This window comes from Melopsittacus undulatus, chromosome 3 (genome assembly GCF_012275295.1).
Source record: "Melopsittacus undulatus isolate bMelUnd1 chromosome 3, bMelUnd1.mat.Z, whole genome shotgun sequence".
Taxonomy (NCBI): Eukaryota; Metazoa; Chordata; class Aves; order Psittaciformes; family Psittaculidae; genus Melopsittacus; species Melopsittacus undulatus.
In genome coordinates, this window is record NC_047529.1 from 96512179 (window position 1) to 96584267 (window position 72089).

Here is a 72089-nt window from a genome sequence, read left to right on the forward strand (position 1 = left end):
CCTGAACCACTGACTGTTTCATTTCATGATCAGTTCAGACCTTTAAACACAATATAAAAATACTTTACTTTAAAATTAAAACGTCATTTTGAAATGAAAAGGATTTAAATTATTCCTTTGGAAAATGTCCAAATAGAAGAAGTGCTCTTATACTTTTCTTCTTCCCTCATAGCTCCCATTCCAGAAGGGCTAAAACTCTTCCCAAATTTACAAAACTAATTATAATCTCCTGAAACACTGCCTAAATCCACTGGTCCCTGATCTAGGCAGGGAGTCAAGCTACCAGGTTACTTTTTGCAGTTTTATTTCTCTCAGTAGTGTTTCTTATTCCCTGTGGTGTTACTAGAAATTCACAGTACAGCCAAAAATCTATATACTATTTTCTTTTTTTCTTTCTTTCTTTTTTTTTTTTTTGCCTTAGCATTCCAAAACATTTAAGGTTCTCATTAGTTCTAACAATATAAAAAAAAATTAAAAAAAAAGGTATTTAAATATAAACATCTGGATTTTTAGAGGGCAAAATTCACCTAGAGAATATTTCTGTACAGATGCTGAAGTCACTGGGTATAATAGAACTTTCTAGGCGAAAGAATTTAAATAGGTTTTGTGAACATGAAGTCTGTCCCGCTCACTGAGAAGAAGTAACAAGATTTTAAAAGCAATTTTACCATTCAGTGGCAGTATTATCATCAGATAACTCAGTCTAGAAAGAAACAGGAGAGGGGTAGGGAGTGAAGTTGCAAGAGGCTCTATATTTTCACTTATTACCCAGTAAAAAAAACACTTCCATAATTACATCATTAGTACTGGTCAATTGTGCAAAGTTATTGTTTAACTGTTATTGCTAAGAAAAAAAAAATATCAGAAATTATAAAAATTGATGTTCTCAGTCTTGCTGCTTTGTTAAAAAATGAGTTTGTTTAGGTCATAATTTTTATAGATTATTTTCCTCAGCTGTTATGTCAGGAAAGCTGAGTTGGACATCTCTTTCTTTCAAGAAGAGGAGAAAATCATCTTGCTGAGTCCTTACTTTATACGTGGGCTTTAAAATAAACTGTTCTGACTGAACAAGCCTGCTGAATCACAGGAGATGCCAGCAGAAGAGTCTCTTCTCCAAGTGGTATTAGACCACGGCTGAGGGTTTCTGGGTAAATCTGAATCACAGGGTTAGTGTGGGACTTTGTTGGTCCCTGAATTGGCTAAATTGCAGGAAAATCATCTTAAACTGTCAATCTCCTCTTGTGTCCCTCCACCAGAGGTAAGAAACATAAGGCTCATTTCCCCTCACATTTTTAAGTGTCACTACCCATTCCATCTCACTATGCTCTTCACCTCCATCACCACTGGGTGAGAGGTGCCCTGGAAACAACTCTTCTTACCCATAAATGTATAATGAGAGGGCAGAGGCAGGATCTACAGGGCACTTTCCCCCCTTTCCCAGGCTTGAGAAGAGGAAGTCGCTTTTCACTGTCCCCTCTACCATGTTCTTAGCCCTACAGTGGGGAAACCAACAATAAAAATAAACCATCCTCATTAAGGAATTTCACTGTTGCCAATTCTCATGGATTTACTGATTTCACAACTACAGGGTAGTTCTCACAGTCCCAGTTCCTGGAATAAGGATCTTATTCCTAAATTTTAAAGAAAGATTTTGACTTTTGTGGTTATGGAGAAAAAAGGTTTCTTATGTGAAGTGCGTCCAAGGTAAGGAACCAGAAGGCAAATAAAAAAGAAATCCCTAAAGCATGACTATTATTATTTAAACATCATATTGCTAGGGAAGAGAAGGAGTGTGACTCACGGTTTTTACATGTTTTTAGGGATGGCAAGAGGTGAATGGGAGAAGTGGGATATCTTCAGAGCTTTTCCTGAATATGGCATTTACTGTTATGGTGACAGAATTAATTAACCACACTTAAGGGTAGGAACATCCATTCTGGATGTGAAACAATTGTGGCTTCTGAGAAAAAGAGAAAAATTTTGAGGAAGGGAATTGAGCAATGACAAAAAAGAAAGAAAGGCCATGCAGCTTCTTTTTTCAATATTTCTGTTCAAAAAAAATGTAACTTCAAATCTGCATCTTCGTTAGGTGTGCACATAGTACACTTGTTCATTAGTGACTATGGGAATGCCGTCTGTCTTGATTATGGAACGGCTCCCTGTCACAAACAACATTTTTTTACAGATGTTTGGGTTTTTTCATTTACTATTTAGGTATTTTGTACTCCTAAGATAATTTCCTGTATAGGAAATGCCATTGTTCTCATACAAGTTGGATTTTTTTAGCAACTGTTATTGTTTCTTATCAGCAATTCTGTATTTTGGGACAGAACCAAATTGTCTATTTTAGATTCCATCTCTGTTACACTTTCACCAGCATAGCTTACGAGATTGCAATTTCACAGCCCATAATCTGGAAAGACTATAATAGAATCCTCATAAGCATTTGTGCTGCATTTATAACAAATTACAGGTGATAGCACTGCTTCTTGGATGCTATCAGTAAGCTGCAAGATGTCAGGGAAGCTGAGAGGAAGCAGGACTGCTTGCTCCAGGCTCAAACAGCGCAGGGGCCTCAAGCTTCCCCTCTAACTCATGGAGGAAAGAAGGAGGCTGTTGATCAGGGAAGCTGGGAAATAGTAACAAAAAAAAAAAAACAAACAACAAAAGGAGGAAGAGAGCAATTAAAAGCAAGGGGCTTCCTCCTAAATCTGCTGTACCCACCCAGAACCACTTTGCTGTCCTGCAAGGGGCTGATGAGGAAATGCACTTGCATCAGAAACAGTCGGCTGGTGCACTGGTACAGAACATCCCTACTGGTGCCACCAGGAAAAAGCAGAGGGTTGTAGTAGTAGGGGACTCTGCCTTGAAAGGGACAGAAGCGCTCATCTGTCGGCCTGACCCAGTTGCAAGGGAGGTGTGTTGCCTACCTGAGGCACGGATCAGAGATGTTGCGGAGAGGCTGCCTGCTCTAGTAAGTCCCACGGACTATTACCCACTTCAAGTGATACATGTGGGTGCTAGGGATATAGACAGCAGTAGCCTGAGGAGTATAAAGAAGCACTACAGAGCTCTGGGAGAGGTGGTGGGGGGCTCTGGAGCTCAGATAGTCTTTTCGATAATTCTCCAAGACACAGGGGAGGACCTTCCAAAGGCAAGGAGGATTGGACAGGTTAATAAATGGTTAAAAGGGTGCTGTCATAGTCCAGGGTTTGGGTATCTTGAACATGGGGCCCAAATTTGCAGACCAGGCCTACTGGGGGCTGGTGGAACTGCTCTGATAAAGAAAGGGAAGAATGGCTTTGCTGGGAGGCTTGTCAGACTTGTCAAGGATGCTTTAAACTAGTTGTGTTGGGGGAGGGGAGCATCATTCCATCCCAACACACCCAGTCAGTTGCCAGCACCTATAATAAATGCTCGGAGAAATGTAGTGATATTCCAGCCACTCCAGTCAATGAGCTGGCTTCATTTGGAGCTCGGCTCAGATGCCTCAGTACAAATGCCCGTAGCATGGGGAACAAACAAGAGGAATTAGTGATGTGGGCACATCTACAGGGCTATGATATAATAGGCATCACAGAAACATGGTGGGATGGCTCCTATGACTGGAGTGTTGGAATGGAAGGAGCATGGAACTCTCTCTGGGGACAGGTGATCAGTTAACAGAAAGTTTGTGGGTCAGGGTTAAAGGAAAATCAGTGATGGGAGACATTACTATGGGCCTATGTTACAGACCGCGTGATCAAGAGGAACTTGCGGATGAAGAACTCTACAGACAAATAGGAAAAGCCTCACACTCGCAGGCCCTTGTTTTCATGGGGGACTTCAACCACCCTGACATCTGTTGGGGTGATGGTACAGCCCGGCACAAGCAATCCAGGAGGTTTCTCAATTGTGTGGAAGACAACTTTCTTCTGCAAGCGATAGAGGATCCAACGAGGAGAGATGTCATGCTTGACCTCGTGCTCACCAACAGGAAAGGGCTCATTGGAAATGTGATGCTCCAGGGAAGTCTTGGATGCAGTGATCACGAGATGGTTGAATTTGAGGTCCTCAGGACAGTGAGAAGAGTGTGCAGCAAGCTCACTGCCCTGGCCTGCAAGAGAGCAGATTTTGGCCTCTTCAGGAACCTGCTTAGTAAGGTTCCAAGGGATATAGCCCTAGAGGGCAGGGGAGCCCAAGACTGTTGGTTAATATTCAAGGATCACCTGCTACAAGCTCTGGAGTGTTGCATCCCAACTAGAAGGAAGTGCAGCAGGAGGGCCAGGAGATGCCCTTGGATGGATAAGGAGCTGATGAGAAAAAATCACAGGAAAAAAGGTGGAAAGCAAGGACAAGCATCCTGGGAAGAATACAGGGATGTTGTCTGGGAAGTTAGGGACCAGGTTAGAAAAGCTAAGGCCCAGTTAGAACTAAACTGGGCAAGGGATGTTAAAGATAGCAGGAAGGGATTTTATAGGTATGTAGCTGCTAAAAAAACAGCCTAAGGACAACATAGGCCCTCTCCGGAATCTTTCGGGAGAACTGGCTACACAGGACTTGAAGAAGGTTGAGGTTCTGAATTGTTTCTTTGCCTCAGTTTTCACTGGCAAAGGCTCTGACTGCACCACCCAAGTCTTGGAAGATGGATGCAGGGCCTCTGAAAAATCTAGACCTTGGGCCCACTGTACGAGAGGATCTGGTTCGAGACCATCTTAAGAACCTGAAAGTACACATGTCCATGGGGCCTGATGAAATCCATCCAGGGGTTCTGAAGGAGCTGGCGAATGAAGTTGCAAAGCCACTGGCCATCATATTTGAAAAATCATGGCAGACAGGTGAAGTTCCTGTTGACTGGATAAAGGGAAATATAACCCCCATTTTCAAGAAGGTGAAAATGGATGACCCAGGGAATTACAGACCAGTCAGTCTCACCTCTGTGCCTGGCAAAATCATAAAGCAGATTCTCTTGGAATGGCTGCTAAGGCACATGAAAAACAACAAATTGCTTGGTGACAGCCAGCATGGCTTTACTAGGAGGAAATCCTGCCTGGACAATTTGGTGGCCTTCTATGACGGGGCTACAAAAATGATGGACGGGGTAGAGCAGTTGATGTCATCTACCTGGACTTGTGCAAAGCATTCAACACTGTCCCACACGACATCCTTGTCTCTAAATTGGAGTGTCATCAATTTGATAGGTGGAACACTTAGTGGATAAAGAACTGGCTGGATGGTTGCACACAAAGAGTTGTGGTCAACGGCTCAGTGTCCAGCTGGAGACCAGTAATGAGTGGTGTCCCTCAGGGATCAGTGTTGGGACTGGTCTTGTTCAACATCTTTGTCAGTGACATGGGCAGTGGGATTGAGTGCGCCCTCAGCAAGTTTGCTGATGACACCAAGCTGTGTGGTTCAGTTGATATGCTGGAGGGAAGGAATGCCATTGTGAAGAAAGTGACTTTTGATTCGTGTCAGTTATTTAGGGGTAAAAAGATTAATATGTGCTTATGCAAGATTGTAATAAGTCTTATGCAAACTGCAGATAGACAATGCCTGTGAAAGCTTAGCACTGCTGCAAAGATATGGTTCGCTGCTTAAAGATCACGGAATGAGGAAGAAGACTGAGAAACCTTCAAGAAGGCAGAATAAGACCCCTAGCAACAAAATGGCACAGACTCAAACGATACCATGAAAGGACACGTATAGAGGATGTGGAGCGGATACAAGAGTGTATAAAAGGATGGAAACCAGGAGAACATTCATGCGTCGTTGGTGGAGCGGAGACTCCCCTGCATACCAAGCGCTGCTTTGCTTATTGTCTCTCAAATTATTAATCACTTGTAAATAAAGTTAATTTGGACAAAGCCCTGTTTATGAGAAATTTTTATAACACCATCCAGATGGACCTTGACACACTTGTGAGGTGGGCTGATGCCAACCTCATGAAGTTTAACCATGACAAGTGCAAGGTCCTACACATGGGTCAGACCAATCCAAGGCACAGCTACAGGTTGGGCAGAGAAGAGATTCAGAGCAGCCCTACAGAGAAGGACATGGGGGTGTTGGTTGATGAGAAAATGAACATGAGCCAGCTTCAGTGTGCGCTTGCAGCCCAGAAAGCCAACCGTATCCTGGGCTGCATCAAAAGAAGTGTGACCAGCAGGTCAAAGGAGGTGATCCTGTCCCTCTACTCTGCTCTTGTGAGACCTCACTTGGAGTATTGTGTGCAGTTCTGGTGCCCTCAACATAAAAGCGACATGGAACTGTTGGAACAAGTCCAGAGGAGGGCCACGAGGATGATCACGGGACTGGAGCACCTCCTGTATGAAGACAGGCTGAGAGAGTTGGGGCTGTTCAGGCTGGAGAAGAGAAGGCTGTGTGGAGACCTCCTAGCAGCCTTCCAGTATCTGAAGGTTGCCTACAGGGATGCTGGTGAGGGACTCTTCATTAGGGACTGCAGTGATAGGACAAGGGGTAACGGGTTGAAACTTAAACAGCAGAGGTTTAGAGTGGATATAAGGAAGAAATTCTTTTGAGGTTGGTGAGGTACTGGAATGGGTTGCGCAGGGAGGTAGTGAATGCTCCATTCGTGGCAGTGTTCAATGCCAGGTTGGATGAAGCCTTGGGTGACATGGTTTAGTGTGAGGTGTCCCTGCCCATGGCAGGGGGTTGGAACTGGATGATATTAAGGTCCTTTCTAACCCTAACTATTCTATGATTCTATGATTCTTGTGTTCATTGTGATCATCTGGTACCATAAGATCTCATTGCTTTCACAGGCTTGTATAATTTTAGTGGTAAATCTGATTCTACAGTGCTGAAATGTCGATACTCATAGTTGTAAACAACATCCTTCTACCAGATTTTGGCTAGACTGCATGTCTTTGCCTGTAAATGTCCTATGTAACATGCTGGGGAGGACTGCCATGATGATGGCACTCCCAGAAGCTGATATTACCCTCTCAAACCTAACCTCTTTGTTTAAAATTAAATATGCATGAAATATAATCTTAACAGTTCCAGATAGCCATGTATGGCCTTTTAAGTGCATTCCAGTTTTGCTCTCTTTGGCCAGTGTTGTGTGTCCCTAGTACAAATAAAACCAATCATGCTATTTAAAAAGTGTTCTGTTATCTTCGTTTGTTTATGTGAGCTTGCAAGCAATTCTGTCTGAATGTCTGGGGAAAAAAAAAATTATTTTTTTATCTTTTTTCAATACAGAGAGGTATACAGTGGTGAGAACACAGTGCTTTAAAGACATAATTCTACTGATCCATACTCAATTCTGAGTTCACAGTCATTGACTGTACTATGTACCATCAGCTGGGGTCTGCCACCAACATCACACATGGTTTTCCATGGGGCTTATATTGATTTCCTTTCAACAAAAGGTGCTGACTATTATTATCAGGTGGAAACAAATTCTCGTGTAGGGCAAATCAGTGGAAGTCCAGTGAAGTCAATCTGGCTTTGTACAAGTGAAGGTTTAGTGAGCAGGACCACTGCATGAGGTTCTTGGAGGCCAGTTCTTTACTGAACACCTTAGTTCAACTTTATATAACTTTCTTTTAAAGATGTAGCTAATCTAATATGACAAGCTTCCAAATTAAAATATGCAATCTCAGTTGCATAGGTAAAGATGACAATCAACAATTAAAGATCATTACTGATTGTCATATGAGTTTTCAAAAAGGTTTCCACAAAGATGTAACAGATCACTTCAGATACTTCACACTTTAGTTAGATATTTTAGTTGGGCTGATGAATTTCTTTTTACCTAGTCAGACAGTTTAGCCAGCTGACTCACTATTATAAATGGCAGCAAAATAGAAGTCATGTCCTTGGCAGCTAGCCCTAATAGATATTGTGGTAAATGGTACTTTTACTCGTGTTTAACCACCTACTCAATTATTTGATACCTAATTTAGTTCATCATTAAGAAACAGAATACTGAGGTTTATGCACTTTATGATGAAGCTCTTTTCTTCAGACAGATATTCTGCAAGCTGCACATCTTTAAAAAGTGATACCCCTGTGTTGTCCACACTGAAGTCCTGGCTGTGGACAAAAGCTCAGGAAATTAAATCACATGCCTACAGAAGCTAGATGGATCTGGATCCTACCCAGAGCTTTTAGTCAAGCTGGCAGCTCTTTGCTTTGGCCGTAGCTGCTGAGGCTTCCAGACCAAGCTTATAATTAACTGCCAAAAACTAACCATAATTAAAATATAACTCAAAGCAAACAATTGCTTAAACATATGTTGGAGTTTTCTTATAGTTTGGAAATTGTGACTCAGATAAGGTTTTTTGAGCCTGCTGCTGTGAAGAAGAAACTTCCAACTACCTCCATTCATACACATAAAATTAAGTAACCCAAGCCACAAATCCTGAAGCATCACTTGAAGCAGGTGCCTGAGGCCCTTCCTGTACATCCCTACCCATAAAGAGCACCTAACACCTGCTTCTGAGCCCTGTAGGACCCTTGTTAATATTATAGACATTATCAAATGCCTGTGTGTCTCTGGTTTTGGTACTTGTCCACTGAACCCTCTTTAGTTTTAGAAGAAGAGGAAAGTTAATGTTTTCCAGCTTTCCTAGATAGGTCTTAGAGAGTGAAAATGTCCATTATATTGTGTTCTCCAGGGAGACTAATTAGTTATTGGATGCCAGTGCATTTTTTTCCAGAGGTATTGTAGTTCAAGAAGACATTAAAACATAATGTTTATCCTTTATGTAAGATGCTACATAGGATTTATAAATTTTAAAATTTACATTCTAAAAATACACTGCAAGAAAGTGTACATTGTTCTTGTGGTTAAAGAGTCAGTGCGCAATATAAGTGGATAAACTAAGGCCAAGATATCACCGCAATATAATTTAAGGTTTGCATGGAGTGCACATTGAACACAGCTAAGATCCTAAGAGGTAAAATATGGACTCTTACTTCATATTATTGAAGTTCCAAAAAAGAGATGTTTTATTTTGTTTTTTTCTTTAGCTTTGAAAAGAATTCTGAATAAGCAAAAAAAATATGTACTTTTCCCAATTTGCCATCATTTTATCCCTTTCTTATAGCTTTTTTTTTTTCTTTGTGACTATCTATGCATTTTGTTTGGGTGTTTAATGGTTCCCTCAGGGCAGGACCAATTATTTATGACATACTTCTCCATGTAAGATTTATTTGGGAAAACTGTTCCTATGGAAACTGCTGTTTTCAAACAGGCTTGTATTAACTTCAAACAATAGGATTGCATACCCAATAGAGAACACGTCTTTTATTAGCAGGGATATCCTAATGACTTTGACAACCAAATAAATTGCTCAGAGGAACAAAATTATATATATTCTGTGATACAGACAAGTAGGTATTCAGCTGTCAGCTGGTATGTACAAGGAATTAGAGTAACTCAGTCCATCTGAACAAAGTCCAGTTTGAAGGTCTCTTAGAATTTCAAAACAAAGCTTTCAAAAATATCAGTCTGGAATCTGCACTGGAATGCCATGAAAGGGCATTATGTGTTTACATTACAAACATTATTTGTTTTATTACAAATAAAACACTGGTGGTTTTTACTTTGGAAATGTCAAATTTCATGTGTATGATATATCTGCAGTTTAAGACTTTGGCGCTAGAATCAGATTGACAGGTCAAGATGCTATAGATACTTGATCATTGTGGCTTCAGCTTCAAGCTCCTATTATTAAGTTTTTCTTTGTGGTATTTTGCTATTTGTTCTCTCCTCAGTTTAGCTCCTGCTTATTTTCTGGTCTTTTTAGTCCTCCAGACTAAATGAAACATAATGCAGCTGCAGCACTGCCCACCTGAGCAGGTTTTTAATGAAAAAAAAATCATTTTTATCTGCCTGAACAAAAAATTTGCCTTTAAAATATGTAATTAAAGAGCCTACTACATAAATTGTCTTAGTGGTATTATTAGATTACTAGAGCTGTAATACCTTGTCATAATCTAGTCAGAAACAGGTCAGGTCAGGTGGAAGGGTGTCTCATAGTAACACCCCAGTCTCTCCAGTTTGGACTCTTCCTTTAGTCCCATGCAGAAGTTAATAATGTTATTGCAAAGGCCCCTGCTACCCACCTTCCCACAGGCAGGTTCATAGCTTTGTTTATCTTCTGATTCATCTTCTTAAGAGAGATTCAGAAAGAATAACTTCCATCAGCTTTCCTGCTGGAAATACATTCTGTACAATCAAGTGGCCTTTTGCTTATGTAAATGATTAGCCAAGATCACTTCATTTATAAAAAGGAACTGATTCAGCCTGGCACTGAATAAACTCCAAGGCCACAATGTATAAATGAAAGAAACTGTGAATTCCAGGTTGGAGAGTTTTAATGGCCAAAATAAGCTAGAAGAAGGACTATCAGGAGGAAAAACCCCACTTCACTATACTGCAGGTCCTGAGTATATTGTCAAGTGTACATGAAAGTGGAAAAATATGTAAATTCATATGTATGTTGAACTGCTAAATTTCAACATTGCCAACACAAGAATTAAAAAAAAATATTGTGAACTATATCACCCTAAAAGACTGACTGCCCATTTTTTATTAGCCTATCTCATGAGATTGACTGGAATTGCTTAGGATCTGGGGTGTTTAAAAGGAATAACTTTAAACCTTCTTTTCTAAATGAAAGCTACTTACCACTACAAACTGGTTAAAGGACTTTTGATGGCAACGACTTTCACACAACTAGTGACTGAGGTCATCTGATGGGACATCAGATAAGTTTGGTGGGTAACCTTGGTTTCTAAATAGCCCTAGAAAACGAAGATCTTGCTTCTTATTCTGAAAGTCCCTACAAACTTTGCCAGAATTGCCTAAGCTCAGGCAAATAATTGGCCTCCCTTTCAGAGACGACATTTTCCAGTAGCTGGCAAAACCAAAATAATTTTAAAACATGTAATTGTAGGATATACTATATATAATGCAACATGTAAACAATAAAAATAATTTTGTAAGTAGCTAAAGTTACTTCCATCCCCAGGGGACAGTGGAATAGGTCCTTCCCTACCAGGAATAATTGAAAACTGTCCATTCTGTAGGCATATGGGAAGTCTCAGCCCAGTTGTCAGTCTATTTGATGATAGAATAGCAGGTTGGCAGGGACCTCATAAATCATCTGGTCCAACTGTTCTAGGCAAGCATAACCTAGATCACATGACCCAGCACACTCTCCACTTAAATGCACATATAACTTACTTTTCATCAGCAGTTTATCTCCAACAACTGCACTTTTGCCTTTGAACATTTACATAGACACTTAAATGCTGTATAAACTGTCACCAGCAAGATTTATCACATACCCATGATTCACAAAGCAGCATTTATTCGCTTTTGTCAGAAAATGTGGAATGGCTAAATTTCATCTCTCTTGTTTCTCCTCTTTGTTAATATATTTCTATATTCACTGGAGAGGGGATATGTGTCTTAGTATCCCACATTAATATGAAGGCCATCACGTTTTTCAGATGTTTTCAAGCTCTATCTACGCTATGAATTTTTAAACTTATGCTTGTGGGAAGGACAACAGACGCTATTCTTTCCTCCGTTTCTGGAAAAAAAAAATAAGTTGAATCAGCTTGGACACTTGAATCCAAGAAGAGGGTCATGGCTGTGACAAAGGTGTATTTCTATCCAGTCTATTTTGCATTTTGGAGGAAAAATTCCTGAATCTCTGTTCTTCTCAACTTTCCAATGGGCTAGTGTTACCTGATTCTGCAGCCAACTTGTTAGCTTCTATGTACCTGCTTCTACAAGCCCACACCACTCTTCAAGCAACAGAAAGGGTGGCAATTCCAGGGTTAAAAAAAAACCCATGCAGCCAAAGGCCAAAGTTTTTAACATCTCTGTGTTAAATAGTTCAGCATCTAATCCTCCCTTGTGAGCCTTGTATTTCTGTAGTTATCATACTGAACTGGCATTGCTACTGTTTCTTGTACAATAAAACAAAGTTTTGCTAAAACAGGAGCTGATCCAATACATGGTTAAAAATAGGAAATCTGAAAAGAGAACAGTCAACTTGCTTTTTTTATCCTTGTAGAGAATTAGCAAAAAGGTCATTATTGGTGCTTCTTAGCATCATACTTCAAGGCCTAAGTATCTGATGAGACAAAGAGAAAAAGAGGGGGGTTAACAACAACTAAACCCCCCCCAGATAACAACACCCACAAAAATCAAACTAAAACAGAAAAACCAAACGAAAAAACAAAACATCTATTTTTAGAAAACTGCTTGTTTTCTTGAGTTGACACACTAGCTTCTTTCCAAGTACACAACAGGTTAATAAAAGTTAAACAAAATTTCATACATTTGAACATTAAAGTATTTTAACTTCCAGGAATTGCAGGATAGTACAAATTTAACACATGGCCCAGCATTTTTCATTTATTTGTTCCTTACTTAGAGAACGAAATTAGTCAGTTCTTTACAGAATTATAGTGGTTCCTTTCTCCTAATTCTGTATTGAGTTTATATCTTTGATGATATTTTTACTTACAATAGTATTGTTTTTAAAACACACATATGCTATTGATTTGTTAGTTTCAGCATAATCAGCTATAAAAAGCAACCAAAGTGATGATCACTGGGTTTCACTAAATTACTGGATTGATCTTGAAGACCAAACTGAAAAGTTTTCTTTTCAACTGGGATATGTCCTTTAGGGGCTTGTCTCCTATAACAATATATATATTTGTGTTGCCATAAACATCTAACCATTCCACATGAAAACCTTGTGTTCACATAGCAAAAGCATTTACAAGGAAAAACAGACTCCCATGGCTGCTTGCAATCTATGCTTAAAAAACCAGTAAGGTTATATTCCACTTCAGTATGAAACTTCAGGACAAGAGGAAGCTGAGTGTTCATTTCTGTGCAATTCAATTTCTTGTGCCTTTATGCCGTAATTTCCAGTTATCTGTCTCGAGTTCTCAATATTTATGTTTTTGCATGAGGAATGGTAAAGAAGCATTTGACTTACAGCCATTCCAGGGATGGGCACTGGCTGTATCTGATGCACAATATGAAGCATTCTGCCAGCAAATGTATGCTGACCTTACCTGACATGAATTTGTGATATATATGCTTGGCACCTGCCTCGGCTGCCAATCAGATTTTCAAGCAAGTCAAGCTATTTATTACGATCTCCATGGAGAATTATTTCTCTTTTTGCTTTCCCATCCATATTTCTTATTCATCACTAAAACCAGGGTCTGATGGAGTCCAGCTTTTGTCCTGCTGAGAGAAGGGGAAAATTATTGGTGAGGGAAAAAAACCCAAACAAAACAGGTTTTCTATGGAACAGTGTTCCACAACAGATCTAATTGAGCCCAAATCTTCCCAGTTTTAGTGTGTGCAACAAAGGTCTTCTACAAAAATAAGTATGTGACAACTAATAGCCCAATGGAACATAAAGGTATCTGCCAGCAGCTCATTTTATTTTAACAAATTGGATTAAAAGAACAAGAAAAGGAAGATCTTCCTCCTAGGAAAGCATTTGATATGGCTTTAATATTATGAAATTCTTTGATGCTATCATGATAGGTGCTCTGAAAACCACTCATGTTTCTTTGTAGTGTTATAAACTGGACTAATTTGGAGGCCAAAATGGAGAGCTTATTTTCACCTTTGTTATGAAGACATGAATACATCTAGTTCCTTGTCAACCCCAGATGCTGGTAGCTAGAAAGGAGTCCACAGCCTGTAGGGGTTGGATGACTGGGAGAAGAAAGAGAATATGAGCTCAACTGCATGAAATTTAGAAGGCATTGCATAAAGAAGGGTGAGGTGAGTACCATGAAGAAAATTTTCTTGGAAAAGAAGGGAGAAGGGTGTCAAGCAGCTGTTTTTTTGTTGGTGGTATTCTGGGTGAGGTTTTTTTTTTTTTTAAATTTGGAGAAAATTAACTTCTCTTAAAAACTGTAATGGAATCTGGACTGTGTGAAAGCAACTTACTTTTGAAAGGGATCAGATGGAAATACAGCAACCCTTGAATGTTCTACATAAAAACAATTGATGTCCATGTTAAAACCTGACTAGAAGACTCACAAATCCTCCTGACTTTCTTCTAAGGATTTTTCTGATGTGACTTTAAAAGTGCCAGTCAAAGTCCTTATTAATCACCACCTAAAGCTATTGCAACACTATTCATATTATAGTTTGGTTGCAGTTTGGTTTTGTTTGGTATTTTGTTTTGGTTTGCTTTGGGTTTTTTGTTTGTTTGTTTTGTTTTCCCCAGGAAATCATTAGTTAATAAAACTGTGCTAAGCTTTACATTCATTTTGATATTGAGGCAAGTATTACAACCTGGAGAACTCTAAGATGTACAATTAAGAGAGAGTGTGAATAATAAATATAAACAATCCTAAGTGCTAGGTTAAACCTTTAGTAAGAGCACAAAGTCAGTTTTGGTTAACCATTCGGATAAATTTAGCTTTTAATGGAATCTAGAACCAAGAGAAGTATTTCCTTTTTTAAGACATTCTAATGGAAAAAGAACTAAAAGAAATATTGTCTTGCAATGTAAGCACGAAGTTGTTGGACTAAATCAGCAAACGAGAATATGAAACTCAGAAATCTAGGCTTGTTATTCAAACTAAGAGAAATTCAAAACATATGTATGGCAGAGAAATAAATGAAAGACCAAATTCTGACTATAGTTGCACCCATTAAATTTCAGTGATCATGCTTGGGCTATCTTGTGATAGATTTTTTAAAATATTGCCTTAGTCAATTAAGGGGGTGGTTTTCTAGTAGGTTACAAATACATTTTTTGATTTGTAGGCATCTCTTTAAAATAACAATTTCATGCTTTAGAAAATGAATATTTGTTGGAGATATTTTTTGACAAAATATCTTAATAGAATAGGAGCTTGATTCAATCTTTATACGGATTTTAAGCGCATGAGTGAAAGCTATTACAGAAACACATTTCTAAACTGCAAAGCATATACAGAAGTCCATTTTACATTTAATTGTCAGAACAGGCAGGCCACTTCCAACAAAGCACAAAAAATAATGACTTTAGATAGAAATCATTCCCCTTACAAAAATCTGCATGGGAGTCTATTTTCATCCTCTAATTCAATTTACAAGAAAATTGTATTCAGAGATATGCAGAGCAGATTAACCTCCCCCTTAATGAACCTCAGTAGATTACAGGAAGCAGGCAGCTTCAGCAAGAGTGATTACCAGTGCATGGCTCCATGTTGCAGTCAGACCCACATTATATCCAAAAGTGGGTCTTTCTTGCCTATGCTGCATGTGTGGTATTTGAACTGGAGATGGAGAAAAAGTAGTTTGGGGTAAGAAGAGCAGGTTAGGTATAGGAGTGAGCCACAGACAATGCCTCCTCTCCAGCAGTGAGTAAACACAGGGAAAATATGTACATTTGAAATGGCCAAAGTGTAATCCCATTTGTATTTTCATATTAGCAGTGTTATTTGAATTCGGGAAAAAATGTTAATGGCAAATTAGAGCTCTGTTATGTATTCCACAGGAATAGTGGCATGTGAAGTAATTACACTCCACTACAGAGTTGCCAGTGAATAAATAATAATTAATGGTTTGTTTTAATGTGTTACAATTTTGATGTCAGTGTTTGGCCTGAAATAATGGAGAACTATTTTAAGTCATTACTGAGCATGTGCCATTTTTATTTCTGGTGGAAAACTACCAAATGTGAAACTGGTCATAGAAAAGCTCCAAGGGAATATTAAAGTAAGCATACTAAGTGTGTTTATGATTTTAGGCAGGGTTAACAGGAAAATGGATTTTAAGATGCACATATCTTATGTGAACCAGAGAAAATACTGTTTAAAAAAAGAGGCAAAGAGGGAAGTACTAAGTGCACAATACCTAATACTTTCCCTCCCTGGTAGAGAACTTTGCTTGTGCTAGTAAGAAATTATTAATAATAGTATTGACTAGTGGACAGAAGTTGATTGCCTCCATGTGTCATCTTCTCCTTTTGTAAGAGATCTCCAAATACAACCTTCAGAGTTTCTTTAGCCATTTTTATCATCTTTCTATCTTTTTGTACCAATAGGGTAGGCAAGAAAAATAGAGAAATAATACTTAAGAGAAAGTTTCAGAAGAACCAAATAATTTGTAAAGGGAAATGCTGTGTCCTCCCAGTTTCTCAGGAGGAATTAAATCTCCTAGTGAAAGATTTCTGAAATTTTTTACTTCTAATATTTCTTATTTTTTCTGTTTAACAATTATTTAATTAGAATAAATATTTCATGTTGTATTTATTTTACTGCACTAAATAACTAACAATCGATCAATACTGTCAGAAGTCAAATAAGACTTGAGGCTCACAATCTCTTATAGAGGCAAAGAATCTAGAAAAACGTGGGTTTGGCCTGGCAAATGGAAAAAACTGAGGATCTTGTTTGTGAAAATAAGCAATTATCAGGATTAATTAACTGTCTTTCCTAGGACTTTACACTGGGAAAATTCCTATGGGTTCTTACAGTATCTACCAGCTGCTGGTGCTTGCCATTGCCTGTCCTTTTGCAGACATGACAGTCTTTGTATAAGCATCTGAAAAAGCTCCCTCTGCCCTCTCTCACCTGTCAGCCCAAGCTGCCTTTCATTATAGTTTGACAGTGTACACAGGTTAGATTCTCCTTTCAGCCTGTAACAGGTTTAGAGGTTGAGCGTGGGAGAATGAAAATGTCTATGATGCTTAAATCATTATTTGTACAAATAGTTCTCTGATATTTTTCCTGTGGTTACTCACATCTCTCACATCTATACATCATGTGAGTGGACCAAAACCCAGATAAAGAATCCAATTATTTTTGCTGCTAAAATATGACCATCTGGTCAAATTATGCTTGTCTTATTCCCTTATTGTAAACAGGCACAGCTGTCTTTCACCCTGATTAATATAAAATGCTGACCTGAATTTTTTATATAGAATTGTTAATTTCCTTTTTTTTTTCCAGCTTGTTTTTATATCAGGCAATACTTTTTAATTTGCTTGCATATTTTTAATTAAAAAATACTTCTAGGTGCACAAAATTCTATTCTGACCACAGGATAATTGATAAGAAATGGACGTGTTACTCTTATGAGGTTTGTATGTCACTACATGATACATTACAGATTAATTTTCTTCAGTGTCACATCCTGAAAGGAATGGTTTAGGATGGTCTCAATCCCCTTGGGATCAACAGCCAAGTTTTATGGTACCCTTGTACTAAGTTAAGGTGAAATGACAGCAACTAATCAGTCTTATGATTTATTAAAAAAAAAAAAAAACAAGGCACGTGGTTAGATATAATAACTCAACAATGATTGCGTTAACTCAATCAACAAGTCCCATGACATGAGTTTTTACTTAGATGTAGTCAATATTCAATGAAAAAGAAAGAAGAGGAAGAGGAAAGAAGAAATATCACCATTTATGGATCCAGCAACATCTCTTTGGTCATCTTCATCCAGGGTATTGTCAGTGGTAGGAGCTCTCCGTTTGATTTGAGCCCTGCGCTTTCAGGGTGTTATCCATAATTTGTATACCAAGTGTAGAGAGGTATTAATAAGATAGTGATGGACATAGTTTGGTGAGCATATGCACATTTCCAAAGCTAGGGTACCCCAAGGGTCCTCCAGATGGTGGTGGTTCCTCACATCATGGTGTCTGTTTTTAGACTCCATCCTCTGAGTCAGCTCATCTTTGAGTCATTGTTTCACATTCCTATGGATGCTTGTCAGCTTCAAACAAAGGGGTCAGAACAATCCTGTCTACACAGTATTGTGAGCAAACATCCTTGTTGATTGATTTGTTTCTGCTCAAGGCCTCCCATGGTCAAATGCAAAGGGTGCCTGAAACAAGAAGTTTCCTGTCTCTGACTCTTACACTCTGGAATGCAAGCAGTGTTTGAAACAAGCTCAGTGTCCAGCCTCTCCCATTCAGGAAGCCAGGTACTTTTATATAATATATGAGGAATGTCATCATATAGGGCTAATGATAAGTAACTTTTTTTTTCCCCCCTTTTAAAAGAAAGTCAGAAAGAGAACAATTGCCTTTTTGCTACTTTACTGCTTTATTGAACTGGATCTGATACCCAGCTAGCCCTGGAGATTTACCTTTTCTGGAGTCCCAAATAAATAGGAAGAAACAGAAGAATTAAAAAAAAAAAAAAAAGGATTTACAATCGTGATATGAAAACAGGGAACTTTAATTTGCAGTTGATGTCATCAATATGAGCTTTGTTTTTCTGGGAGTAATACATAATACTAAAAGAAATGTTTAACGGCTGCCTTAATTTCAGTTAGCTTGGTCAGTGTTCCTTTGGGCACACTTTGTAAGCCAGTGGGGTATTATTCTTCCAGGTTTATTGCTATTTTCTCCATAGAACCTCCAACTTGTGCTTTTCATTAAGAACAGTGTTATCTTCTAAGTAGCACATTTAACATGTAAGCTCTTCTCTTAGAGTAGCAGTCTCCTCCTACGGGCTTTACTTGCTTTTGTTTTTATGAAGCTTTTCAAATATAGTATGATCAATTCTTCTAAAATCCCTGTGCCTTCAATCTGTTCTCCTGTGTGGCTGGAAAATCAGGCACAATTTTTATTTACTACTTCTGCATCTTTTGACAGGATATTTTGTGTTATATCATAATCTTAATTCAGAATCCAGAAACCTAGTTAATTTCTCAGGATATTTTGATATTTTTTTTTTTTCCAAAATAAAATGTGTTTTGCTCTAAATCATCTATGCCAGTCACATTCAGGCACAGAGTTTAGATTTCTGTTTCGTGTTTGGGAACATTTTTAAGAGAGAATAAAAAAATACATTTCTTGTGTTTATTTCAATTGTTCCCTTTGTTTTTAACTAATCCCAGCTGAACAGCTTTAGATGGCTCACCTATTAGGTCTTCATTAATCTTAAGTTAATTCTTACGCTTGATGATCATTTTCACTGATCACTTTTATTCTGGAATAGAAAACATGATGGTTTAACTGGTATTGTTTTGCCAACAGGCAAAACAATTTAAGCAAAGGAGAAGCCAGGAAATTTTTCATACAAGTAAGCTTAATTTTAATTCCCCAGAAAAGTTCTGGAATACACAATCAAACTTCCCACTGAAAAGAAACTAAGGAGATGCCAAAAGCCAATATGGATTTGTGAACAAACCATGTTGAACTGATCTAATTCCAACTGAAAGCAGAGCATGACATGTCATGGGCAGGAGAACCATGTTATTGTAAGCAAATAAGGAAATGTGTTCTGCATATGGGTAGGGCAAGTTCAAAAGTGTTGTTTCTATCACCTCCCTTTTTATTTTCTGTATTAACTACTGTAAACATTTAACAGACCCAAGTTTTCTTGTAGCTTCATACTTAGTATCTCTTGATTTAACTCTTGATCCATTGATAACTGCTTCCTAGGTGCATTTTTATGTACATCTCAAATTATCCTACTTAACCTCAAAAATACCTTTTCAAAATACAAAAGTTCCAAATCTAACTAGAATACTAACATTTCCTCTTTGTTTTGATTCTGTCTATGCACGCAGGAGTTCAGCTGGCAAAACCAAATTGCCATGCAGTGCTAAAACAGAAAGGCAAAACCAGTAGTCACTAGCAATATTACAGCACCCTTAGCCCCCTGTCCCAGGGTGGTAGATACAAAAGGGGGGCCACAGGAATTTGTAGTGAACAGAAGAATCAGTACAGGAGGTACAAGGTGTGGACAGTTAGAGCTGGGAGGAAGAAGCACCTGTTTGAGAGCTGCAGCTATAATGAGCATAATGAACATAGAATCATAGAATCATAGAAGAGTTAGGGTTGGAAAGGACCTTAAGATCATCAAGTTCCAGCCCCTCTGCCATGGGCAGGGACAGCTCACACTAAACCATATCACCCAAGGCTTGATCTAACCTGGCCTTGAACTGCCAGGGATGGAGCATTCACAACCTCCCTGGGCAACCCATTCCAGTGCCTCACCACCCTAACAGTAAATAATTTCTTCCTTATATCTAATCTAAACCTCTGCTGTGTCTCACCACCAACCAGCAGCCCTGTTACTGTTAGGTTTTCAGTGATTCAGTCAGATTGTGTTACTGTCCCTGATCAAAGTGAGCAGCTGATGGAATAAACATGCTTACCTTACGGTCTGCTTATAATAAACACCCGCAACACAGCTTACTCCAACTATGGGCAATTCAGGCTGCTTTCTCAAGTTGTGTTTGCTAGAAATCAATTCCTAATGAACAGCGTAGGTGGAAGATAAATGAAAACATCCTATCAATACTGGCAAAATGTCATGAAGCCTTATTTGAGCTTCATCAACTTATCTGGCTGAGTGTGAATCTCTGCTCACTCTCTCTTTTCACCATGAGAGTAGCAAATAATTCTTACAGTATTTCTCTGAGAGCATACCTTCTGGTTGCTATAGGAAAAATAACAAGCATCTAGTAATGCAGCCATTTTCGTTGCTTACTCTTCAATTAGGAGATAAAGAGAAAGTGAATTTTTTTCCAGTAAGATGGAGTTTGCTAACTGAAAGCTCTGATGCTGCAGGTAAATGACTGCATGGCACATGCCAAAAAATGTGTTTTATCAAGCAGCTCTTTCTACCTTGCTTTCAAAAGGGAGCTGGAGTTGAAAAAAAAAACAACAAACAAATGGCTTTTAGTAGTTGATATTTCAAAATTTTAAACATCCAATATCCTTCAATTACATGGGCAAGGTCCACAGACTTTTTAAAAATTTCTTAATAGAGATATTAAGACTCTCGCAGATGGAAACATTTCTCTATTACAGAAGCTCTATTTCCTAGATGACAAGTGGAGAGTCTCATCACCTGTGAAGTCAGCAGCTGGGGCAAGATTAATTAGCGAAGCAGAGAAGGTTGTTGTGCCTGAACTATAAGACAAAGGGAAAAAATTTCCCTCTTCTTAAGACGAGGCTTCAAGAGGAGCATAAATAACTTTTTTTTGTTACTAACACTGAAGCCTATTCAGAGCTGATATATATTTTAGATATAGAGGAACAGCTGAACACAAGTGATAGTCAACCACATAAAAGTTAGAGTTAGCTACAATATTTTTTTCAAGACAGTTCTCGCATTTACTGTCATGAGCTTAGAGTTACTTATGTTGGAAAACTGCTATTCTTGTGTGGGTTATCTATGACTACATCTACCAGTTTGATGTATACATAATCCTGAAGCTGAATTTTAACTCATATTTGTTGTAACATAGGACTGAATGTCACCATTCACTAAAGAGATGGCTAATCTAATGAAGGTGAAGAGCTGAGCCTTTGTTAAAACAGGTACGGTAGACAGCTGGGATGTGTAATCATCAAATTAATGCTCAGGATATCCTAAGAACTTTCTTATTTAAATGGTTATTTAGCATTATTTTTATATATGTGTGTATATATCTATATATATACATTTAAATCTGATATCTCAAAAATATAATGTCCTTAATTATAACAATTATCTTTGTTCTACATTTCTTGTGTATTTGTTTGGGTTTTAGTTTGTTTTGTTCCTGCTTATTGCTCTGGAGAAATGGAAGGCTAGCGAGAGACACCTTTTGGCCATCTTCTCATTGTCTGTGCTGTTTTGCCCTTTCCAGGCACTCACAGATAGCAGGGTATTTGGGTAGGGGTGCTTTTTTCATGTTTCTGTAAAGTTCCTTGTGCTCTTTCTCTGAAAAAACAGATAAGGAAGCAAACAAGAGAAAGCAAACCCTGCCTGGCCATAACAAGGAACATGGCCCCTCATTTAAAACAGAAACTTTTCCTTGGGAGGTCCAGGGGAGATGCTGCTCTGCTACATGGTAAAATTGCTTCCTAAGTGAACAAACAGAAATCCTATCATGTGAAACAATTTAAACTGAACTGAACAGAGCACTAGCATACATACTAGAAGAAGTATTTTGTATGGTCCAAGGGATAAGACAAATTAAAGAACTTTTCCATATATTTTGGTATATTGACCCTTTGGAAGCAAAGGTACCTGAGAAGAAGCTTAGCAATGGAATAAAAATACTGTGTGTATGTCAACCAGTAGCAAATTAGGGAATTAAATGTTCTTTAACATAGGATAATGCAACAAAAATTGAGGAAAAAGATATGGGATTGATATTCAGAAGACTTTATTGCCATGTAAAGTGATACAGTCCTAGGAAACAGACTGGCAAGGGAAATAGTCAAAGTTAAGATCCTAAGAAGATTTAAAGCCAAAATTGAGAAGTATCTAAGCTGGCTGTGGGGGAGCATGGCTGAAACAGGAGCTAGCTCAGTGCAAAGGTACAGTCTGGAGTTACTGTCCTCATTCATGATGCACTGTGTCCTTCTGTCTTCCCAGTCAAATGTAATCTCAGTAAACATTTGATGGTTTGGTTCTTTTGCTTGGTTGGCTGGTTTTGTTTGTGTTTTTTTAAATCTTCAGAAGTATACAAAAATTATGGCATTGCTGTTATTAGAAGTGGGAAAAGCCACACTGTATCATGGTGGGGAGTTCTTAATGCAATTTGCAACCTGTGGGGGAGAATTTAACCTCCAGGATGCTGAAGATAATATACTGATGCAAATACTGGTGAAATGATTGCTGCTTCCTTTGGGACAAATTTGCTGCCTTCTATTTATATTGCCTCTAAGCTTCTTCCACTATTAGATTCCTTTCACTTATTCCCTGATGTGTACATTATGTCACCTTCAGCTCACAATGACAAATCCACAAGGGGTGTCAAAGAGTATAGAAATCAGGTGTCAGCATGTTGCCAGAAGCCTGAAGGAGCAGAACGCAAGGAGGATTTCCCTGAAGGTTCTTGGCCAGAGGACTTTATTTGCAGATGCATTCAGCTGTAAATATAAATTGAATAGAATGTATTCTTTTACAAGGTTTCCTCTCTGTATCAGTCACTAAAATGAACTCAAAGAAACAGAGGATTTTATTTCTTTTAGGTGTTGACCACTGACTTTAGAGAAAAAGAGCAGGAGCTCTCCTCAAGCTTTCTGTAGTCCCTGGAGAGATGAAGCTGTAGGACTGCTCTCTCCTAGTGTCTCTATCTGCAGGAATAATTTTGTAGAGTGGTTCTATAATATGTATTTTTCCTTACCTGGGATCTCCAGAGGTTAATAATCTTTCTGGGTTTAGCAGCTTTTAAATCAAGCCTCAGTCTTCTCTGTGAGAAAATCCACAGCTTCCATATAAACCAGGGCAATGCTGGTGTAAGGGGTGGTGGATGAAGGATTTCTGTGATATTAACACTTCTTTATGAAAGTGTCATAATAAAAAAAGCAAAACAAAAGAACACAGAACCCACACTTGCAAAAATTAATTCACAAAACAATTCGTAGTGCAAATCTTTCTTCTACAGCATGCTTGATGAATTATCCATTACAAAATAGCTCATTTTAAAATTGAAGTCTGCAGAATACTACATTCCCTCTGGACTGGGAGCTCTACATATGCGGTCTCATAGGGGATAAAAAAAGTAATTACTGAAGATCACCCTTTCCCAGACAAGTGCTGTGGACTGTTCAACCACTCATTTACAATTTAATCCCAGGGTGCTCACTGAAATAGATTTTTAGGTGCTAACTGGAGGGGCTAACAAAATGGTTATTTAAATTAATTACACTTGGAAAAAAAACCCAGAAAACATACTTTTAATTATGTGGTAGAATTGAAGTTGTTACTTTTGTGGGGGAAAGGGGAGGACAATGGAATAGGATTTAATTACTATTCCCTTTCTCCCTCTTTCACACATACCAACTGCTTCCTGGTTCAATATATTTTCTACTTTTCTCTTAACATGTAGATTGAGTGAGAAATAACAGTTTACTGTTGCACTAGCTGTAATATTTGAAACTTTCCATAGATAAAAAAATGCATATTGCCAACTTTTTAGCACTGCTCTTTAAATCATCTGAGATTCTACATTTTGTTGTGGCCTTTTCCACCCATTTCCATCCATTTCAAACAGCATTGCTAAAAAGGTACTGATGTTCAGATCTGCAAAGTTATTTCAGTATCTGTCTTTCTTTGAAATCAATGTGATTTACATTCCTAACTGCCTCTGAGCAGTAAAGACAGGAGGATACAGTAGTGTTGAGGCATCTACAGAGTAAAATCATTCCAAATCAAATTTCAAAATTCAGGAAAAGAAAACAAAGCAAACTAACCAACCAAACAAACAAACAAAAAAAAGCAACATCACAACAAATGAACAGAACCAAAACAAAACCAAACTAACCCAAACCCCTAAAAGTTGATAAGTTCATTCTTCCTCTCTGGTAATTTTGATATGAGTAAAACATTGTACAACAAAGAACACCCAGGTGATCCCCTGTCTTGATCTAAATAACATTCTTCAGTCAGCAGTGAGCATACATTGGTCCTACTTCGTTATCCATCTCAGATCTTCCACCTTTTCTCTTCCTGCCAATTTGTGTTTCCTTTTCAGAAGGCCAGTCTTTCCTTACAACTTCAGTGTGGTCTCATACAGTTACCTTGGAGGACTTACCATCTTCAGTTCACCAGTTACACTGCAATCTCTCTCCTGAAAGTCTGTCAGCCATTCTAAATATCATATAGAACAGAAAGGTCAATTGGTTTATTTGTTTTGGCTTTCCTTCTGTGCTACTTCCAGGACTTTAAAAGTCTCTACCCCCTGCCTTCCTTCCCAGTCCTAGCCTGAGGCTTCTCTCCAGCATTTTCTTTCCTCTCACCTGTGCAGGCTCTTCTGTCCAGGTCCCCATGACCTTTCTGCTGTATTACTACTCTGTGTTCATGAGTTTCAAGCTCAGAACTTGATTATTGCAGCTGGTTAACTAATTAATGGAACCTAAAACTTGTATCATAGATTCTTTTCCTGTCCATGCACGTTTATATTCACATTTGTCCAAATTCTATCTTACCAGTCATACTGACAAATCTCACTTTAAATCACTTCTGTGCTTCTCTTCACAGAAATACAGATTTTTCTTCTGACCTTCAAGATATTGCAGACATCCATTTCTTGCTGCTTAGCTGCTGCAGTTATCTTCTTGTGTGAACTTTCATTTTGACCCTTTATGCCAATGTATCAAGATTTCAAAGCTTATTTGGTGCCTGATTTCTGTTACTGACTTCACACCCTTTTGTGCCATTACGTTATGCATAGTTTCATTGCTCTGGATTAATCTGTAAGGCTGCAACAACCTTCCTCTTCAAATTTTGTCTTCTTTCTTTCTAATATAATAGCAGCACTATTAATTAATTTAATAATGAAAGCTGTATCAAGAATACGATTCTCTGTATCTATCTGGTTTTGAGAGATTCAGATAATGTATATACACACATACTAACCCCTCTAAGTATATGAATAATTTCCTGCTATCTTCATTTTGCCTTGTTCTTTAGTGCTTATTGAGCATTCAGGATAAATAAACAAGGTGGGGGCCTACATCCTCAGAAGCTACATCTGGTTCATTCTTCAAACCAACAGATTCTTTCTATTGTCTTTTTATTATATCCATTTTAAAATTTAATTTTTCTGTCCCTTGGGACAGAAGCACAAGCATATATGAATGTATTTCTTCCCCTGCTCACAGCTTAATTGAACATTAAGTTAATAATTGAACAACTATCCTTATCTATGTTATGAAATACCTTAAAATTCATACAATTATTGTGCTTTTGTTGCTTTTTGGGATGTGTTTCTCTTCCCCCCCACCCTCAGGGGAAAGAAATTCAAACATGAAATCTGACAAACAAGCTAGAAGCTGAATTCCTTAATACAGTGTTGGCTATATGCACATTTAAGTGCATCTTATTAAAACTTAAAGGGATGTAAGAAAAGCATATCTGTAACCTGAAAATCTTTATTCTCTTGCTTCTCTAGAACTGGAAAAAATAATATAAGGTAGAAGGCATGTATGTAAAAGGAGGCAAGTAGCCACTGGAATTGTATGAACTTCCTTATTTTGAAAATTTACTTTGTAATTTATTTAGCAATGATACTATCGTGGTTTAGGCCCAGCCAGTAACTTGGAGCCACACAGCTGCTTGTTCACTTCCCCCCCCCCCCCCCCAGAATGTAACTCCCACAAGTTGACGTAAGAGCAGTCCAGAAACTAAGGTATAACACAAACCACTACTGCTACCACCACCAACAATAATGATAAGGGAAATAACAAGGGAAGATAATACAACTGCTCACCACCCACAAACCAAAACTCAGCCTGGCCCGAGCAGTGATCTAGCCCTTCCGGGTAATTGCCCCCAGTTTAAATCCTGGGCATGACGTGGAACATGGAATGGTATGGAATACCCCTTTGGTTAGTTTGTGTCAGGTGTACTGTCTCTGCTTCCTCCTGGATTCCCCTCATCCTTGGCAGACCATGAGACTCAGAAAGTCCTTGGTTAGAATAAACATTACTGAGCATGAATTAAAAACATCGGTGTTATCAGCGTTGTTCCCAGGCCTAAAGTCAAACCACAGCACTGCACCAGCTACCAAGGAGAAAAATGACTGCTACTGCTGAACCCAGGCCACCTGGGCAATAGTGTCCATTGTTAAGTCCACCCCTCAATCACAAGCCCATCTATATGTTGCATCTCTGCCCTGATGGCCTGAAGTATCATGGACCCACCAGTCCAAAAATAATTCACCCTTATTTTGCCAATATAAGTCCATCTGAGCCACTTCAATCTTAGCAGCTTTATCCACTTGTTGGTTGTTCTGGTGTTCCTCAGTGGCCTGACTCTTAGGTACATGAGCATGTACGTTGCGTACCTTCACCACCAGGTTCTGTAGGTGGGCAGCGACATCTTGCCACAGTGCAGCAACACAGATGGGTTTACCTTTGCGTTGCCAGTTGTTCTGCTTCCATTGCTGCAAACACCCCCACAAGGCATTTGCCACCATCCATGAGTCAGTGTAGAGATAAAGTACCGGCCACTTTTCTCATTCAGCAATGTCCAAGGCCAGCTGGATGGCTTTCACCTTGGCAAAATGACTCGATTCACCCTCTTCTTCAACAGGTTCTGCAACTTCTTGTAGGAGATTCCATACAGCTGCCTTCCATTTCCGATACTTTCCCGTAATACAGCAGGACCCATCAGTAAACAAGGCATACTGCTTTTCACTTTCTGACAGTTTATTATATTGTAGGGCCTCTTCAGCACGCATCACCTCCTCCTCTGGTGACATTCCAAAATCTTTGCCCTCTGGCCAGTCCATGATGGCTTCTAGGATGCCTGGATGACTGGGATTTCCTATTTGAGCTCATTGTATAATTAGTGCAGCCCACTTACTCCATGTAGCATCTGTCACATGATGTGTAGAGGAGACCCTGCCTTCGAACATCCAGCCCAGCATGGGCAATTGGGGCGCTAGGAGGAGCTGTGCTTCAGTGCCAGTCATTTTTGAAGCAGCTCAAACCCCTTTATAGGCTGCCAGTATCTCTTTCTCAGTTGGGGTATAGCTGGCCTCAGATCCTTTGTATCCCCGACTCCAAAAGCCGAGGGGTTGACCTCGAGTCTCCCCTGGAGTTTTCTGCCAGAGGCTCCAGGTAGGACCATTCTCCCCAGCTGTGGTGTAGAGCACATTTTTTACATCTGGCCTGGTCTGGACTGGCCCAAGGGCCACTGCATGAACTATCTCCCGTTTAATTTGCTCAAAGGCTTGTCGTTTCTCAGGGCCCCATTTAAAATCATAATTTTGGGGTCACATGATAGAGAGGGCGTACAATAGAATTCTAATTTGGGCTGTGCATTCTCCAGAACCCCACTGCACGCAAGAAAGCTTTTGTTTCTTTCTTATTAGTTGGTAGAGACATTGCTGTTACCTTGTTGATCACATCTTTGGGGATCTGCCTATTGCCATTTTATTCCCAGAAATTGAAACTCCTGTGCAGGTTTTATGGCAAAACTGGCTTTCAGCAGAATTTGGATTATTTCCCTCCCTTTCTCAAAGACTTCTGCTGCTGTATCGCCCCACACAATAATGTCATCAATGTATTGCAGTTGTTCTGGAGCTTGCCCCTGTTCCATTGCAGTCTGGATCATTCCATGGCAGATGGTAGGGCTGTGTTTCCATCCCTGGGGCAGTCGGTTCCAAGTGTACTGGACCTCCCTCCAAGTAAAAGCGAACAGTGGCCTGCACTCTGCTGCCAAAGGAATTGAGAAAAATGCATTGGTGATATCAGTCGTGGCATCCCACTTGGCTGCTTCTGACTCCAGTTCATACTGGAGTTCTAGCATGTCTGGGATGGCAGCACTCAATGGTGGTTTGACTTCCTTCAGGCCTCAATAGTCGACTGTTAGCCTCCACTCTCTGTTAGACTTTCGCACTGGCCATATGGGGCTATTAAAGGGTGAGCATGTCCTACTGATGACTCCTTGGCTCTCCAGTCTACTGATCAGCATCACATTGCATCAGCTATTAGGAGAAAAATGACTGCTACTGCTGGACCAGGACAGATACAGAAAGCTTAGGCACAAAATTTAAATTATGAAAATATTGTATTGTCTCATCCACAACAAAATAATTTATGAAGGGTCTATGGCAAGATTGTGATAGAATCATAGAATCATAGAATAGTTAGGGTTGGAAAGGACCTTAAGATCATCTAGTTCCAACCCCCTGCCATGGGCAGGGACACCTCATACTAAACCATGTCACTCAAGGCTTCATCCAACCTGGCCTTGAACACTGCCACAGATTGAGCATTCACTACCTCCCTGGGCAACCCATTCCAGTACCTCAACACCCTAACAGTAAAGAATTTCTTCCTTAGATGCAATCAAAACCTCCCTTGTTTAAGTTTCAACCCGTTAACCCTTGTCCTATCAATACAGTCTCTAATAAATAGTCCCTCACCAGCATCCCTGTAGGCCCCCTTCAGATGCTGGAAGGCTGCTATGAGGTCTCCATGCAGCCTTCTCATCTCCAGGCTGAACAGCCCCAACTTTCTCAGCCTGTCTTCATACAGGAGGTGCTCCAGTCCCCTGATCATCCTCGTGGCCCTCCTCTGGACTTGTTCCAACAGTTCCATGTCCTTTTTATGTTGAGGGACTTTTCTATTCATAAAAGTACTCAAGACAGCATATAAATGTTAAACAAAGATACCTAAGAGCAAGCATATAAACCAAGCAAAATTAATAAACTAAACCAAATATCTAAGAAGGTAGTCTTGAGGTAAAACCTTTAGGATTGCCTGATAAATGAAGCGACATTATCAACATTTGCAATAGTATCCTTGGGTGTTCACTGTACAAGGTCTCACATCTCACAGAAATTTCCCTTTAAGAATGCACAGTGGCAATTTGTTAATTAAATGTTAATTTGATATTTAAGAAAATTTAATTTCTCTGGTACTAGGTATAGCAGTTGTTTTTTTTCTAAAACAATATTTTGCATTATTTTGTGTATTAATATCAAACCAGTTACACATCTGTATATATTTTTTCAGAAAAAATATCCATGTTTTGATAAAATTAGTATCTTCTTGACAATCAAATATCTAGAGAATCAGACATTTCCAACTTCAGTAAAGAGTGTATTGGTTCAAACATGAAGGTGTTATCAAGTGCTGAGAAAAAAAAATGCATTCAGGTTAAAAAAAAAGTCCTAAAACACGTATTTATTTACTACTAGAATGTCTGTGAAAGAGTAGATTGCTTTTTTCGGGTGTTAGTTTTCGTGTTTTTCCATGGATACTATACATGCACTTATAAGAAATAAAATTGCTTTCAGACACTCATTTGGATTCCAATGAACATTGCATTAGATTCTAAAAGAACATTATTTTGAAAGCAATAAGCAATTCTAAATTGGCACAATACTTGCTGCTTTTAAAACTACCTGTACCATTTATGCTTTCTGCATTAATACAATAATTTCAGAAGCGCATTATTACAGCTTTTGTATCAAAGCTGTGACTAAATTGAATATATGTTGGGTTTGTTTTGTTTTTTTTCTCTAAAATAATGCTTGTCATATGTCCAAACTGACATTTTATTAACAAGCTTGAAAAGAATATTAAAGGTTTCTTAATGCCACGAATGTACAGAGAAGTTTTAATTTTCAGAGTGAGATTCAGAAAATAAAATTTAGTGAATATGGTAAATATGCTTCTGTTTGTTGGAAACATTATGTGAAAAAAACATTATTAAGCAGCATTATGACTTAATATAATAACTGAAATAAGCAGATAAAATTCGCAGAAAAAAGATAAACTTTAACATGATTTATATTAAGAGCATTTCTAAAATTTTTACTCCAGCATGTTCTCAATAAAAATAAAAGTACCTGCATTAGGTAGAAAATCTTGCATTTTATCTGCAAAATTTTTATTCATTTCCCAAATGAATTCAGATACATTTTGGAAAAACTCATCAAACTGGAAAGTTACGGTTTTCTTTTTGTTTTTGTTGTGGGGTCTTTTTTTTTAGGTTTTGAGGTTCGGTTTTGGGGTGGTTTTTTTACTCTATTTTTGTTAATGCATGCTAGCAATGGTCTGAATAAAAAAATCCGCAAATATAATAGTGTTTGGAATACCTAAGCTTGTATGTGTATTTGAAGCTAATAGTTGCTCATGCAAAAATAGTCTTCTCAAATGTTAAATCAAGAGGTGATTCACAGCTGTATTTATGTTTTGAAATCTTCAGCAGTGATTTTCACTGCTTATTTCTGTCCTGGTTTACAAAAGTGCAAAGTTTAGGTCCTTGTGTTTCCTGTAATTTTGAAAGATATTAATTGAAACTTGATTTACATGCAGAGGGTGTTGGCAAAAATAGAAACAACTAATTTTACCGGTATAATGTCTTCCCCAGTAACACCAATTAGATACACATCTTCCTTTTAACTGGGCTATATAACAAGGATGAGAAAAGAAAATAGCTAGTCGCTCTATATACAAGTTTCCAGTTGTTGTGGTTTAAAACCAAACTGCACAGCTCATTCACTCACTCTCCCCTTGCTCCCCCAGCTCCCGGAGAGTTAGGAACGACAATCCAAAGAATGTAGCCCCCATGGGTTGAGATAAGAACGGTTTAATAACTAAGGCATAACACAAATCACTACTGCTACTACTACTACAAACAATAATGATAAAGCCAATAACAAGCGAAGAGAATACAACGCTTCACCAGCCACCGACCCATAACTCACCCCACCCTGCCCGACCGAGCACTCACTGATACCTCCTCCATCCCCCCAGAATTCCAGCCCTTCCGGGTTTCTCCCAGTTACATCCTGGGCATGATGTGCTATGGTATGGAATACCTCTTTGGCTAGCCTGGGTCAGGTGTCCTGTCTCTCCTTCCTCCCGGCCTTCCCTCCTCCCTGGCAGAGCATGAGCTCAGAAAAGGCCTTGGACAAACCAAACATTTGAGCAGTAACTCAAAACATACTTGCTATCAGCAACCATTCCCAGTCCAAGTCAAAACACAGCACTGCACCAGCTACCAAGGAGAAAAAATGACTGCTAGTGCTCAAACCAGGACACCAGTGAATCTGTTTTCCAGACACATTTTTGGAGATAGATAAATGCTTCAGGGATTGGTTACATATTGCTGTGAGGACAGCATGGCCTCTTCCTCATTCTGCCCATCACCCTTGAGCACAGTGTCTTGGGGAAACACAAATACCTTTAGAAGGTCCAGGAGGGAAAAGTCCAAAGTTGCTCCACTTCAGAGGTAACTTCAGCACACCTTTTCTGCTATATGGCTGGAATGATTCAGGTGCATCCTGGTTTTATCTGTTATTTTAATCGCTGCTCACTTTGAGAAAATGCAAAGAAATGAGTTTATACTTGAGCACAGCAATTATGTTTTCACCCAGCCAATATTGAGGTGAAGGATGGTTCTTCACTCCAAGTTACAGAAAAGTTTACCAAAATGTGATGATCATATCAAAGATTTAATTTCCTTTTTTTATTTTCTTTTTTTTTTAACTCTAAATTCAGAATGAGATAGTTAGCTGGCAGAGCTCACTCATTGAAAAAGCACAGAGGCAACAAGCTCCAACAGGCAAGATTAGCCTCATTGTTTATTTCCTTGTGAGTTTATATGATCGGGGGATTATTTATTTTTGAACCAGCAGCATGTGATTTCACGTGTGAAAACCATTGTGTAAGGAATGTGCATAACAGTCCTTGGTCATGGTGTGGCAAAATTACATTGAATTATATTCCATATCTCTATTGTACACAACAGAGGATTGAGAGCATTGAGAGAAGAGAGGTGCCATTTTGCCACTATAAAACTTCTGTGGTAGAGTCACACCTTGAGCCTGTGTGCAGTTCTACATCTCAAGAGAGATGCAGAGGTACTAGAAAATGTGCAAATGATGAAAGGCATGCAGAAGCAACCTTAGAAGAAAAGGCCAGAAATTCTGGACTATTTAGTTTGAGGAAGAGGAGACTGAGGGAAGGCACAAACAAGAAAATCATGCAGGTGATGGTAAGCTGAATGCAGCTCTGTCTGGCCAGAAACCAGATCCTGTGCTAAATAGAGTATTAACCCAGTTCAGCAGGATAATTCTTGGGGTCTTCCTAATATCCTGGAAAGTTCTTCAGTTGCCACAACCTATCTCTTCTCAACAATTCTGATTTTTTCCTCTGAAATATCCCAAATAATGAGATAAATGCATTTACCTTGAAACTTTTGTCATACTGAGACTACTCCCTCTGAAGTCTTCAGTGAACCACAGGGAATTTTATTTTCATTTTATTGTGTATGTGTTTTGATGAAAAATTGAATTTTATATAAAAAATAAGTCTATTTTTTGTCCTGATTTTCTTAATCTCTTCATTTATGTTAATTCTCAATAATTATTCAAATGTTTTAGACAGACTTCAAATATTTCTTTAATAGCATCTTTACAACCTTCTACCAGTAGCGAGACTATTTTTCTCAATGACAATATCTCATGCTGTTGGGCAGGGTAGTGTTGTTCCATTCAGTTACATGAAGCACTTGACCTAATAGGTCTCCAAACATCTTAAAGAATATTTATCTGCTATAAGTTCAAAAGGCTGAGATGAAATGCCCACTGGAGACAATTTCTGAGAAGGCCAACTCATCTTATTTAACTTAAATCTTCTCTGTCTCTAGCTGAAACTACTTTTTGTTTACTAATGCTATTGATTAAAGTACCGTCTGAGACCATCTGAGACTGTAGCGTACATGATGCAACCTTGCAAGGCTTATGCACAACAGGGTACAAAGTCAGCTTTTGGAAAGAAAGAGATTTATCCATGTCTGGTAACTATGAGTACTACCATACTGATAATTTTCAATACTCCCAACATTCATGTAAAGTAATGTAAGCAATGTACAGACCTGAGATTTGAATGTTGAAAGAGGCCTTTTCCAGAGGTCTGAGCAAAATCTTTTTTAGCAATGCCTTAGCTCTTGAGGATCTCTCTGATGTTTTTCTTGAAGAGTCTGAAAAACAAAGTTTAAATGCGTTAAAGAAGATAGTTACCCCATGTAGAAGTCCTGTGTCTTCTGTGAAGTTTAATTCTTCCTTACTGTCAATCTTTCTATTTTTATCTGTAATCCCCTGAACTCATTGTCCCACTTCAAGAAAAACTGACTAGAAAACTGAGCAAAGGTAACAGGACACCTTGCTCAGAGAGATAATTGTGCCAAACAACTGGCTATGGGACATAATTGCAAATTTGGAAGCTGCGAGTCTCCTATTGACTTGAAAGCTTTAAATACATGAGGTGTCATTTGAGGTTTGTTGTGTTTCTAAGGGATTCTTTAATCAAATCTTTTTGAATTCTTCCCCCTCTACACTCTCAGTAAATTGCTGACAACAATAGCAGTAAATTACTGAATAAAAAAAAAAAAAAGAGGGAGTGATAATTTAGTCTATTTTAGTACAACATCCCACAGAGAAATTTCCTGTTCTGAAGTCACACTTAAACTATTCCTGTTCTTAAGAATTTTCTACTTATATGTGACAATAAGCATGTAATTTTCACTTTGTAATAATTTTAAAGGACTCATATTTTTTCCAAACTTTCTTCTTGCATTAACGTAATTGCCATTTCCCAATGAAGTTTCTTAAGGCATAAACCTGGAGATATTACAAAACACAAATGACTCAAATCTCTGTTCCCTTCTCTATTCCTATCTGTGCAAGGCATATGTAAAATGTTTCCAGCTCTAGAAGGCCAGCATTTGCACAGGTTTTGCACTTCCACTATAAACTGATCTAGTATAAATGACTGCATAGGCTCTGAGTTCAGGGATGTGATACCCCTAATTTAGTTTCATAACCTTATATAACAATAATAATAGTAACAATAATAATAATAACAACAACAATGGCAACAAAAACAACCACCACCATCCCCCCAGACTTGGAACTAAAATTCGTTGCAAGGAATGTCTTCTTTTTCTAGATGGGATTTGCAATTAGTCTTAGATCTTCGTAAGGTAAACTGCAATCTCACTCAAAAAACTACTTACACATGTAGTTACTCTTCACAGTCCTACTGGATTTAAGTGATTTTTGGATAGTTTAAGTAGTTTCTATTTCTTGGTATGAACTTGAAGATAGATTTCTCCTATTTTTTCCTGTTGACTGGGAAATTTCCAATCAATATTCAGATATACAATACTGTATTTTGAATGAACTTGTAAAAAATAGTTTGATTTTATTCATACTCCAAAAGATATTCTTTCATTCCTTTTCTTCTTTTTTCCTCCATATAGTAGTTTTCTCCCTGAGAATTACTGTTTACTATCAGTGTAATGCTTGCATTTTTAGCTTTGAGCATGCCTGCTTTTGTCATGTGCTGGCATTTGATTTATTATTTGTTCATCCCGACCTTCAGGCTTCTCAGACAGTGAATTTATTTCCTAGCCTTTCAGACAAGGGTCAAAAATATCTTTTATGCTGCAGAGGCTAAAAAGCAAATTAGTTCAGGTCAAGATAATGCTTGTACTGCCTCTGTGGCAAGCATTCCAAAATATTTCATGGCTTTCAACCATTCTAAAGTATGTGCAAGTGCAGGGAACTGGGCTGCTTATGTAACTTCAGACTCCTTATACCCATTGAATAAAAACCATCTTTCTTCTAGAGAAAAAAACCTAACAAAATATTGCATATGTATATGCAATAAGAAGCTATGATGGACTAACAGCAATGTCCTCTTGTTGAAGGAAATGAATGACAGTAAGTGAGATCAAAACTTTTCAGCTGATGTATAGTTTGGTCTTAATAAAATGATAATTTTAAAGCCAAAGAAATTGGCAAATTTACTTAGGTGGAGGAAGAAGCATTGATCTATTGAATTAAACACAGCATTTCTCATTAGGATTATACAACTTTGCATACAATTTTCAAATCAGTCAAGTTATGGCTTAGAGAGAAAAAATAAAAATACAGAGAATGAAATAAAAGGCAGAATAAATTTATGTTTAGAAAATCACAGTCAGTAGTTCTACAAATACAGCTTGAAAATTATAGTCACAGGTTTCAATGGGTGAGAGAAAATTTACCTGCCAAATGTAGCTACCTAAGTCATCAATTTATTATTAATTAACTGTAGCTCTTCTCCAGGACTGCACATCCAGGTTTTAAAAGGAGAACCTTTACTGCAGGCGCCTCCAGTGTCAGAACAGATAGGTCCCAGCTGGGAATGCCAACTTCATTTCCACAGGTCTGTGCACCATGTTAGCCAGAAGTCTTTGTGGGGAGAATGTTTTGTAAATAGAAACAAATATACACTAATGTATTAAATGGTCCCACAGAAGCTCATATTGCCACACCTGAGGAAACATGGGTCAAGGTTGCATTGCCGCTCAAGTCCTAGAGCTGGATTAATGATACTGTTGAATCCATTTCCACAGTGCTTAGACCCTCAGGTAGTGGGATCATTTTCGAGATGTTTTTCCCATGGATGTAACCATTAGAATACCCCTATCATCCACATTTATTTTATGTGGGTTTGTGCTGTTAAATTTGTATTCTGCATACATACATTGTTCTGCCATCTTCTAGGTCAAACTGCATACGTCAAACTATGCATTAAAAATAATTTTTTTTTAATAATAGTTACCTCTGAAAACTGAACAGATGTACCACATTCAATTAATCACTAAATGCTTTGTGATTTGATTATTTCTATGCTAGAAAACCGTGGGGTTCATTAAAGTCTCTGAGACAGTAGCATACCCATCTCTCTAAAGGATCAGCATGTTTTTCTTTTTGAGTCCAGCTCACAGCCAGGAGAGGGAGCTACAGTAGGGCTAGGATCCGTGCATCTGTTGCAGAAAGGGTGATAACAAGACTTCCGGTTTATGCCAGTATCTGAAAATTGATCAGCCAGACACATGTCCAGCTACAGTATAACTATCTCATTTTTGTTTGAGGCCTATAAAACCAGGATTGATTTTCCTCCTCTTTTCAGTTGTGCAAACTTTTCTTAATTGCCTTGCTTTATATTTTGGTCAAGGATTGTTCCTTGGGAAGCCTCACATGAGTGGTTAGTGGATTTTGTGGGGCAGCGAAGTTCAAAATGCAGGTAGAATTGTTTTATCAGCAATAACCATCAGATTTTCTTTGATACTGCTTGCCAGCTCCTGTCTCCCTTGCTGAAGATTTGAAACCGTATTTCCATGCATCCTTGACAGTCTTTTCGGCTGTTTATGACATGTGTGGAAGATGGGGAGTGAAGCTGTTTGCTTGTAACACAGTAACTGCTTTTTGGCATGCCCTTTCACTGCTTTTGCTATACTGTTCAATGAAACAGCATTTGAAGTTAAGTTACAAGAGCTTTGTTCTCAGTGAGAAGTGAATTATTAATACAGTAGCCCTAGAGAAAAGGAACACAGTGGGTGGTGAAGTGAGTTGTGAAATGTGCACAAAGATGATCACTCAATTCAAGAAGTTATATAAAACATAAAGGACCACCCCTGACTTGAGCAGTGTGGTCTTCCCTGTTGTTCAGCGCTAGTCATGGGTGATGGAAGAGCAAGATAGTCTTACAGTCTTTTTAGTCTTCTAATTGATCTGGACTTTGGTTAATCTAAATTAATTAGGTTATTCTTTGCTCATTACACATTATTACTGAAGAACTGGAAAGTGCAATTAGAAAAAAAAATAAACAGCAGTAAATGGTAGCTGAACAGATCAGTCAATAAGGTGGTCTATATGTTGGAAAAGATGAAAAGACCACTACAGGGAAAAAAAAAGGACTGATACGCTTATTCCTATTTCTAATGAAAAGTGAGCATAAATGATTCAGATTTTCAGTCTCACTCTTAGAGAGGAAGGTATGCTTCTTTGCGTCCCTTCTTAATTCAGAAACTCAAAATGCACAGACTTTGATTAGGTTAAATACCTGAGGGCGTGTGACTGGATCAAGCCTTGAACATAATCTGAAAGAGGTGGGGTGAAAAGATAAGAAAATTTTTAAATTAAATTAACTAAATACATAAATAAACAAAATAGTTCTTTTAAATAGTCTGTAAGTTATATCACATAAGTATGAAGACATTTTAGTTGCAACTGGTAAATATGAGAAGCCAATCCCTTCAAGAACAGATACTAGCAAGTGCTTTAAGTAAAACCTTATGAAATTGATGCATTGTAGAAGAGTTTGTTAATACTCAGGGAAAAATTAGACTTATATTAGAAGATACTAGCGTAAAGAATGTTTGCTGAGTTTTGTGAGCACTCATTCTCTACCAATGCTGATATCAGTTATTGTTTTGTAAACACAGTTGAAAGATTTCAAAGGTTCTGCATCCCCCTTCTGTTAGACTGCAGTTTATGACCAGTCATGGGTTACAGCATTAATACAGTTTTCCTTACTCACAGTGATCACTTTTTAACCATTAATTGTCAGCAAGGAATAGTGACCTAACTGACATGCAGGCATATGACAGAGGAGAATATTGATACTTCTTGTTATATGTAGTAGAACTAGACCCAAAAGTCATATTTTAATATATCAAGGATGTATATTTGACCAATAGTATTGGAATATCTAATAATTTAATGTATATAAACCAGATCTTCAAAATTCCTAAGAAGTGACTTAAAGACTTCAGTAAGAAATAACATTAAAAATTTTTGTTACTGTCTCTTGGATTTTGAACTAAATGCATTTGGTCCAATCTTCCCAGTAATTGTGGGAGTTTTGGTTTGTTTTGCTCTTTTTCAATGAAGACAGATGCTCACATGCATCCACAACTTTATAGCTTAAAAGAAATACAAATAAAAAAAAATCAACCAAAACATTGCCCTACTATACCTAGGTTCATGAAACTGTCATAGAATCAGCAATATTTGAATGCAATAAAAAGGAAGCGTTATGTCTGTTTGTCCTCTGTCACTCAGAAAGAGTCTGGCTTTGTTACAGATGAAGCACAAGTATCTTGCTGCAGAAGGAACTCTGACATCCAAATTAATCATTTATCTTTGTGCTGAGTGGAATTTGAGATACACTGTTCAGACCAAGCACTCTAGTAAAGACAGTTGTGTCACAGAATGCAGTGTTAGGTTTTCTTGCCTAGAGCTAGACATGCTTACATAGAGAAATATGCACTTTGTATGTGAACAGTTTTCCAGGCCACTTAGAAGTGGTAAAGGGGAACAGGAGAGAAGATTGAAGGTAGTTGAGCCAACATGGTAACTTTTCCAGCTCTGTGAAGCCATTTGAGAAACAGAGCAGATGTGACTCTTCCTAGGTCATTCTCCTGCTACAGAAGCTGACCACGTTTCCAGATCCCAGCTATGGTTTTGAACTGGATGTTTACTAGAGTGCTGTAAATAAACAGTTGTCTTGTGTTAGAGAACTGGATATGAGCTAAGTAGATGAGTAGGTTAAATGCCATTTTCCAGAACCTTCAGAAAACACGAGGTTAAAAGCCTCATCACATGCTACGTAAGACATCAGAACTTCCCTCCAAGTTTCTGCAGAAAACAAATTGAACAAGTTTTAACTTACTTCATAAGGCTTAGCCATATGATTTACTCTAATTCATTATTTTATATAAATAGAGAAGGTGCCTTTTGTAATCTTGCAGAGATTATACTGAATCTTTGAGGTGTGGGCACCAATTACTGGTACAGATTTTAGGAGAGAAAAGAGCTAGGTGTTGAAGTCATGGATATGTTGACTAGTAAAATGATTTATCAAGCACAAATGGTCAGATGGTTTATAATCATCCATGTTTGCTATTGATCTCAAATGTATTCTCAATCTGTGAGAAATGCATTGTATTTTTTGCTTGACCCCTTTTCTTTCTCTGATTTCCTTTAAAATAAATGTCATTCATATAAAATTTTGTTCCTGCTAGGCCTGTCACAGTTTCACTTATTTTTTTTTTGTCACCTGATTTCTAGAGAGAGGTACAGCGCCTAACACAAAATGATAAGAGCAATACTTTTTAATTACATTATAAATATCTCCAGCTTGGTACTGTCAAGGTACAACCAGACTCTGCTATCTGTACTGAGACAAATGTAGTCTCTCATGCTCCCTTATTTGCTCTACTGTGGCAGCAGCAAGAGGGAAGATCACTCTTCAGAAACTTCCCTGTAGCAATGAAAACAATCTTCCATTGTCAACTCTTTACCACCCCTTCTCCTTAAGACATCTCTCAGATGTGTGGTTCTATGATGAGTAGCGTGCATGGCTACTTACTCAGCTTTTACCAAGCATCTGAATATCACCCTATTTAACTGACTGCAGATCTGACCCCCAGATGGTGAGAAGCTAATAAAAAATCTTGAAGTCCTCTTCTGGATTCCAGTATTTTTAGTAACAGAAAGTACTTTTTGGCCCATTTTTTTTGATCAAAGTGTTAAATTATACCAGTTTCTTGAATGAAGGTTTAGGGTCAGGTGTGAAAGAAAGAAAACAATACTGCCAGAAGATTAGAAAAATAAGATGCTTTCTGCCTTCACCTCAAGCCTATGCTGTTTTATCTCTCCATCTCAAAACATAGCAGGCATGTGAAGAATCTTCTGTTTCCTCTTTGAAGAGGAAAAAGAACAAAGAAACTGTTCTTCTTTGCTGTTTGTGATATTTTGTGATTATTTGTCATCATTTGTGTGTGGGGGGATGTATATTAGCTGTTTTAATGTACTACTAGGTTTCCAGTGGTATTTCTGACTTACTTGTGTTTTGCTATTATTTACATATATATTACAAAGGTTATATTTTATATATATATTCTATTGTAGGTAAATAAATATTATATAATTTATTTGCATATCTATTATATGTAATATATATTGTTATATACATATTTTTATTGTATAAAGTTTCAAATTTTTCATTAGACACATTTTGTTCTGTAAATCATAGAATCATAGAATCATAGAATCATAGAATAGTTAGGGTTGGAAAGGACCTTAAGATCATCTAATTACAGGCCCACCTGGAGGGACACCTCCCAGTAAGCCATGTCACACAAGGCTCTGTCCAACCCGGCCTTGAACACCACCAGGGATGGAGCATTCACAACCTCCCTGGGCAACCCATTCCAGTACCTCACCAACCTCACAGTAAAGAATTTCTTCCTTATATCCAATCTAGACTTCCCCTGTTGAAGCTTCAACCCATTACCCCTTGTCCTATCACTACAGTCCCTAATGAATAGTCCCTCACCAGAATTCTTATAGTCCCCCTTCAGTTACTGGAAGGCTACTATGAGGTCTGCATGCAGCCTTCTCCTCTCCAGATTGAAGAGCCCCAACTTTCTCTGCTTATCTTCATACAGGAGGTACTCCAGTCCCCTGATCATCCTCGTGGCCCTCCTTTGGACTTCTTCCAACAGTTCCATGTCCCTTTTATGTTGAGGACACCAGAACTGCACACAATACTCCAAGTGAGTTCCTATGAGAGCAAAGTAGAAGGGCAGGATCACCTCCTTCAACCTGCTGGTCACGTTCCTTTTGACGCAGCCCAGGATACAGTTGGCTTTCTGGGCTGTGAGCACACACTGTAGCCACCTCATGTCCATTTTCTCATCAATCAACACCCCCATGTCCTTCTGTGCAGGGCTGCTCTGAATCTCTTCTTTGCCCAGCCTGTAGCTGTGCCTGAGATTGCTCCTACCAAGGTGTATGACCTTGCACTTGGCATGGTTTCTTCATTTATTGCGTTTAATTTTCCTCCACTGCAACTAACAGATTGGCTTAGCTATATTGTTTCTTATGCTTTGGATATCATTTTTACTTGCAGATGGAAATAAGTTCTTTTGGGAATTCTCAGCTAAAAAGGTATTACATCTAATACCATAAGTCTAAGACATCAAAACATTAGGTCTTTATGAAAATGAAATGAGGACTAATTTTGTTCCCATCACAGATATGTAATCAAATATTCACAGCCAGGAGTGAAAGTGAAATGGCACTGTGACTAGATTTGGACTGTCCACTTAGGAGACTGGGCTTTGGAATAGCTGCTGCATCAGCAGGACTATCTTAAGTAACATGGAGGTCCCAGGAGCAGGAGATGTACAGCACAAGATCAAAGGCTGAATATCATATATGCAGAAAGGCTGCATATCATATATGCAGAAAGACTGGACTTGTTGTTAATTGAAGTAAAGCATGGAGACAAAAACAGTGGCATACTAGTAGTGAGAGACATAGCTCTATCACAGAGGTCAGACAAGGACCTGCAAGCAGGCAAGCAAAAGTGGCAGGCAGTGTTCCTTAGCTTGATAAATTGACACTGGTTTTGGAAAAGGATAAATATGTTATCATTCTGCAGTTTGAAATCATCTTTGATCATACAAATGACTGCCTCTTTGCAGCAACTGAGCCAAGAAACAATTCAGCACAGTATAGCACGCTTCTACTTAACACCACTGATAGCTGCAGAATTATACACGTGATCTAACCTCAGCTTTACTGAGGACTGTCTTGTAAAAGAATGCATTGGTGCATTCTAAACCTATAGAAAGGTAGGGGATGGCAAAACAAAGCATGGAGTAGGTTATGTATTCGTCATACCTTCAGTACAGGATACAGAAAAGATCTTCCTTTAGTTCCCTGAGGCTCCTTATTTTGAAGATCTGAAGCTAGTTGTTTTTCTTCATATCGCTCATCTCAGATGAACTTCTCTTGCAGGACCCCAGATGATCCCCAGCCCACGTTTGTCCTCTGGGTAGGCTCTGGGCACAGTGTCTGGAAGAAGGAATGGGAGGGTTTATGACTAATCTTGCTTTCCTGCTGCTGGAAATATTCTCTCTCAGCAGCACAGATAAAAACTGAAAATGAGTCCAATTAAAGTGGACTATACCAATAAACAGAGAACACATAGCAACATTCAAGTGATTATGTAGGGCAAAACAGTGTGGTAGCCAATTGACTGCAATATGCTCTACTGAGTTTAGCTCATATATCATACACACAGGTGGGTGGTATGCACTGCGGTCAGCTACCTTGGACTTGTTTGCTGTCTTATTGATTAGGTGTTCAGGTCTGAGACATTGTAAATTCTTTTACTTCTCAGTGCGTACTATGCTGCCTGGGGAGCTCATAGCTACAGTCCTGTTTAAAGTCGGAGTTTTAAATTGTTTCTTTTCTCAGCATTCATTTATTCAGTTCTTTTTTTTTTTCTCACTGCCTACTGCTTTTGGAGCTTAGTCTGAGCAGAATAATATACATTTAAATTGTTACTGCTGCAGTGTTGCAAACACTGTGTCTATCAGCTGAAGTGAATCACTAAAGCTATTTTATGATTTAAGCTACAGCTATTTTTCATGCAATTAAAAAATGTGCATGCCATAAATATGTGACTGACCAGATTTTGGCTCTCTCTCATTCATGCTGGGGAGTATGTGTGTGTATGTTTGTGTGTGTGTGTGTGAAAAACCTATCATTCATATATGTACTCAACATTTTGCATGACAGCCTTTTCAAAAATTATGAATGTAAAGCAATAATCACTCTAGGGCAAGATTAGTTTTTTTTCTAGCATGCTCATAAAAACAACAACAAAATCAACATTGATAGATAACTGAATGGTGGAGAGACTTTTAAACAGTTGTGAGGACATTTTCCAACAAGATTTTTTTAATTTTATTACTTTTAAACTACTGTTGCTAAATATTGAATATTATCATTATCCCACTATGTGTATGGAATACTGAGGGTTCATGCAACATATATGCAATTATAAGAAAATGCCTTACAAGTTGCAGTGTTAGCACAACATGTTATAAAGTTGTTCCTCCCACTATTTGATATTCTTGATTTTGTCAGTCTCTTGCTCTTGATACAGGGGTTTTTGTACTTTTTGAGAAAAACTTCAGACAAAACTGTTCAGCTGCTTCTGAGAATAACATTACAAGAACAACTTATCATTTGGCCAGTTTTAAGTAAAATCAAGTAGAATTAGATAACTGTTGTATTCCATCCATTATATAGTTCTGAGGGCTTTTCATCAAGGGCTTTATATTTTGCAATAAAATGTTCTTTGGTTTCTATTTCTTTTGGTGTTTGCAGGAAATTATAAGCAAATTAAAAGCACTGAAAAAAAAATCTGTACTGAAAGACGTAGATTTTGATATCTCTATACATTTATAACATATAGTGTAAGATCTAAATTGACTGTAACATCTGCAGCTGATGGGGAAGGAAAAAGGCTATTCTGAGAACCATAATCTGCAGGGAGTCAGAAATACGTATGCAAGCAACATAGTAATAATCCTGTAACGCAGGGATGAGAAATGAAGCTGCCATGAAGGTGGAAACACAGGGAGGAAAACTGGAGCTTCAGAAGAGAAAGAGTCAGTATTGAGAAGAACCAGAGGAAAAACAGAAACAAGAAGTTGGGAAGGATAGAGACTGACACTGGATTTTCTACCCATTAGCACAGGTGTAACCACCTGTGCCACTGCCTTGGAGATACTGTGGGAAAATTATCAGCTATGCATGTAATTACAGAGCATATGAGAATGCATGCGCTGAGGCCAGTCAGCCAAACTCAATTCTGCTCTTTCCTATCTTACACATTCCTGACTACTAGAAGACATTGTTTCACTAATGTAAGTTTAATTCATAATTATAGAGTAAATTTCATATGCATATATAATAACACCTTATTGTCCATTGAAGAATAATAAAAGAAGATAGTCCTACATGGAATATTGATTATTTAAAAAGAGAATTATTGTGTAAATATTTAGAACTACATCTGTAATTAAAAAAAAAGAAAACAAAATAAAATAAAACCTTTATTAGTTTTATAAATAAAGCTGTGTGAGATACCAAGTTAGATTTAGCAGTAGTACAGAGGCAGAAATGTCTTGGCTACACAGTGAGAAAAACATTTTTTGTAAGTAGAACAGCTGGACCTAAGCTAAATAGAGAGCGAAGTATTAAACATGGTTAGTAGCATTACACACACAGAGGGCCTGGTTTTCCAAAGAGACAAATCTCTCTGCCTCTGTTTTAGTAGAAGATCCTAGTACCACAGCAAGTAGCCTTTCAAGGCTTACAGCTGTACACACTTTAATACCACCTTATGTTCTTGTGCAGACTATCCACCTGGCAGAAGCAAGCTAAATATTGATTTGCTGGAGTCCTGAAATTTCTCTACATTGCAAGTGCAGCAAGTCAGCATAAATTTGGCAGAGAACACTCTGCAGTGGTTCTCTATCAAGCTGTACCATATGCCACTGCAGCCATGACAAATGCTGCAGCCAGGAAGACTCTTATCTAACAAGAATTTTCCCACCACTCAAGTTTAAATGAATCCTCATTATCTGACCATGGTACAGACAAGTAGTATAATCTATATTGGTCAGGGCCATTTTCTTGGAGAGAGAAGTGGCTTAAATTAGTGGAAAGTCTAAGAGATGTAAAAAGCTAGATACCTGAGTCATATAGCTAATGCATGATCTCTCATTCAGTGATTTCAGAGAAAATCACCCAGTGTCCAGTTTTGCAGCATTAGACATGATCTATAAGCAAAAAGAATGACTTTCCACTTTACATCATATGCAAATATCACAGCGAAATTGCAGGTGGAATTTATTGGATTAGATATATTCTGATATTTATTATGTTACCATATCTACCATATGTTTTCAGAGACATTTAGCAACTAATGCTAATACCCAATGTTCTACCTCCTATCATTCTGTACAGCCAGTCCTGACATTTCATAGTTCATGCATCCTTCAATTAGTCCTTATTTAAATCTAATGTTCCAAAAGAAATACAAAACTTCAATAAATAATGGACATGTAGTAATATGCTAAGCATAACATTTATCTGTGGCACAAAACACATGCAACTGTCAGTTTCCCACCTCAAATCAGTGAAAAAAGTGGAATAGAATTAAAAGTGCCTTTTCCTCTCTCAAAAAGCCTTAGCTAGCCTACTGATTTATGGGGTCTCATTTCACTTCTATTCATCAGAAAGTATTTGATTGAGTTTCTTTGACAGGTATTGCAGTAATGCAGACAAGACCTACACAGGATGGGAGCTCTTTTTGTCTGGGTTTTTGCACAAATGTTACTGTAAATATTAAATGTTATTTCAAATATTACAATCTTAGTGGGCAAGGTGAGTAGTTAAGAGGAATGAGAATTTTGTAAATCTGAAGCTCAGTGGTATACCCAAGAAAATAATGCACTATGAGAAAAGAGAGGGAGGTTATTGGCATTAAATGCTGATGCATCCAAACAAAATGTAATTTGAAGTTATCAAATTCCATGAGAGATCAGTGGAAAATATTCCTCCAAAAGGCACATCAGAAAGCTTCACGGGAGACCTTGTGAAGACCTCATTATGTCTTCTTGGCCTTTGAACTATGCTAGTAAATCTATTCTTGGTCTTCTGCACTGCAACCTCTTTCTTATCTCCGTGTGTTTTCATCAGATAATAAAATATCCCTTATAACTCCTAGAGGTGTAGATATTACATATACAGCATTGTGCTACAGTAGAGTTTGTTTTCCTGGAACAGTTTCAGACAAGATCAAGTATTTGTTTTCTCTGGTACCTTGTCTGGCAACTGAGCTTTTTCTTGAAGGCAACATTTGTCTTCTCATTTAAATGTGAAAACTGGGTCTAAAATCACGTCTGCAGTTACTGAGTAGTGAATGTCATTAATATGGCTTTTGCAAACCCTGAAGTATGCTGTGGTTTTTTTTACTCCTGGAAAGATAGGGGGTATGTGACTGGAAAGAGAGATTAAAAGTATGTACTGTCTAGCCCAGTTATGAGTTATCTTTTTCTTTTCTCCTTTGTGAATGGCAGATTTAATATTTTATTGATGTTTTAAAATAATTGCACTTCAAATATTTTATTATTGTCCTATTTCCTTTTTTATCTTTCTTATTTTCAACCTTTTCCTCCTTTCCTCTCCAGGTTATATTACAAATCCTCAGTCTACCTTCTACAGTTCCAATTTAATCACAGGTCAGACAGAAGATTATTAACTTTCCTGTTGTATCACAAATTAAGATTTACACTTTAATCAGTCTGGAAACCTTGTGTTGGACGATGGCTCCTGCCTCTGGTGATTTTCTGGGATCTCTTCCTGCACTCATCCCAGTGTAAGGAAAAAGGATTGCTATCTGGTTTCCTGAAGTCTGCTTGGAGATCTTTCAGCCAGATTGTGTTACAGGTTTTGTAACTGTTGTGTTAATCACAGGCTCTGATTTTTGAAAGTCAGACTTTTCTAAATTGTTTCACTTAGGTTACACCAGTGCTGCTATCAGGAGTTGCACCTGAGACAAGCTTGAGGTCACTGAGCTAAAGAGCCTACAAGACTGAGCCTCATGCCTAAACAATGAAGGTGTGTAGAAATGCCTGTGAGAGTTTTCATGAAAGAGGTCATGAAAGGTCCCAGGAAAGTATTGTGAATGATAACCTGGTTCTGTTGTGAACAATTTCTTGGAGATGAGAGAAATCATTGTGGAATTACTTTCTGGAGCTTTAAGGCAATATAGTACTTTTATCTACAATGTAGAGAAGGTAATTTTAAAGCCAGATACTGATGATGCCTCTGCATGTAAAGTTGACTGAAGACTTTGCTTTTAGCTTTTCAGAAGTTATGGAAGACGTGTTTCTTTGTTTTCTTTTGCAGAAAAATGGCAAAACTTTATGTTTGGTGTTTATGTTAAGATGTCTTTCTTCTATATAAGAACATGTAAATATTCTATATTATAAATTGAAATTCTGCTTTTAATATGACTCTATATAACTAGTTTTGAGAAACTATCAAATTCATTGGTATGTTTTATAGTTTTTGTTTTTGAAATTTTTATACTGCTGTTAAATGAGTCAAACTTGATAATAAATTCTTGTTCAAATATCAGGAAAATAAGTTTATCATACTGGCAATCAGACAGTTCTGTAATTATCAGCTCTCTTCAAGATCCTGTAAGGCTACACTTCCCAAGGTGGGAGGAGAATGTTTCAATCAAGCAAGCAAGATACCACTTTGAGACAAATAGCTTTATTTACCCCTAGTTTAATACAGATGCTCAGAAATTACTTCTGATTGACCTTGACTTTAATCAAGCCAAAACTTAATTGGTATGCACTAACAGGTGTTATTCAGAATAAAATTGCCACAGCTAGAAAACCTGAAATATGGTTAACTGTGTGTTTTAATGTGGTTTATCTAGCTGGATCAACAAGTTCGGGTAAAACATTCCATGAGAAGCCAGGGTTTCATGGTGACCTTGTGATATGCACCATGTTCAAGCAAACAGGTTGATTTACTACAGCTTTGATTTCACCTACAAATGTGGATTTTGTTTAAGAGAATAATTTCAAACTCTCCTTTAAGAGAGTTTGCTCATGTTGCTGAGGTGAGTGAAATAATACCAGTGCTAAAAGTATAAATGATAACAGAAAGCTTCAAAGGTCACTTTTTGTGGAATCCTCTGAGAGGAAAGATTTTTAATTAGAAAACTACCAAAATATCTAGCTTAATAATAGTTCTTTATACAACACTGACTCTACTTATAAGAGTCCTTTAAAAAAGAGAAAGAGAAATCAGTGAAAATTAGGCACCTACTAAGTATGTTGTGTTACACACTTACCAGGTGCAAACAGTTAACTATTGATCAATTTGAGTAGTTTTGCCTATTAAAAATCTAACTCTATTAACTTTTATTTTTAGACATTGTACATAATCATAGAATCATACAGTATTTAGGGTTGGAAAGGACCTTAAGATCACCTAGTTCCAACCTTCCTGCCATGGGCAGGGACACCTCACACTAAACCATGTCACCCAAGGCTCTGTCCAACCTGGCCTTGAACACTGCCAGGAATGGAGCATTCACAGCTTCCCTGGGCAACGCATTCCAGTGCCTCACCACCCTAACAGTAGATAATTTCTTCCTTAGATCCAATCTAAACTTCCCCTGTTTAAGTTTCAACCCATTACCCCTTGTCTGACCACTACAGTCCCTAATGAATAGTCCGTCTCCAGAATCCCTGTAGACCCCCTTCAGATACTGGAAGGCTGCTATGAGGTCTCCACGCAGCCTTCTCTTCTTCAGGCTGAACAACCCCAACTTTCTCCCAGTAGAGATCTTCTGTACCAGTGCACCAGCCGGCTGTTTCTGGTGCAAGTGCATTTACTCATCAGCCCCCTGCAGGACAGCAAAGTGGTTCTGGGTGGGTACAGCAGATTTAGGAGAAAGCCCCTTGCTTTTAATTGCTCTCTTCCTCCTTTTGTTGTTTTTTTTTTTTTTTTTGTTACTAATTCCCAGCTTCCCTGATCAACAGCCTCCTTCTTTCCTCCATGAGTTAGAGGGGACGCTTGAGGCCCCTGTGCTGTTTGAGCCTGGAGCAAGCAGTCCTGCTTCCTCTCAGCTTCCCTGACATCTTGCAGCTTACTGACAGCATCCCGTAGCTCAGCCACCTGCTGCAGAAGGACCTCCATCAGGGAGCAGTGAGTGCAGCCCTGCCCATTCTGCACCTTTCCCTCACCAGACCAGTGCAGGCACTCTCCACACTCCAAGCTCTGCACTGCAGCCTCCCCTCTTACCGGCTCTGTCTGGGTGCCTATGCTGGCCGCCGTTGGGGCAGCCAGGGCAGAGCACTCAGTCTGAGCTCTGGTCATATGGGGAGTGCTCACCATCCCTCTCACTTGCCCGTGCGAACTGCCTCAACCTGGTATAGCTCTAATGATCATATTATAAGCTCAGTCTGCAAAACCAGTAAAGGAGATAAGCAATTCTTTTTTACTACCCAAAAACTCTTCAAAAACTTAGCTCTTTGGTAGTAAAATGGAAACCCAAGTCATAATCAGTGTGTAGATGATGGAACACTGAATTCAACCAGGAGCTGGAGAAGCTCCTTCCTGTATCTCCCAGGTAATTATTGTGCTGCAGCAAAGTATCTGCAAGAGCTTCCTCTACCAGGAGGGATGTATTTCATGTTGCTGAACCACTATGAGTGTGTTCAGCTGGGACAAGCTCACAGGAGAAGCATGTAGAAAGATAGAAATACTGAAGAAAATCTGTTTATTTTGCTGTTGCACATAGAGTGAGAACAAAGAACTCCTACAGGATTTTGTTTTTTGAAAAAATGTACAGAAAAAAATGTGGTGTTTTTAGACAAAATTCATACAGTCTGTATCAGCTCTCAAGTATACAGGTATTTATTAGATTATATAAACAAAATGTCAGCTCATTTAAAGGGACAGTGCTCTCTCTCCATCTTTTAGTTGCCTATGATTCTGTGAATTGCTTCCTCTAAGATAACACCATCATTTAGTTTTACCCAGAAAGTCAGCTCTCTGGCTTTCTGTATCACTGTATAGTATTTAAAATACTAATAATTTAAAAAATCACGGACCAGTAGGTTAAGATATTAGCCTGCTTACTGTAGGAAGCTCATAGATCCTGGATATTGATTACCACAGAATCAGGGGGGAACATAAAAGCAGAGTTAGAAAGCACACAAGAAGTATGTTACTGTGAAGACTGGGATTATAGAGGATGAGAAAACAAAAAAAAAATATATCAGAAGGAAGTAGGCAGACAAGTAGGCAAAACATGGTGGGAAGAGCATTACAGAATGCTGGTGGGAAGCCAATAAACTGCATTGAGGAGGAGGATTAGCAAGCACGGTAATCTATGGGGTATCTAAGGGGGATGTTCAGAAGTGAGTTTTCATTTCAATCATTCTGTTGGACATGGAATTAAACTTCTACAAATGTCTCAGCTGAGGTTTCTGTGGCTTGCAGGTGTGAGAACTGAGTCTACATTTATGTGATGTAATTTCTTCCAGTACTCTAGCATATGTTTCAATTGAAATTATTCAATATATTTTAGAAATACCCTATTTTCTGGAGATGTGCTTTGAAACAGAAGTAAAACTGAAGAACTAAATTAAAATCATAACGCTCCATTGTTTTGGGAATGAGGGGTTATTTTCTGCCAAGTAGAATAAACCTTGATGTTTGCTTTTTGTTCCCAAAATAAAATGAGTTGCTACAATGCATTATGCAGAGCTGCAAGTCATCTTCACAACCCCAATTATTTTAAAGTATTCTTATTTTCTCTTTCAAATGCAAAATCCTTGACTGGAAGACAATGGTCTATTACACAAATATCCTTGTGGATAGTATGAAAAGTGATAAATATATGGAAGCCATTGTGAGAGGGATAACATACAATAAATCCATTTAAAATGAATGCAGATGAAGAGCATGTCTTCTCTTGTGCAGCAGAAAGTTTGTGCAGCCAGCTGAGAAAACTGTTTGTAACTCAAAAATGTTTAGGTTTTTTGTTTAAAATTTTACAACTGCATGCATGCCATCCATTCTCAGGGCCCTTGACCTTAGGAGACCAGATACAATCACTCAAAATAGCTAGCACAATTACTATATAAGAAAAAGAGAGAAAACTTAGAAAACCAAGGCGAGAGAAGTGATAATCTGTCATTGAGATTCATCAGTGACATCATTGTTTCCTGCCATTGTCTTGTCTGCTAACAAAGAGCTTCTGTACATTCCCCACAGCCTGTTGCAGCATTGGAGAGCAGCTGTGGCCATATGGTAAGCAATGCTGCGACTAATTTACACAATGTTATCCATTGAGGAAAGACCCACTGTGACAACCAAACAAACAGCCACTGCAGTTTATTTTACTACAGAATCAATGCTTTTGTGGTGAAGGGAAGGACTATAACTTCTCAGGAACTGAAGTATGTCCATGGGGCTACCCCAGACAGGAATCTGAACTAGGGGCTGAGGGTGGCCGCAGCATGGGCTGTAGAAACTTCATAGAATCATAGAATCATAGAATAGTTAGGATTGGAAAGGACCTCAAGATAATCTAGTTCCAACCCCCCTGCCATGGGCAGGGACACCTCACACTAAACCATGTCACCCAAGGCTTCATCCAGCCTGGCCTCGAACACCACCAGGGATGGAGCATTAGCAACTTCCCTGGGCAACCCATTCCAGTGCCTTAACACCCTTACAATAAAGAACTTCTTCCTTATATCTAAACTAGACTTCCCCTGTTTAAGTTTTACCCATTACCCCTTGTCCTATCTCTACAGTGCATAATGAAGAGACCCTCCCCAGAATCCTTATAAGCTCCCTTCAGATACTGGAAGGCTGCTATGAGGTCTCCACGCAGCCTTCTCTTCTCCAGGCTGAACAGCCCCAACTCTCTCAGCCTGTCTTCATACAGGAGGTGCTCCAGTCCCCTGATCATCCTCGTGGCCCTCCTCTGGACTTGTTCCAACAGTTCCATGTCCTTTTTATGTTGAGGACACCAGAACTGCACACAGTACTCCAAGTGAGGTCTCATGAGAGCAGAGTAGAGGGGCAGGATCACCTCCTTCGACCTGTTGGTCACGTTCCTCTTGATGCAGCCCAGGATACAGTTGGCTTTCTGGGCTGTGAGCACACACTGTATCCGGCTCATGTTCATTTTCTCACTGACTAACACCCCCAGGTCCTTCTCCGCAGGGCTGTTCTGAATCTCTTCTCTGCCCAGCCTGTAGCTGTGCCTGGGATTGCTCCGACCCAGGTGTAGGACCTTGCACTTGTCATGGTTAAACTTCATGGCATCAGCCCACCTCACACTGTCCAGCAGCAGAACAGCTTGTTGGTCTGGGTGACCTGTCCCATCAACAACCCAATCATCCTCAGATGAAGGCAAAGTGATGCCTCAGGTTCTGTGACAATTTGGAAATCCCTGTTGACAGCTTGAAGAACAGGTCTGGCCACAGGCATACCCATGACCCAGCTCAAACCCTACCAGAGCTTCTAGGTGAGGGGCAGACACATACTGGCCAGGGGACCCTGCTGACACTGGCTGGGGCAGTCAGAACCCATGGGTGCACACAGGCCTGGCATACCTGCCCTGAGATATTACTGTGAGGCAGAGAGAGTTTGTTCAAAATGTTTTGATCTTGGAAGGGTGAGTTTAAAAAACAGTTTCCTCCGGATCACCAGTATGAACAGCCTGTTTTAAACCTGGACTTCTATCTGAAGTGTGCAGGAATTATGAGCTATAAGCAGCCATCCAAATACATCTGGCATCCAGCAGCAGACCAGTTCCATTCTTCAGGTACAAATAAATATATATGCTGAACCTAATAGGCGTTGAGAGTAGTGGAGCTCTCAATTTGTCCTCTGAAAGAGTACATGAATAAATTTATGACACTTCAGGCAGGTGGATATTATCCATCTCTCATTTCTGTAAGGTTATTTTACTGCTTATGTTTAGTCCAGCCCATCTGCACGCTTTTATGATAATTTCTACACTTTTAGTCTGAAATTGATGGTTCAGCTTGCTATATATCAAGCCAAACTCTTGTGGGTCATCTCTGCCTTTTCCTTTCCCAAAGTCATCACACATACATTCAGAAATTAGGAAGATTGCTTATGCAGAGCTCTTCTTTGTGCTGTCCTGGAGTCTTTAAGAGGTTATTTTTCAGAACAAGCTGCAACTCACATTGCAAATGCTGATATTGAAGAGCCAGCATTTCCTGCCTCCTATTACCTCTGTGCTTATCCCCGAGACATTTACTTCCATTAACAACATGATGACTTTGAAAATCGAGTGCATTCTCATCAAGTTCATTCCCAGCTGAAGCCCTTGCAAGCTGCGTTTAAGTTCTGCTGACAAGACATTCTGTCATCCCCACTTTTAGGCTTCCTTCCATAATGATGATATATTCCTTTAAGATCACCATAATGGTGTAACCTGGAGTCCTCAGCTCTTCTAATGGGGCTAACTTTAAAAGCTATAAGCAGCCTGTATACTCTGGCCTCTGCAGCTCTGTTAACAAAAGGGTGTATGTGTCTCTGGGTTTAATACTGCCTCAACTGTATACCTGGCAGTGACAGAATTAAACCAGAGCTAATAAAAGTAAGACAAATGGGTAAATAAAAAGGTAGTTACTGTAGATGCATACATAGGACACACAGAAAAACAGAATGATAAATTCCATCTTGATCTAAATACAATTCAAAACAATGGACTGAATGCTGTTTGATCAGTTTTGTGCAGATATACATTAGCAATGTAATACTGGAAAAATGGTTCACACTTGCCCACTGGGAAAGAACAGGTGAACTGCACAGGCAGACTGTCAGGTCTCAGTTCTTGAGCTAGAGACACACACATGTGGGGACACCCCTCCACACCCCATTACACAGCTACCACACCCACAACTTGCCATTACAGGTAGCTGGAAAATGTGTATTGAAAGGCAATACAAAAGCAAATAAGCAGTCATTCTGATTCAGCTCCTGTTACTTTTCTTCACATTCTTGATTAGTCTGTTCTTCAGTGGTCCTTCTGAAAGCAAGCAGATGGTTTTACAGACAAAATGTGATATGGGAAAGAATTCTAGTCCTAAACATTTTAGTCATGTGGGAAAATAAAACAGTAATTTGGCTGGGGCTTTTCTTCTCCTAGTTTTTAAGCCTACAACTTTTTATTTCTGATTAAATCTTACTAAAAAAAAAATGCTATGCTTATTTTCTCATCTTATCCTCCACTACAAAGAGTTAAATATAATTTGGGGTGCGAATATAGGTTTCATAGAAAGGGATGTATATTAACACCTAACTGCTAGGAAACCTGAAGTGTGAAAAACTCCAGAATAGGCAAAAAAAGGGTAAGAAGCATATTGCAAAGTTACTTCTGACCATTGATTCTGACCACGAGGATGAACCCTCCAGTTCATCCAATCCACCAGTTCTTCATATCTGTGATACTGTTCTCCTTCAGAACAACTGCTGCAACCACCAAATTAAGAACCGATTTGTTGGAAAACATTTTCCAAGACTCAGAATTTAAATGCTTTGCTAAACAACAAATTATAATATTTTTTCAGTATTTTTTCTGTCTCAAAGATGTCTCAATATTACTTTCATAAGTGCAGCAATAATTGTTAAAGAGTATAGAGGAAATTGCTAATAATGTCCCAGGAACCTGGCCTCTTTCAAACTTATGATAAAACTAATTTACAATAATTTATCTTCCCATCAATTCAAGAGAAAATATAATTAATTTTTAGTGTTGGGAACTCTTAAGAACATGTCCCAGAGAAGAGTCAAACACTTCAAATATAAAATATGTTTCACACTTCTTAAAGCATCTTTTGCTTTGAATTACCATAAAGCCCTCTTATTATTTTTAAAAATATTTTTTTAAATCTGCTTACAGCTATGTAGAAGCTGCTGCCTGAGGTGCCAAACTGCAAATAGATTTAAAGGTTATTTGTTTTCAAACATCCTGTTTCTCTCTTTTGAGAGCTTCTTCATCTCCAGCTGTAGGTACTTCAAAGACAACCATTTGAGAAATGGGCTGCAGCTGAAATCAGGAGTAACTCTTTTAGTTTACATGCTGAACAAAGCATGATTTGAAGTTATAAGCACTTCAAATATCTTTCTACTGAAAAATAATTAATTACTGTTTTAAAAAAAATTACCAACCTAGCTCTGATGAGTTTCTGTTTTTGCATTTTAAGCTTCTGTACAGTAAATTATTGTACTATATAACTCGTATTAGATACTTATTGTGCTATCTCATTGACCAAAGGCTTTCCCTTTTATCTTCTGCAAACACCAGCCTGAATCTCTGTTTGCTCTCATAGGGCTCATTTGTGTCTCTCATACCAGTAAATGTTCAGGCTCATGTCAGACTTCTTGCTGTCAAATGAAGATATTCAGTCTGTTATTTCCCTATTACTTACAGAACAGTTTCAATACAGGAATGAAGGAAAGGGCTGAGTCTTGTCTTGTTTTTATCCTAGGCCTTAATTTCTTTGTTCTCCAGTGAGATGGTCTGCATTTCTATTCATAGGAGGAGGAGTGGAGAAATGGTGATACGTGTTTACTGTTGGAATGAGTTCTAGTTGTTAAGGATAGTAGGTCAGTCCTAATAATTTTGAAATTATTTATGTTAATACAATACAAAAGAGAGTAAAGTGATGTTTGACAATTAAGAACTCTTTTTTTTTTCCTCTTCTCTGTAAAGACAGTGATAGGTGGGGTAGTGGTGATATATGTTACACAATTAAGATTGCTTTTCTTTTTAGATAAGTTTTAGCTATAAATGCAGGCTATTCTGAAAGCATCCCACAATACAAATGAATGCAAATTTTAAAAAGGAATAGCATTAACATTTCAATGTTTATAATTAAGATATTTAAATCCATTACTATTGTTGGTTCTTACCATAGTATTATCATCCATTAAAAATGCTTTCTGCTTTGAAGTGAGATATTGTGACATGACTTACTGTCATCTATGAGCAGGTAAAGTCGGTACATAAGCCATTTCGATAGTTGTTTAATTACAGTGCCATTTTTAATTATCATTCCAATGCATTTTGAATGTCTAATTTGAGTGTTTCTAGTGAGCAACACTGCATGTGAAAAACAGCTGAAAGTTACAAATGAAAAAAGTGATGTTTATAACTGGAACAATTATTATAATGGGTTTAAATCCTATTATTTAGAGGGTTCATGTTTCTTTGGAGTCTGGACAATTATTGACTATTTATTAAAATCAGCAATTTTATTCCCCCTTTGTGTTTTGAAAGGACAAGAAAAAAAAAAGGGAAGGTCTAATGCAATGTTTTGTTTGCAGCTGCAAGCTCTTAACTACAAATGAAGGCTGTGGGAGACCGAGCTGAAGTGACCACTGTGTATAAACTGCGGATTCTAGCATGCAGACCTCAAGACTGTCGTGGATTAGATCTTCAGGAAGAAAAGAAAAGCACTGGCATAGAAGAGCTGTTGAAATCTTCATCTTTTAAATATTTGCTCTTTGGAGTTATGCTAGAAAAATGGGCAGGTGCTCACTGCACAATGTATGAAAAAAATAGCTGCTGAAATTTCAAGCCTCTAATGAGAGACCCAGGTATAGTTCATCAATAGAACAATACTGGGAATAAAGTGTTTTGAATCCCACATTTCTCCAGGGATTTGCTGATTTCTTCAGTTTTATGAACTTCCTTCAGGATCCATAATGTACAGGGTTTATTGAAAGCTGGCATTTTTTATTTTATTCTATGTTTTTTCAAGCTTATTCGAGTTAGGACTGTGACAGACACTGCTTCTTTGTACATTATTATTCCTTCTAGGCTTTGGATTGTGGTTTGAGTTGCAATTGTACATATCCATGCTCTGCCTATCTGCCATAAGGAAACTGGGAGCGCATTCATTTTGGCCAGGATCTGACAGGGTTACTGTTGTCTTCATCCAGGGCTGCAGTCCCAAGCCTAACAACTCAGTAATCAAAAGCCTTGAAATTATATCTCTGAAAATAGAGTAGAAATGGTACTAGGCTGTATCTCTCAGAAGATGCCCAAGCCAACCTCCTCCTTCCACTGTATGTCAGAATCTTGTAATGCCATTTTTTTCCCCAAGATTCATTTAATTTGTGCTTTCTTAGACCTGAAAGAAAGAAGAGAGTTGATTCTTTAAACAAATCTGATCTTCCTGGAGTTTAAAATGTATTTTAAAGTTAGATATATTCTGTCCAGCCTGTTCTAACATGTGAAACTCCATTAGACAATCATAAAAATCTGAACTCCGAAGGCTGAGTAAATACACTAGACTATTTTTGTCCAGTTAGTCTAAATGGGTATGGAGAAAGGTCTATGCCAGCCAAGTGGTATTCCTCTTATTGATAAGGAATCTAGTAAATCTGAGATGCTTTGTAGTTTATACTTGGGATCTTAGGGATACGATTTTCAAAGACTGCAATGTTTTCATCCAAGATAAAATCCACATGGAGTAGGAGGAGGACTCAGAAGACTTATAGGGTTCCTCCTAGAGCTAACAGGTCTTGGCCTTGCAACCCAGTTAATTCTTGAGAGACTTGAAATGAAAAGAAGCCAAAATTTGGGTGTTGCCTCTCCAGTATGCTGGGTAGCACACATATCTTGGAAACTACTCTGACATTGATTACCCTCGCTGTTATGATATATGCTCCCATAAAAGGCATAGATGCAGAACGGGTGTTGATGCTGTCTTGAGTAGGATTAACAACAAAATTTATAGACCTTATTTATAGGTGGTCTTTTTTTCTTATTTATGGTTTGCTCTTTGTACATGACAGTGGCACTTAGTGACTTAATCAGACACAGACAACTATTCAGGTGGACGGTTTACTCGCATTTCTGGCGTATATCTTATTTTGGAGTAATCCAGAGGGTGAGAGAGAAGGAATGGCTCTAAAGATTATATTCAAGAAGAATGAATGTGTTTGCATGCTTCTAATCCAAGCTTTTGTCTCATCTTGCCTTCTCTGACATTACATTCAATCTCAGAAATTAAAAATACATTAAAGCATAACCCTTTTAATTTTTAACAAATTGATGGCATAGCTCTTTCAGAAACCTAAATAGCCACATTTCATACCATAATATATGATGTTGCACTGTTTCCAAGATTTTTGCTTAAAGAGGAATTATTTTAGAATATCACTTCACCTTTTTTAAACTTAGCATATGATTTTCATCTAGATATTTAAAGATTCTCAAGGTTTTCCAAAAGGTTAGCATTGCCAAAAGATACTTCTCCTGACTTTCCCCCCAGTATTGACACAGCTGTGCTAATGAAGCTACTGGAATTGCCATGTAATTGAACACTGCATATACATCTGGGATTTTTCCAATTTCTCCAGTTGTGCTACTTAAGATGCTGCTCTGGCTGAATTTAGAAAACAGTAATTAGAAGGACAGTTGGTTCTTTTCCCATTTTTTTCTTTTCAGATGGATGTGACATTTTTGGATACTTTTCCAATTGTGCTAAACATAACAAAACAACGGGGCAGTTACTGTCTCTGCTTCCAGTAGGTAACAAAAATACCTGCTTACTATGGCAAGCTACTCTTTTTTCTGTCAGGTATAGTGATGCCTTGTTCAAAGATGCTTTAAAGGCAACACCTAAGAATAATTTTCTGTATAATTATCATTAGAAAAGGACAGTATTAAAAAACAAAACAAACCAGCCCCAAACAAAACAAAAGAAAAAAAATAAAACACAAAAACTTCATATCCTGGCATAACAATAAATCACACAATCTCAACAGTATGTATTTCACCTTTCACACTCTGCTATATAAACCATATTGAGAAGTAATTTATTTGGTGTCCTTCAGAAAAGACTCAACAATGCATTTGTAGGCAACTTTATGCATGCAAATATCTCCTAGCTCAGCTGAGAGCTTAAAAAACTTACTGTACCACACTAAATCCAAAGTAAACTGTCTCAGCTAAGTTTGAGTTGCAGCTCAAATGCAGACCTCTGGTTTAAATTTTGGTAATGCTGTTTCATGAATCAGTTTGCTTCTGCCAGTAACGTTTCAGTTAAAGAACGTTTATCTCTGGAATGAAGGAAAAGCCATCAGGACTGCTATGTCTTTCCCTAAAATAAATATAGGTGTGTCAACCACAGATGAAGTATGTTTTGCATGACTAGAGGAACAAGTCTTTTTCTTAGCCCTGTCCTTAGCATTAAAAGACATCTATGTCACTTTCAGTTGAGGGAAATGCGTCTGATTTTAAGGAATGCTGAAAGTACTTCCTTTGGCTCTTCTGATCTCTCTAAAAGAGGGAGATTGGAAGTTCTGCCACAAGTTATTGTTTAGTTTATGAAAATGTGTTTTATTGAATTACTTAAAATGAGGATAGGGTGGCCTGAAGAAAAATCTCCTCTTGAATTTTAATAGTTGACATTTTGCTTCCCTAGCAGCTCATGAGTGATTTTGGTTATATAGCAATGTACAGTGTCTTTCTACAAAGGGCCTTTTGTGTTGTGCAGAGTCGAGGTAAGCATGAAAGAGCCTCTGCTTTCTTTTGAGCTCTGTGACTCTGGAAGATGGAGACTAGCTGTACATTAATCAAAGCAATTACAGATGGGAAGGCTGCTGGACTGCTTACTACAGGTTTTCAGAGTGGGAGGGAGAGTGAGTTTGACTTGACTTTAGAGAGCACAAGTATTGGGTATCCCACCATTATCTCTGACCATATTCCATACAAATCACAGATAGGAATTTTTCCCAAAGTATTCAGCTTAATATTTACCCCATCAGTTTCATCATGTACTCAAGTTGAAGCTCTTTTACTGTTTTCAAAAAATATGATCTTTCTGTTCCTTCATGTATGTATCCTTCAACTACTAGTAAGAATTTATCTCATTTTAAAAATCCATCTTTCAAACCACTCCAGATACAACTTTATCTTCCTGTTTATGGAGGAGAGTCCATTCTCATTCAATCTTTAAAGACTGACAGAGGTCCAAATGGAATACAACATACTGTTATCTTTCTTGTTGCTGATGAGAGGAATTCCCAGCCATTCCCAGCCAAGGATGGGAAAATACAGCTACAGACACTACACAACCGTGGTTTTAATATTGCTAAAATTACTGTGTTATATGTCAATGTTCAAGATACCTAGTTCCCTCTTCTTACTGCATTGCTGGAGCAGAACTGAAAGAGTTGGATTCCTACAGGATTTTTGTATATGATATTTTGAAAATTAGAGGTTAATAATTGCCATTACCTGCCAAAAGGAGAAGAGATTAAAAAATAATACGGTAAAATAAGTTTTGTTGTAGATTTAAAACCATAAACCCTACTGGACTAGATGATCTTTCAAAGTCCCTTGGGATTTCCAACCCTTGGGATTCTGTGATTCTGTAATGACAATCATGAGGCAGGAGAGAGCAACCCTGCTTGTTACCTTCAAACACAGCATACCTTACATGTTCAATTAACCCCATCTTAGATCCAGATCCCCCATTTCACAAACAGCAGGTATGGTACAGTGGCTTGTTTCAAAACTTTTAGATTGACATTTTCATCTGAGATGAAAGATAGGTGTGGATGAGGGGCAGCTACTCTGGGGGCCATTCCTTCCAAAACAACGTAGCATGTGAGGACCATAAAGAAGACCTGAGTCAGGTGGTGTGAAGGGGCTCTGTTAAAGACTGACTACTCCTGACATGTGCAGACATAGCTAGTTTTTGCCATCTTCCCTGGGGACTAGAAACTGCTCCAGGAGGAGGGAGACTTCATCAGCTGCATACTCATCAGGTCAGACATTTTGCTAGTGTTATCTTAATTTTTAAAGAAGGTTTCAATTTAATGTTTATATTATATTATTGTTTGCAGCATCCCCTCCTGTCTCTCATCTCCTATATATTTCTTCAGAATGGATTACTCAGTCTTCACAGAGTGATCCTGCTCTGTACTGCCTGAAATCCAGTTCTTAAATTCGAAGAAAGACAGTTGTATATAAGTGACACAGAAGTAACTCTGCCAGCTTTCCCTTCATGTGGGTAGCAGCTCTTATGGTATATATATCTCACTAGTATATATTAACATCTATCAGCTCCTGAGCTACCATTTTTATCTGTAAGAATTTATATCTGATTGGCAGTGGTGTGCTTATGGCTGAAGAACCTTTCACACTTTCAGAAGCAGCACCTGATGTGCAATTACTGCTGGGTTTGAGCCCATGAGCCTTTGTAGCTGAACTGCCTTATTTCTGCAGAGAATGTGGGAACATTTGAATTTAAATCTGTTCTCCTTTCCCACTTCTCCCTTTCCCATGTTCAAAATTACTATATGTGAATTATAACCACAAACTGTGAATAGAGGTGATGCTATACCACAGAGGACAGAATGAAGAGAATGGGTGATGCATGAGCTTTATGTTGAACTTTGGTACAGAAGGTACTGCCATAGCAGATTGGATGTGTAGGCACATTTTCCAGAGCAATCTAAAAGAGCAATGTGGATAGTTAAAGTTGAGATTTAAGTATATCCTGGATTTGAGAACACAAGTTTATGACTATTGATCACAAGTCATACAGAGCTCTGTATCTGTCTCCACTGTCCAGATTCTGTCATGTTCTACTTTGATGTCTTTGTCAAAGCTCCATTTTATGGGCTAAACAACCCCTAGTAATCTACATGCCTTACATAGAAAAGGAAAGCAATGGCACAGTAGCAATTCTTCTTGTATCTGATTTCTAAGCACTGGTCTCTACTGTGGAAGAAGCCCTGTTGTGAAGGCTATGTGGTACTTCCCATGTGAGCTGCACATACTGTTGGTACAATCAATTATGTGCTGTGCGTATATCTTTTCCTTCCCTAGGCAAGGCTTCAGCAATAGGGAAGGAACGGAGATTCATCCTGAGTTGCTTTGCCTTCTGTGTTCCTGCTTCGTTTCATCCACCAACCTATGTCTAGGTTGCTGGATATCTTAAATTCTAAGAATCACCCTACCTACAACATCAGCGATGTATGTCATATCTACAGGTCCATGATGTAAAAGTTTTCTTAATTGGACTTTGGCAACTGTGAATATGTATGTAGCTATGTAACTACCTATTTCCTAGCAACAGAAAGATTCCTACAGTGAGTTTTAACCTGCAGCAGCTGACTGGGGAAATCCTACTGGCCTCATTGTTTTATGAATGAGTGAGGGGCTGAACTGTAGGCATTGTACAATGTTAGTGTGCACTGTCACCCATGAGCCGTATTCAAGAAAATGTCATACTGAAGCCTGCAATAAGAGAAAATAATTTCTCATTTATGCCACTTACATGCAATAAAAAAGCGAGCTATGGCTTGATGAATGGAGATGACACTGAATCACCATATTGCAAGCATAATCATGAGTTAAGATGTCAAAGATAAGATAGAATAAAATAACAACTTGACGTGAATTTTCTTATATTCTAGATACCAAATGGAAATTAAGAAAGTCACTATGGCTTTTATCAATTAATGTTTTTTATTTTTTCCCTCCATTTGCACACAGCCACAGAGTTATGATATTTCCTACTTGGGGTCCAGCTACAATTTTTCCTCCTCTATTTCACTGGGTAATCAACCAGAGTGTTTAAAATAAGTAGTCCTACCAGTCAGGGGACTGTTCTGAAACACAACAAGAGAGAATAGGAATAATGATCTTTTTAAGCAGGAATATGAGATTTACATTTATTGAACAGGGGAAAAACTTTTCTCAGTTACTACGGACTCTGATAATCTACTGCCTCAGCCCACTTGCCATCTACTACTTCCCCTGTGACAAACAAACTTATGCTTCAGCTTTTAACTTTCTCATCACAAAGCATGTATTAGGGTTGGAACTAGATGATCTTAAGGTCCTTTCCTAACCAGTGTATGAACTGATCTATGAATCCTACAAAAATGATGACTCGTAGATGGGACTCTCCATGAAAGCAAGCAACCTGCACAGCCTCCTTGCTCAGCTGGTTTTAAAAAGAAAAAATGCTTGCCAGAAAAGTCAGGTGCCATTCCTCTGCTCTTAGGAGAGCACTTCTGCTCTAAGAATACCAAGAAAATGGCACTTCTTTGAATAAGAATACAAAAATAGATGCACTGGGACAAACCAAACCTTCATCTAAGTCAGTATCCAGCGGTGTCCAAAAATGGAGATGAGGGAAGACTGTGATGCATGTCGTATTAAAAAACTGACTAAATGTGGCCTTGAGAAACCTGATCTAACTCTGAAACTGGCCTTACTTTGAGTAAAAAGTTGGCCTAGATAACATACAGAATGCCCTTTTAACCTAAGTTGTTCCCTGATTCCAATCAAAGAAGTCTTTCTACTACTAAACTGCATATTACCACAGCCTCCAAAAATTTACAGCTCGTGCTATAGCTGTGGGAAGAATTTCCCGTACTTTATTGGAAGAGGAAATCCCCATTGTATTACTGTTCCAGGTTCTCTGGGATACAGTTAGTTTTCTTCTTAGTAGCTGGTACAGTGCTGTGTTTTCTACTTAGTATGACAATAATGTTCATAACTCACTGATGTTTTACCTGTTGCTAAGTAGTGCTTACCCTAATCAAGCACTTTTCAGTTTTGCATGATCTGACACTGACAAAGTTCACATGAAGCCAGGAGGAAGCAGAGACCAAACATCTTACATAAACTAGGCAAAGGGATATTCCATACCACAGCACGTCATGCCCAGTATATGAACTGGGGGAAGCTAGCTGGGAGCTACCAATGGCTGCTTCAGGACAGGCTGGGAATTGGTCAGCAGGTGATCAGCAATTGTATCGTGCATCACTTGTGTCTTTTGGGGTTTACTGCTCTCTCTCTTTTTTATTACTGTTACTAATTGCCATTACTATTACTATTATTACTATTACTATTGCTATTGCCAATCATTATTATTTTATCAACTTTATTTCAATTATTTAACTGTTATTATTATTATAATTTTTATTATTAATATTACATTTTACTTTATAGAAATTATTAAACTCTTATCTCAAGCCACAAGTTTTAGCTTTGTTTTTCCAAATCTCCTCCCTGTCCCACTGTGAGAGTGGGGAGTGAGCGACTGGCTGTGTGGTACTTATTTTCCAGCTGGGATTAAACCACTACAACTATGTACTGTTATACAGACCAGTGCTAGAGCTTTATTTTAGGTGTGTGTACTGAATACTGAAACTTGCCCCCTAAATAGTTATTAAGTGAAACTAAACATCACATCAGACACTGTTACAAGGGAGACGTTTCACAGAAGAAAAAAAAACACATTTCTTATATGAGGTCTTCTTTCACATAGCGAAATAGCTTCTAAGTTGTTTTCTTTTTTCAATCTTGCTGCTGCAATGAAAAGTTAATTTGACCCAAGACACAAAACTCTGTCTTTTACTGCTCAGTCTTTAATATAAAATTATAAATTTTATCTGTGTAAATCAAACCTCTGTTCTGGACAGCTTTGTCACATCTTCCTTTTTTTAGCATGTTTTTGGCACATTTGAGTGGAATGAAGCTCAAAAATAGAAGGCCCTTATTCTTTTAAAACATGTGTATTCTGTCTTTGTAATAGAAATACAGAATCACCTGTAAGTTGTGGCCGAAAATCTTCATTTGAAAACCATGGGCTTTTCATTTCCCATTCAAGAACCACCTTCTGATGCATCTTGAAAGGACTACGGTGAATGTCTTAAAAAAAAAATAGAGCTAAATTTCTTTCTTCCTGAATTGACAAGAGTAATAAAATGGTGGGGTGTATGGAGGGAAAAGAGATGCAGTTTCTGGAAGCTTTTCCCTGGCAAAACAGCCTGCTAAAAAGCTTTATTGGAAAGGCTGTATCTGAGAGGCAGAGCCCACTCTGCAAGGGGCTCCTTGGGTTTTTATCAGATATATTAGTGACTTTTCAGAAAGAGACCCTCAAATGTACACAACATTTAAGTAACGAAGCAGGCTGTGATTGTTAGAAGGGGAAAAGAGTAAATGTGCAGGGGTGTTGAAGACCAGAGCTAATATTTGCAATATCCACAGGGAACAGTTTTCCAACTGTTTGTGTAGGGGATGTGTCCTACTTCCTTTGCTTGCCTACACAGGATCAGCACTGCTCACATTAACCCTAGCAGGGGGCTAGCCACAGACTTCATGCTTCTGTAATATTGGAAATATTACTTGAAGAACTAGTGGGAAGACATGCAGCAAATCTCCCCTTTTCCCAATGCAGAAAATGCTGTAATTGAAAGCTTAAAAACAGCTCTTTTTCAAGACCTTCACCTCTCTCCATGGTTCATTGAATTGAATGAAAATGGATTTAGAAATAAATATGAATATCTGCTTTGAATTACCTAGTCAAGGTTTATCTTTTGAACTTTTAACTCAAATTTAGGCAAATAAACTCACAAGGCATGTCCAGCTGAACACATAATGTTGGTCAGTGAAACCAAAATATTTGGGGGGGGGTGGGTGGAAGGAGGGAAATGGGTTTGATCCAAACAAACAGTTATTATTTATTCTTTGTCTGACTGAAATAAAACCCAAACAATTACACGCAGTCATTAATTTTCATTTTTGAAAAACTGTTTCTTAACTTGAAAGAAGATGTTGCATTTACAACTGCTTTTAAGAAATCAAAAGGTAGCAAAAGTTGAAGTTTGTGAATAAGAAAGAGGGGACAAGTTTTTTAATTTTGTTTTGTTCTGTGGATTTTTTTATCCTTTTAATAGATGACTGTTTGTCCAGTTGCCTAACCTGGGAGAGGAGAGCTGAACTTGTGTCTTGGAAGGTTTGAGGAGTGCCACCACGTACTTGATTGAAACAGGATTTTGACATGGTATTCCTTCAGATTCCCCAGATGAATGAGACCTCGCTGTATTTCAATAATTGCTTGCGCATTTTATTAAAAATGTAAAAAAGAAAAAGAAAAAAACATATTTGCATGGTCAGGAACTACAAGATATCAGGATAGAAGTCAGATCCCCTTGCAATATATGACTCAAGGTCTCCCATCTCTCCACAAGAGTCCCTGTATCACTTGTTCTTCAATCTTTTTTACTGGAATTGCTTAGGCTTTTTATTTGAATACTTCCTTTTTTTCCGGGAAAATTCTGAATTTACAAATATTTAGAAGAATCTAAGAACATTCTTTAATAATTAGCTACTTTAGAATTATTTTGCCTGGCCCTATGTAGGAGTAACATAACTTGATCAATTTTATTTTAATAAAAGCTGTATTTAAGCTAGTCATAAGCTACAGGCAGCACTTGACTGTTAACTTTTACTCTATTTTGTCTTGTATAAATTGAACGCTGAAATACTAATGACTTCTGGGAAACCTCTGTGCAGCAACTGACAGTGCTAAAGAAAAGAAAAAAAAACATGTAGCAAATTTTGACCTCAGGATTGTCTTTGAATTGTGTTTTCATCAACTTTAGATACCAGGAGATTTTGGCGCTGCTGAGATAAAGAACTCTCTGTTACAGTTGCATCAAATCATGGTCAAAACTTATACAAAAGCAGGTAGTCTTTTCTTTGTCTTGTTCACTTCTGTCTTTGTGAATATTTTCTTTGTGCTCCTTGTTTTCCCCCTTGAGCTTAGAAGAGAGCTTTTCCTACTCTTTTGTTAAAGTAAGGTTAGGGAGATGTTGTTTCATCTGAAATATCATTATTTGTGACATTTCAGATGCTGGTAGAATGTTTGTGATTATTTTGTGAATACAGAATCAAGAATTTCATAATGAAATTTTTGCTCCAAACTGTGCCTTAGCTGTTTATTGTTCACAACACTGTGCCTTAAGCTTAGGTGTTCCCAAATGGGGAAATTATGCTCATGTGACATTGTTAGAGGTTTTTGCAAGTTCCGAGTCTCCTTCAAAACCCAGGAAAATAAATGAAAAACTTTCTGTTTATTTCTGATCAATTAACTGTGAACAGATAGCTGAAGCTTCACAGAAGAGGAGAAACCTTGCCTGTCTTGAAGTCAGTGGCAGAAGTGTCTTGTACTTCTGCAGGTCCAGGATTCCCTTCTGATCTTCAGTACCCTCTTTGGGATGGTTCAATTTCATCACCAATGCCTTGTGATTGTACCCAAATGCCATATCACTCACCTTCCCTAGTATCATCAGGGTACTAGTGTTTTTGCACCAGTGTTTTTGCACCAGAGCATGCAGCTTCATCGAAACCAGAATGTGTTATGAGACTTGGAATTTTTTTCCCTGCAAAAAGTTCTCCCACTTTGAGGTTGTCTCAACTTTCTGATCTCAGATGACAAAAAAAATATTTATTGCTTTTGAACTTAAGATTCAAATAGTTTCATATATATATTTACAGTCTTAGTTTAAGTATTTAATCTTCATTTCATTTTTTAGCCTTATTTTAGAGTCATAGAATCAACTAAGTTGGAAAAGACCCTAAAGATCAAGTCCAGCTTCTAAACATTTATATGTCCATGTTTTGTTGTTATCAATGGCAAGATTGCTGATTCTTTCAAATCACCTCTTCATTTACTTAATGTTCCTGGAAATAATAAGATGTTGCTAACCTCAACATGAAAACAGAAATCCTATTTTCAGGCCTGTGCTAGTTTGTGCAAAGAAGCTCTGAATGAGATTGAGGAGAAGATTAAATGTCACAGAACAGGCAGAACAAGACTATGTGTACATTTTTAATTACAATTTTTCTAATGCCTCAATATAATGTGTCAGGCATGTGATAATAGTGTCAGTGCCCTGACAGGACTCACAGCCCTCCATTACAACCTCTCACCACCCTGTCCATGCTTATGACCATTTTTTTCAGGCCCCTGGGGCTATCAGTCCCTACCCCAGTGATGCTGCAAAAGGGCAGGTCCTCATCTCCCCACATCCTTGCCTTCTGCAGCCACAGGGAGCACCCATCACTCCAGCCAGTGCAGCACTTTGACATCAATCATAAGGCAGGTAAAGAAACAAAACTTAGAGAGAGAATCAAAACAAATAGCTGACTCCTATAATTTGAAGGAAAGGAGGGAGCAAGAGAAACATCATGAAGGCTGCATTAATAACTGCCCAGGTTTCTAAGAGAAAGAGAAATAAGCCCTAGTCTACTGACTGCTGAATTCATATTACTAACATCACTCAGTCTTCATAATTTTGTCTTTAATAAGTAAATAATGAATAATACAATATGGACATTTATGGACAACAGTCACCAAAGATACATCACCCATTAACTGCATTTCCAGCAAAGTATGACTTCCAGATTCTTCTTAAGATATTAAATTTTCAGCAATTCTAATCAGAAAAAATTTACTTTAATCTGCTTGGAGAACTCAAATACCCAATCTAATCAGAATGATTATTGCTCATTTCATTTCAAAGTGATTCCAAATTCATGCATTTTGCCCATGGGTTTTAAATTCAATTTATGGCCCCATTTGTCATTTGAAACATGGAGGAAATAATTGCATAAAGAGAAAAACAAGGTTTTACTGTTTTTTAATTGGAGGGGAGAGGGTAGAAGTTGCCTCATGATGATTAAAACCTTAATGACTAATGTGGAAGAAATAGCATGACTTAAGGACAGACATCATGCATGGAGCTATGGGAACATATGAATTCAGAATTTATGAAACATATTCCAGGCTGTGCTTTCTGATAAGGACAAAATGTTCTGTTTGATTTCAGATACTCTGCATCTCTGGCACAGTTAAATGAAGCTCAGAGTTCATTTGTTCACCAAGTCGGAATAAAAGTGTGGCACAACAGAGAATAATGCCCTTAAACCTTTGGCAGAAATGTGATTAGCTCACTTTAAGGCAAACTGGTCTCACTGAGTTATTTGCTGCAAAATGTCAAAGAATCACCACACAGAAAATATGACATAAGCATAAGAGAGCAAGAATTTCACATTGCCTGGGCAAGATACACAGGCAAGAGAACATGAAACATAAAATGCCTAAGTCTGAATGACACTAACATTTTGATAACATGTATTGCATAGCAAATATTTGCAAGTGAGAAGTGTATTTTAAACAGACATCTGTATTTAAAGTTTAGACTTTAAACTTCTCAGAATTTTCAGCTGTTGAGGTGCAGTTTGCCCAGTAGGACAAAATTTTACCACACAAAGATGACTGTTTCAACATGTTGATTTTAAAGACTATTTGTAGGGGAGAACTCATTTACACCTTTATTAAACAAACAAACAAATAAATGAACAATGAAAAGCAAACATTGACCTAATTTGTGCGCATCCTTAACAAACTGGAGTAGAAAGCTGAAATTTGACCAGAGAATAGAATTTGGGGAATGAGAGATACTTTACAGATTCTTAGAGAAAATTAGTTCCTATTGAGCTGTGATGAGCATTCTAAAAGTATAGTTTATGAACATTTTGAATAAAAACACTTTTACAATTGTCCAAGAATGTAAATAGAGTATTTGGCATTGCACAAAGAACTTGAGCCTAAAATTTTTATTCAAGTTAAAAACTAAGAGCTACTTTTCCTGTAATGCAGGTTTTTAGAACAAGGATTTTTCCATTGCATTATTTCATGTTCTGGTGATTTTAGGCAACGCTACAGTACTGCATAACAATCTGAATTAATTGCTTGTGGGTTTTGTTACAGTCCAAATTTACAGTAAATTATGATTGCACAATGCAGAAAACAATTGTACATGAACCTCAGAAGTTTGATAAAGTAGTGTAAATTCATCCTACTGACTTTCCTGTCACCGGAAAACTTTTTCCTAACATATACCTGCAAATGTTTTCACCAGGTTTACAACGTTAATGCAGTAGATTTCAAAAACTGATCTCAAGAGTAGCCCCTGAACCATTCATCTGAAAGTCTCCACTTTGATTCACTGCTTTTTAAGATGGTTTGTCTGGTTTTGGATCCATAAGACAGCAGCCATAGTTGAAAAAAAATCACAGTTTTTCACTTTTGGAAGACACATCTAACACTTGTTACAGCTGGTGAGAAACCTCATTTTTAATGAGATAAATTACAACTGAGCTTCTTGATCCAATGTATATCTCTCTTTTTATTTAAACCAGAAAAGGGCACTGATCACAGCAGTTTTGCCATTGCCATACTTACTGCATTCTAGCACTTCTTATATATGTATATGTATATTTTTTTTATAAGATAACTTGTAATTACTTCAAGGGATTAATCCTTAAAAGCAAAGACTATACTGTAGGTAGGATTTTATTAGAAACTCTCTTACATATTGCTGTTTTCTTAATTTTTTGCCCTGGCTTTTGGCATTTGGCCACCCTGGTTCCGTTGCCACAAGTTATTGTCTTTGTTTATGTATTTTCTGGCTTGCCTAGGCACCAGGATTGCAAATGTTAAGGCAGGAAATTAGTTTCAGTGGTCTTAGTGGAACTTCTTGCACTGTGCAAGTTCACATGTGTACATATATTTAAAGAACTAAGGTGTTTACTTCTGAAGTTTTCAAGACAGACAATAAAACTTAGTCATTTCTTGGCCCTCAAAAATTAATACTGAAATCTTTCTGCAATAATCTTTACCAGCATTTCCAGTTTGTCAGGAATGTCTTATACCCTGAAAATTATTTCTTTCAGGTTGTTTTTTTGGGTTTTTTCTTTTTTGTAAATTACCAAAATATGGTGAAAGTCATGTAGTACGTCACCATTACATTTCTGACCGAGCTACATGTCACGAAGAAAAAAAGGCACTAGAAGGACAAAGTTATATTGAATTTAAGAAAGCCCATAAGGAGAGGCAGAAAGAAAGTGATTGATACAAGCTGTTACTTCTTGAATTCTGAATTGGTCCATCTGTGTAGCCTGAAGCATTGGAATGAGGTAAAAGAATATTTGGAAAGTTCACATAATTTATTTAAAGCTAAAAATAGCTGGTAATGTTAGAAATTAACTGTTTCTTTACACAGACACATAATGCAAGTGAATCTTGTGGGAAACAAATGTACGGCTTTGAGGGGAAAGTAGGAAATTGATGCAAATCTCCAATTCACTAAAGCCAAAGCTCAGATATGCACAGAGTTAGTAACTGACTGATATTCTGAAATGCTGCAGCGGATGATTTTTAGAGATATTTATTTTCAAATTGAGTTGTCAGTGCACTGCCAATTCATAAAACCAACTCTGCAGTAATATCAGCTCATCACAGAATAAGCTGACAGACTGCACCATATTTTTATAGGGAATCATTTAAACTATGAATCACTCATAGCTTCACATAGGTTCTGAAAATAGTGAAAAACCTGCTGTCATGCTAGACAAGCTTGACACATGCTTGCCATAGGTGATGGGCTCTTCTTAGCAAAACACATCAACTTTTAATCCTATTAGAAAAGAAGAATGATCAAGGAAGGAAAACAGAAAAAGGACTGTTTTCCATCCCCTCTTTTCCCCCTTTCCTCTCCTCCATTTTTAACCATATCATCTTGCCCATTTGAAATGGAAAATGGAGGAAAAAATATTTTGATTCTCTATTGCAGTTGTTCCTGCTTTTATTCCATTGACAGGCAGATATTATCCTTGTTGTTCCAAAAGGAGCAAGCCCTGATATAGTGAGCATATCAGAGTCCTTGTCATGAATCACCTCCAGAATGCCATTCTGTTGGCATATGTATTTGTAGATAATTAGCTGGGTGCATCAAAGTAATCCAGCCATTATGACAAAAAGCAGCAGCAAATGGCCGGCTAGTATTATAGATTCTGCAAAATGTTCAGAAAGCCTGTCATGGGGCAGTCTGCAGATGATTGCCTTATTCCCTGCCTTAAATAATATTGAAAAACAAATTGCAAAGGAAAATTAGAATACCCACCTGAAATGACATGCAAAAGGGTGAAGGATAGGCCTGGTAAGCATACACTGCATTAGGTGGCTGGTGATGTTCTGGGAATCACTGGATCCTTGTCAGAACATCTGTAAAATTAGTTAATGAGCAGGGTGACAGGATGAAGCCATTTCGCACAGTAGGCAGGTTCTCCTTGTACAGGAGTCCTCACTCCATCCCTGGTGACCTGGGTTGCCTGCCAGTTTGCCTGCCAACCTGCAGCTGGCAAAACTAGGACGATAGGTGAAAAGAGGAAACGCTTTAGGCCCATTTTGTGCCATCAAGGAGTAAGAATTTGTGATAGGCATTGCAGGACTTAACTTAGGCAATTAGCTCTCAAGCGCTTCTGTATCTGACAAAATGCTCCTACCGTATCTACGCACTGCAGAGCAGTTATTTGCCTTAGGCAGTCCCTTGAGTAACGTTGTGAGAAAGAGGACCAGTAATAAATGTGGAGAAGCAGACCACTTCCTTACACTGTATTCCTCTTCAGAAATCGCCCAACTTGGGTTTCACAGTTCTGAACCCCCAGCCAGGTTCCTATGCCAAAACACTGAGGCAAGTTGTG